The 70277-nt window shown below is 43.6% G+C and overlaps 7 protein-coding genes, 1 long non-coding RNA gene and 1 pseudogene across 11 annotated transcripts; 5 read left to right on the top strand and 4 right to left on the bottom strand.

Moving 5' to 3' along the window:
• Positions 1-4260: 4260 nt before the first annotated feature.
• Positions 4261-16402, bottom strand: LOC140592255 (draxin-A-like). Of its 2 annotated transcripts, none has more exons than XM_072715143.1 (7): positions 16243-16402; positions 7839-8238; positions 7530-7729; positions 5639-5759; positions 5001-5093; positions 4827-4916; positions 4261-4376 (listed from the first exon to the last, which is right to left on the bottom strand). In XM_072715143.1, the coding sequence occupies exons 2-7, from the start codon at positions 8218-8220 to the stop codon at positions 4264-4266; spliced, it is 999 nt and encodes a 332-aa protein (XP_072571244.1). In that variant the 5' UTR covers positions 8221-8238; positions 16243-16402; the 3' UTR covers positions 4261-4263. The 2 variants fall into 2 exon arrangements, with proteins under 2 accessions (XP_072571244.1, XP_072571243.1); XM_072715142.1 differs by having other exon boundaries at positions 7839-8241.
• Positions 16403-24336: 7934 nt separating this feature from the next.
• On the bottom strand, positions 24337-40109 carry pank4 (pantothenate kinase 4 (inactive)). 3 transcript variants are annotated; one of them, XM_023837436.2, is made up of 19 exons: positions 39920-40109; positions 38727-38809; positions 37458-37666; positions 36951-37134; positions 36765-36857; positions 35227-35380; positions 34422-34603; positions 33834-33915; positions 33292-33392; positions 31437-31592; positions 31072-31184; positions 30708-30795; positions 29575-29726; positions 29056-29111; positions 28386-28435; positions 27802-27906; positions 27493-27593; positions 27183-27251; positions 24337-26695 (listed from the first exon to the last, which is right to left on the bottom strand). In XM_023837436.2, the coding sequence occupies exons 1-19, from the start codon at positions 40035-40037 to the stop codon at positions 26464-26466; spliced, it is 2328 nt and encodes a 775-aa protein (XP_023693204.1). In that variant the 5' UTR covers positions 40038-40109; the 3' UTR covers positions 24337-26463. The 3 variants fall into 3 exon arrangements, with proteins under 3 accessions (XP_023693204.1, XP_023693201.1, XP_072571245.1); XM_023837433.2 differs by having other exon boundaries at positions 39937-40088; XM_072715144.1 differs by lacking the exons at positions 24337-26695; positions 27183-27251; positions 27493-27593 and having other exon boundaries at positions 27602-27906; positions 39937-40088.
• Positions 40110-41102: 993 nt separating this feature from the next.
• LOC111857019 (uncharacterized) lies at positions 41103-42212 on the top strand. The gene is made up of 3 exons (XR_002841278.2): positions 41103-41125; positions 41497-41589; positions 41693-42212. It is a non-coding gene; the product is annotated as an uncharacterized lncRNA (long non-coding RNA).
• Positions 42213-43554: 1342 nt separating this feature from the next.
• On the bottom strand, positions 43555-45569 carry LOC140592185 (transcription factor HES-5-like). The gene is made up of 3 exons (XM_072714900.1): positions 45460-45569; positions 44477-44842; positions 43555-44366 (listed from the first exon to the last, which is right to left on the bottom strand). The coding sequence occupies exons 2-3, from the start codon at positions 44537-44539 to the stop codon at positions 43935-43937; spliced, it is 495 nt and encodes a 164-aa protein (XP_072571001.1). The 5' UTR covers positions 44540-44842; positions 45460-45569; the 3' UTR covers positions 43555-43934.
• A 4931-nt stretch (positions 45570-50500) lies between these two features.
• Positions 50501-51472, bottom strand: LOC111857015 (transcription factor HES-5-like). Its single transcript, XM_023837438.2, has 2 exons — positions 51164-51472; positions 50501-51053 (listed from the first exon to the last, which is right to left on the bottom strand). Exons 1-2 carry the CDS (start codon positions 51224-51226, stop codon positions 50622-50624), a joined length of 495 nt encoding a protein of 164 aa, XP_023693206.2. The 5' UTR covers positions 51227-51472; the 3' UTR covers positions 50501-50621.
• A 3990-nt stretch (positions 51473-55462) lies between these two features.
• LOC140592205 (uncharacterized) lies at positions 55463-55875 on the top strand. Its single transcript, XM_072714922.1, has 2 exons — positions 55463-55527; positions 55635-55875. The coding sequence occupies exons 1-2, from the start codon at positions 55484-55486 to the stop codon at positions 55873-55875; spliced, it is 285 nt and encodes a 94-aa protein (XP_072571023.1). The 5' UTR covers positions 55463-55483.
• Positions 55876-59942: 4067 nt separating this feature from the next.
• On the top strand, positions 59943-61197 carry LOC140592186 (transcription factor HES-5-like). The gene is made up of 2 exons (XM_072714901.1): positions 59943-60251; positions 60362-61197. Exons 1-2 carry the CDS (start codon positions 60189-60191, stop codon positions 60791-60793), a joined length of 495 nt encoding a protein of 164 aa, XP_072571002.1. The 5' UTR covers positions 59943-60188; the 3' UTR covers positions 60794-61197.
• Positions 61198-65704: 4507 nt separating this feature from the next.
• Positions 65705-67069, top strand: LOC140592187 (transcription factor HES-5-like). Its single transcript, XM_072714902.1, has 2 exons — positions 65705-65803; positions 65914-67069. Exons 1-2 carry the CDS (start codon positions 65741-65743, stop codon positions 66343-66345), a joined length of 495 nt encoding a protein of 164 aa, XP_072571003.1. The 5' UTR covers positions 65705-65740; the 3' UTR covers positions 66346-67069.
• Positions 67070-70195: 3126 nt separating this feature from the next.
• Positions 70196-70277, top strand: part of LOC140592188 (transcription factor HES-5-like) — a 1510-nt pseudogene continuing 1428 nt past the window's right edge.

Raw genomic sequence — 70277 nt, forward strand, 5'->3', positions numbered from 1 at the left:
CCAGGTTGTTTAAATTATTTCCACAAGACCTAGAATACATGTTTTTTCCAAATATGTCTGCCTGTCAACTGAACTAGCACTCAAACAAATTTCTATTCAATTATGGTAGAAAATAAGAGCAAGGTATATTTGCAGTGCATTCTCAAAAAAAGGTAAAAATTTGTACCTTTGCTTGTCACTGGGGCTGTACCTTCAAGGATCTGCCAATTGTACCAATTAGCTGTAGGTACCTTTTAAGGTACATAAATGGACTATGAGAAACATTTCTGTACCACTGATGGTACATTAATGCTGTTTATAGTTTTGGAATGTTCCTCAGAGTCCATTTCTCTACCTCAAAAGTTATAATTACAAGGGTACAGCTCCAGTGACAAGCAAATGTACAAATTTTTGCCATTTTTTCTGAGTGTGGATGAAATGAGGCTTTGAAACACAAAGTGGGTGGGATTACTGTAACCTGTCAATCATTATCTGGTTTGCAGTGAAGCACGACTTGTGACGTGAAGCTGGACAGTGAAGCAAGCTGAATCAGTTTCTGACTGACAGAAGCATGCCTTACTCTTCCCATGACCAGGATTTGTGGAATTGTTTATGGTAAATACAACATACATCAGACAAATATGGTGGCAAAACTGATGGTCATCAGGAACAATTTCTCCCATTCCCTCTAGAAGGTGCTCTCTAAGAGCACATTCAGCCACCAGCTCTGTCCACCACAGCGTATAATGAAGCGCTATTGGGTATCGTTTCGAGCACTACAATGCCCCCTTTCAGTGTGCCCGCCCTCACCCCTCCCTCAATACATGCCAGGATTGCATTTTAAAGCAGATAAACTTTTATATGTCTATTTGCCACATTTACAGCCCTATTTATGTTTTATTATCTATTTTTCTGCTCTATCTATATTGTATTAGCGCTTTGTCTTGAACTTTCACTACTGGTGTAGAGAGGTTTCCATCTGTAGACCATGGACACAGCATCTGGAAGCCTCTTAGCAGACCTGCACCCCACCTTACTCTCAGCTGATAACAAATCCCTTTGTCAGGAGACAGGAACCACAGCAGATGGTTGGCTGACTTAGAACCCTGGTCCCCTGTGGCCCGTCTGCTCCCTCCATCACCAAGCTTAGATCTCCGTGACCCAGGCGACCTCTTCCAACTGGTTGACAACAGGAGAGTGTATCTTCTTTTAAATTATAACTTTAACTAGCAAAAATTCATCAACCGCTTAATATCATACGTGGATAGTTCAGGTCTAGAGAGTAAAAACCTAGATCAGTTGAGTTAGTCACAGTCACAGAGTACTCAACTGGTTGGTTGAAACAAAATCTTGGTCTAGACCTTTTCTCTCAGGACCTGAACTACCCACCTCTGCTTAATATTGTTTGCTGCATATTTATATAAAAGATGGAAAAACCTTCACGTCTTGAACCAGCTGTGTATTGCTGCTCTGGGATTTGTGTTTTTGTGTCAGGATGAGGCCAGCAGATTCTATGAGGTAGAGATGGATTAACATGCTTTTTTGACTCGTCCTGCACAGTCTTCGTGATTTCTCTTTTATTTCTGTCCAAACTTTGCTCTTCTCCCATGAGCAGTGAGCACTATATACTACCAGTCACACCACAGCTTTTATCATCTCCATTTATTTCATAAACATCAGAAAGCACCCGAAAGTTAAGTATAAATGAAACTATTAATCAAATAAAATGAGTTTCCTTTATAACATGGAAATCGTATGCAACATTGCATGTCCGACATCCTATTAACTGGTTGTGTGAAGATGTCATAGTCAAATTCTAGGCTGTCCTTTAACTTTCAATGCACTGGTTAACTGTTTCATCCCATGAAACGGACCCGTATTTAATGTGCCTTGTAGAAAAAATACCTCGAATTTTCCTCGCTATTATAAATGGGATACTTTGATAAATCAAAGCCATGACATTTTCTTGCTAATGAAGGTACTCAGATGGTGAACATACTGTATATTTATTTGCTAGAATAATGTCATATTCTTGCAAAGAATATTGAGTGTATTTTTAGTGAATGTTAAGTAAGCAACATACAAATGTAGAAAATCTCAGTGTGCGTGGTAGAGTGTAAATGGCTGAAAAATATGAGAAAGGCTGACGTGCACAACCCATTGATTGGCATGCTTCCAGGTCGATCACGATTGGAAAAATGTTTTGAGGGGGATCCCCTTCCCTGATCTGCAAAACATACCCCTCCCCCATTCCAGGGAGTATAATGTACCATTACAATTCAATAGCTTGCCAGAGTATTTTCAGAGTATAGCTCTCAATATACAAAAGACTGGGCACCCCTGGAAAAGGAGTAACTTCTGCCAGTAAGACCATGTGGGCTCTTACAGGAGCTAACACTGAGCGATGTTTGCATAATGTTTTGGACGTACGTCTCCTCCTTGAGGGGAGTATGGGTTGCACAGGCAGGAGCACAGTCACTGATTTGCTTGCCCCCCCCCCCCCTCCCTTTTCTCTCTCTGTCACATGTGAAGGGGTTGGGTGTCGTTTATCTACAGCCTCCCGCTGTGTCTTTGCTGATGGAGGGGCGATCCAGACGGGCGCAGTGGGCTTGTAGGGGCAGCTTGAGCTTTCGGATGAGCTTCCATTGTGGTTGAGAAAAACCACCAGAAAAAAAAAAAATTTGCTTTGGAGGAAAATTAGCTTGAGGCAGAAGAAAATCAAGAACATTAAACGCCGAACAAAACTGAGAAGGACGCCATCTTCTGCACCCTCACAGGCACTGAACAGCAACAGAAAACTTATTTACGAGTATTAATACAAAATACTAAAATGCTAGATGGTATTACTGCTTAATGTGTTTTTCACACAAATAAGGTGTTTTTTGTTCTTTCTGACCTGTGCAGCCTGCTCAGACACCGTTACTGTCATTTTTGTCAATAAAGTTTTTGGCTGGAACGAGCTGGACAGGTGGACTGTTAACGTGTCTTAAACCGTGCAGTTAGTTAAACATTTGAGTGTATCTGCGGACTCCACGGCCCTGTTTTGGCTGCGTTTCCCGCAGGCTCTGGCTGCCAGCGACGGACTCGGAGTTTAAGTGTCTGGTGGGGGTAGCGATGACTGTCGGGCCCTGATTGCAGTCTGGGCAGCCGTCGGCGAGCGCTACGCACTGGGTAAGGCTTCCCCTGCCCTCTTTGGGCCGCGAGACGCGGACCAGCGCCAGGAGAGCAGACGACAGCACGGGTGGTACTGAGGTCCAGTGCGGACGGCTGCGACAGATTCGAGCCCCCCCCTCCCAGCTCTTATTTCAAATGCTAATCCACGCACTCTAACAGCACCTAAGGGGGCCGGTTCAGCTGCCCAGATTGGTAAGAGGCTCTTGGTGGTTTGCTGCCACCCACTTCACGGACAGACCAATGGCGCGGAGGCTAGACATGCTCAGAGGCGGGTCTCTCCTCCCCCATCGCACACAGAAACACACTATGGGCCACTGCAGCGCCTAAGACCACCATCCGCCTCCCACACCATTAACAGATCGATGCGGGGCACGCACAAACCATGCACGCTACAGACCCATTTTCTAAACTATGGTCTGGGGACTAGTCATTGTCCACTTGACACTAAGACTTGTTCCCTTATTCCATACGGGTCACTGTGCAGGGCCAGTTCACCGGGTGGATGGGGATGACAGGTGTGAGAGGAACCAGAAATTACAGGCTGGGAAACTATGTGACGGTCGGAATGTGTTTAATCATGAAGGGAGATCAGGATAGAACAATGTTTTCTTGCACAGAGCATCATGGGAAGGGAAGGGAGGGGAGGAATTACTATCAAGTACAAAGCATGGGCATAGTGGGACTGAGGAATACCCAGTGCTGGCATCCCAGTGGGCACTGGTGCTGTATTGCCAAAGCTTCATGGTTCAGTGGGAGGCTTTAAAAAGAATACAGAGATTCAGATTTAATTTCTGGGGGCGGGTGAGGAGACTCATGTAACAAGAATGAACTCTACACAGCCAATCAACATTGTAGTCTGGTATCATTAATAAGAAAGACCAAGAACTGTACAAGGGGGCGGGGGGGCACTGTCACTGTATTTACTGCAGCCATGAGGTACAGTTGAGATATTTTCACACCGGCACGGGTTATCAACAGGGAAACCAACAGACAAAAAAACATAAATATGTCACATTACCATGCGACGGGCAAAGAGGGACCCCGCCCCTAATGAAAACATTTATGCCCAGACCCCTCCCCCACTCCCCCCCCCCCCCCCCCCGCTGTGTCCTAGACTGTGATGAAAGCCCCCTGATCGCTGTTAGCCGACTCGGGCTCCACGCAACGCCCCCTCCTCCGCGTCACCCGCCTCTTCCGGTGGAACTTGGCGTAGCAGCGGAGGCCTGGAACAGAGAATGGGTGCTTGTCAGAACGCCTACTTCACCATACTTGTGTTCTCACGTACCCGTCTTACGTCATCTTCCATTGCCGAGGACCCGTTCCAATACCGAGAACAGAAGTAGAGAGAATCCCCAGATGTCATTCTTTCTCCGTCTCAAATATCAGGCATTTGTTGGATCCTCATCAAATGAGGCCAATCCCATGATTCATTGCGCCCCGTAATCGTTCTTAGTAGGCAAGTTAGCAAGACCAGTCTTGCCAAGACCACGAGTATAATCTTTGCGTTCTTGGTATTGAGAAACACCCAAAACTTCTGTTTTTGTCACACAATGCTGCGGACACTAAAGAGAAAGTGGTGTGTGACTCACAGCTCTGGATGATGAGCTGTTGAAACCTTTAGCCATAGCTCTATAGAGGGGGTCCCTGCCCCCCCCCCCAGGCGACTCACTCACCGTCCTCGCACATGCAGTCATCATAGCACTTGTTGTTCAGTCCACGGTTGTGAGGCTTGCATTCGTGCTGCCTCAAGTCGCAGCAGGAGCCTGCAGGGGGAGACAGGAAAAGAACTGGTCAAAAGTGATGAACAACGTGGGACTCGCGAGGCAGAGGGTCAGGAGGCGGCTGACCAGGAAGGCAGTCTAAGTGGTGGTCACAGGGCTCGATAGCATCGGGGTCCGCTGTCACATTGCCGCTGCTCAGATTCTTACTGCGCTGCTTATCTGGACCAAGAAGAGAGAGAGGGAGAGAGGGGGAGACAGGAGAAAGTGGAAAAGAAGGGAAAAAAAGAAAGAAGAAAAAAAAAGCCAGGGTAAGACAGGAAGAAGAGAAGGAGACAAGAGAGACGGGGAAGAGAGAGAAAAAGAGCAAGAGAAGAAGAGAAAAACAAAATGAAGGAAAGAAAGAAAGATGGAAAATAAAGGTGAGAGGTAAAGAGAGATGGAGAAAAGGAAGATGGAAGAAAGAAAAAGAATGACAGGGAGAGAAAAGGAGTAAGAATGAATAGACGAGGGAGAGAAAGAACAGAGGGAGGAAGAAGGAAGAGCGAAAAAAGGAAGAGAGAGAGATAAAGAGCAGGATGGGGAAAGTGGAATAAGTGTAAGAAAGACACCCAACAATATGTCTAAATTTAAGAGTGATGTACACAAAATATTGATCAAAAATCAGGACCAGCTGTTTTACATGTACATTGGTGTGGATTTTACTCAGTGGGAGAACCTCAAGTCACTATCCTAAAGCTTCACTTATCCATTAAAAAAGGAGTCACCTTTCTTCTTAGATGATGGCCATGTATCTGCCGGCTTCATGTACTCGTAGTCAGTCCAGTCAAAGAGGGTCATGTCCAGTGTGGGCAGGACCTCCCCCTGGGTCTTTCCCCTGCCCGACTTCTGCAAGGCAAGACAGAGCATCTGATGAGTCACAGCTGACCTCTGACCTCCACATTCAGGAAACGGCATCGCCACGAGTCCGCTTAACAGCGACAAACTCGACATCTGCTCCATGTAAAGAACGTCTCATAGAAAGGTAAGGGTTACCAGGGTGACAGATTCTCCCATAATTCTCAGGGAGGTGATACCTCCTGAACCTGAACGAGGCCCTGTGGGATTCACATCAAAGACAGGGGAAACCCCCCATCCCCCAAGGGAAGGTGTTTATGGACCACAGGAGACAGACTTATTCAAATGAGGGTCAGGCGGGGTGACCCCGTGACCTTTGCACATCAGTCTATCTATACACCCACTGAGACCTGGTGAGGCAGAACTTACAAACGCACGCCTGTTCAAGATGGTCGCCCAACCATGACCTCAATTGGACACAGACCTCCCATACGAGGACAGTAACCCGTGCTGCCCATGTGCCTAAACCACAGGTCACTAAAACCAATGCATAAGGAATAATAGTTTCTCAAATCAGGGTCACTATCACCCAGAACTTAACCCTAGGAAGCGCCATGTAGAGATTTTTGGACTGTGCGAGGATACCAGTGAATGAAGAGATATGAACACACATAGAGAGAGAATATAAAAACTGCAAACTCCCGCAGACGGGGCTGGTTTGGACACACAACCCCAAAGCTGGGTATGGTGGTGCCCTTGAACGTCACTGAGTGCAGATTATCAAAACATCATTACAATTTTATGCAACATTTACCCATTGTTCGACTCATCTTACTGATTTTGTAACACTATACTAAATAACATGAAAGATCGACACTTCGATAAAAACATATGTTCCCCTTGGATGGATTGTGTAGATAGTTTTTTTTTTGGGCTTTAGCATTGATTTACAAAGACATCTGCAGATGTGTGACATAAAACCGTTTCTGGAGTCATGGTATGCACTAAAAAAATCACTATATCACTAAAAAATCGTCCTTCATCACGTAAAATGACACCCTCAGGACCGCCTGTCACAATTAAAAATCAGGTCGGACAGCAAAGCAAAGGCATTTTAGGGGTCAGCATCAACACAGAGAGTCATTCCCGATGCTTAACAAACTTCATTACTCTCCCGAGATTCTGAATACGTCAAGGCGGCATGTAATGCATACGATCTTCTCAATTAGAAGCCGCAGCTAATTCCGAAACCTGTCACACGGCCCATTCTGGAGCCTAATGAGGTCCAGTTGTTACTCTGCAGATGCTGCGGGGTGTCAGGATGGGGGCTGGGGTAGAGAACAGGCCCGTCCTCCCTGCCACTCAAATCCAATGTCGAGGAACAGCCTTGGTGCGAGAGTCTTTCAGCTTCAGTCAGATTCGCATTTGCACCAGCTGTCCAGGGGCATTTGAAACCTGGCAGCCAGATAAATAACCGCGCTTCTTCCATAGTAGCCCCAGAGCCATACATGTGACATATTCTAACTGCTTTATTACATGAAAAAGCTGCGGGGGGGTAGGTCAAGGAATCATTAGGGAGGGGGCAAAGGAAGAGGACTGAGACTCTGGGTTCTATAGGACAGTGACCCCCATATATTATCACAAACGCATCACACATACGAAGACTAAGGGATCCAGGAGAGTGTGTAGGTTCACGTTTAAGAAAAAAAAAGATACAAATAACTATAAAAATGGTGCGTATTTTGGGGTTAGGGACCAGGCTGTGGAGACTGTGCCACTCCTACAAGACTGGGTGACACGTACGTCGACCCCCGGAGGTACCTGCGGCTTGGTGGAGGCCGGTTGCAGGGCCGGGGTCTGTTCGCTAGTCGCCGTGGTTACTGCGGAAGAGTCGGAGCGGATGGGGGCAGTGGTGGGAGGGGCCGTGGTGATGGGCAGAGCAGGAAACGGGCTCTGGGAGTGGTCTTCAAAAACCTCTATGTTCTTAACCACGGTGCCCCCCTCGAGGTAAGGCACCCGGCCTGGGAAGCGAGGGGAGAGAGGAGACAGAAATGGAGAGACAGAGAAAGAATGGAAAGAAGAGAAGGGGGAGGGGCCAACGCTCTGGTGACCTTTAACCCACTGTCTCACCTTTGGCCTGCCGGACCTTGTCCTTGCGGTTGCCGTGCTTCTTGTGTATTGCCTGTTGTCCATGGCGACGACCCTTCCGTGCACTGTCGCCTCCTGGTGGCTGGTTGCCCAGCTCCCGCTGTGGCACGCCGAAGCCCAGGAGGCCGGTCTCTCGCTTGCCCACGGGCCCTCGCCTCTCCCGCGGCCCCCCCTCCTTGCCCAGCCTCCGGTGAGTGGCATCGCGCTGTGGCCACGCCTCCGGGAGCAGCGGGGCTTCACCGCTTTCTAGTGAGGCCAGAACTGCCCCCCGCCTGCTGCCTCGTGGCCCCGGGTCAGCACCATGCACCGTGGCCAATGAGGTGAGGAGGATAGCCCGGTATAAGCACCAGAGCAGAGCTGCCATCTTTAACCGCAGTGCCACCTGCTGGCCAGAGGGGCACATGATTAATTGGGTGACAAATAATAGGCCAGAAGAAGTAACCTTAAAATGAAAGTGTGTCCACTCTGGGCTTTTAAACACAGTCAACTGAGAAGCAAGCAGTGACAGTACTACAGATGATATTTAAAGATTTACGGCTTTACCATTTAGTCCATCAGTAGCAGGTGATTAATACACTGGGTGCACACTTATTAAGCAAGTGTCTATTTTATTTATCTTCTCAAGGCTAATATCTTCAGGCCAGAGGGATCTCCAGGTAAGAATGGAGTGTTTAAAAGCAGAGCATGCTCACTGATTAATCTGAGCACTTTCGGTATGGAGTAAAACAGGAAACCATGCATACACCCTTGTGTAAAATGATTAGGCAAATTGTTATTACAATTAAAATAACCCAAAAAAGAACTCAGACAGCGAAATTTAAGGAAACAATGTAGTCCCTGGCAGAGGCATGAAAAAGAATCAAAACTGCCAAACATGATCACCGTATTGTCCAGTGTTTTGTGGCCAACAGCCAAAGAGGATGGCTGTAGCATGTACGGTGAAGATGTAAAAATAACGGTCTAAGATTAAACGGTCAAATTAAAAGAGAGTCTTCCAGAAACCCTTTAGCATGAAGTTCCGCCATTTTTCAAAACTGTAATCTGAATGTAACCTCCAGAATTACTAGGTGCAGAGTGTTGCTGGGTCACAGAGGCTCAAACGCGACCTCGACTCAAAGAGGCACACAAGCCCGAACGTCAGGAATGGGCACAGGCACATCTAAAACTGATTTTACAGAGATTTTGTCCACAGATGAGTGACTCTTGATGGACTCGACGCAAGGGGAGGAGCGACAGTGTGGGCTGCAGTTACCAGTCATTCACTTGCAGTACTTTTCCAACTTGCAGATGGTGAAAAAATTAACTCCGAGATATATTGCAATTTCTAGAAGACATTCTTTAACACTGGCACAAAAAGAAGTCACCAGGTTTCAAAAAGTGACAGGGGCCATCAAAACACAGGCTGGCCAAGAACAGCTGCAAAGGTGATCTGTAGATGATCCAGCCTCCTTCATTGCCCAAATTTACCCCCGTTAAGAACTACTGGGCCTTATAAAAGTGTGAGATTTACCAAGAAGGCAAGCAGTGCACTTCTCAGAGCAGCGTCTGGGAGGCGGTCCCAGCTGCCTCAGCTAATACAGGACGGAATCACACCAAAAAGCTGACTGGTTCAATGGATAAGAGGCTCATGATGGTCATTGAGAAGACATACAGGACATTTAGCTTGATAAAGTGGGCTGTATAGAAAGGCTGGTATTTTCTTGTTCTTTATATAGATTAACTGTTTTAATTGAATAGCTAACTAAAACTAAAAACTGCGCTTTTATTGAATAACTAAAACTGCTTTTAAATTATTTCTGTTTAAATTAGGGAAATCCACTTACTTTCTGATTGCGGAATAATTCTGCACACTGATGATTGTTTTTCTTTTTTGTTTGTGACAGAGTGATGTAACATTTCTCTCTCAAAACAAATTTACTTTGATCAAAAAGATTAATAATTCTTTTATCAGTCTTGAAAATTATCATCAGGAATACACTTATTTATGTACCAGGTATATACGAAAAGCTCCACTAGCTAGCTAATAGTTCACCTAAATAATATTATTTTCCACAGGAGCCCAAAGATTCACAAATTATTGCTATAAGCATAAATATAGAGCTGGTGAAAATTCCAGACTAGCCAGTGTGGGAGGCAACTGCAGCCTACACTGGATCACACATACTAGAACTCTCCGATGTTCAACATTCTAAAAGTCCATTCTAAGAGTATTTCAGGAGTGTATACACAACTACTGACTCAAGAATGCTTTTTCATAAAGTAGTCAGACAAAATAAAAAGTATACATATACTACAAGCAGTATACTATACTATCACTGCAGTATACTCCAGTGTACTATATACAACACTAACAGTAAATAAATATCGATAAATGTATGTGAGGAGCAGTGACCACATGGGGTATTCAGTCACACCTCCTCCCTCCCTCTGTGGGCTCCGTACTCCTATTGGGGAGACCCACTCTCCTGAGTTCTGAGGCGTGCCCAGTGCAATGAGTCAGGCCAGACACAGGGCTGGCTTGTGGTCGCTGTTATCGACTCAGAAACCCCCGACTGCAAGAGCTGAAAGAAACCGTGTCTGAACTCCAGTCTGCTCAGCCCTCATGGAGAGGGGGGGACATTTACTGGGCTTTGATAGTCGTTCAGCTAAAGTGCACTTAGCACAGCTTCTATGCCATCACTCACACCCAGAAATCTGGCCTGGTACTGTCCCCTAACGGGGCATTTGCAGAAAGCGGGTGATGAAACATGCAACTCCATCACCACTGGGACCATCAGTGGCCATAAAAGCCCAGCTTGTATAAGTTTTAGGCACATGGGTAGGGTGCCCACCAGGGGATTGTGGGAGATGCAGTTTTTATTAGCGCTCCCCAGCTAATGTGCATACATTAATTCGGCAGTAGATCTCAGGCGAGCATTCGCTTGCTGTGATTGGCCAGTCACCCTGGTCTGTTCCTAGGCCCTGGGGGGGAGGCAGGAAATCGATAGAAAAATCACAGAGCGCTGAGGCGCCACAGCCCAGTGGCAGTCAGCTCAATGGACGGACCCGCCGCATGCGTGGGCACGCGTGCCGCAGCCGGCGTTCATTTCAGGATGCCTGCGGATGATGCCAGTTCGCCCTGGCTTTGTACAAATCACAGCAATCAACCCACGGCTCGGTGACATCATACACTCCGTGTCCTATGGATGTCCAAGGCCCACTCAAGATCACCTCACAGCTGATCACAGAAAAGATCAAAACAACTAGCTGTTAAGAAAGAAGTTATTTAAAAACACAATGGGACATGACAGACAGACAGACAGACAGACAGACAGACAGACAGACAGACAGACAGACAGACAGACAGACAGACAGACAGACAGACAGACAGACAGACAGACAGATAGATAGATAGATAGATAGATAGATAGATAGATAGATACTTTCATGTAATAGGTTGGTCAGCTGTTCAAGGGGGAATCAATCGATTTTACTAGGGTAGTAAGAATCACATAGCTGTAGATAACCACAATAACTGTGGATGGAACGTCAGGACTGGGACGATGGGACTGGGATGATTGCACTGGGACCATGGGAATATCCAAGTGCCACATAACCACCCATCGCCCCCCCCCCCCCCCCCCCCTCAACAGGTGGTAACCATAGGTGAGAAATGAGGGCAGATCCTGTGTCACAGAGTGAAACGGCCTGACACCCTGGATCACTCTCTAACATGACTGGGGGCAGACAAATGAGGTGATGACATAACCCCCCCCCCTCCCCCCCCCCAAAAAAAGCTGGGACCTCAGCCCAGATGAGAATGAGAGAAGGAAGGCACAGCGGGGGGCACCGGGAATGAGGCACGGCACCCGACAAGCCGCTTTTCTGGGTTAGATCCAGCAGAAATGGCAGCTCCATCAAAAAATGAGCAAAACAGGCGCTGAGCAATTCTGCGACAAAACATGTCACTCCGGGAAAGATGCAGAATGTAAGAATCTTCCATGAAAGAAAGGCTTGCTGAAGACTGGAAAAGGCGGTACTGTGCTTTCTGACGGAGAGGCCCTCAGGAGCCTTTGTAAAGACTGCAGGTGGATCTTCTGGGGGGGGGGCAGGATTTTAATGTCAGACAGATGACAGGGAGACAAAAAAATATGTGTTTTATCTTGTTTTTCGCTGCTCGGAGTTGATCTGGGCACACAGCATGTGGTTCCTCATGTCATCGGATTTGTGGCGTGGGAGTTGGGTGGGGGGGCTGTAGGAGATAATGGAATTTTTCACGTGAATGAGTGGGATGAGACGAGTTGAAGGTTTGGTGGTGGGTGGGGGGCATTCTGACAAGCAGCAGGAGACAGGGTCCATAGAGAGCTGCACTAGTAGGAACATGTTGGAGAAGTGAATAGCCAGCCGTCGCCGAGGGGACGGGGGGACGGGGGGGGGGATGGTTGGGAGGGGCAGCTGTGGTGGAGGAGGCGGGGCCTCACGGGAACTGGGCAGCAGAGAGGGCGTTAATGACTTTGCCACCCCACCCACTGAGCTAGGAGCTCCCAGGGACCATCTGGCCCCACGATTGCTAATAGCAACCGGCACGTTAGCTCCGGGTGTGATGTGTGGGTCATCCGCCAGTTTCCGAGGGACAGGGGGGACAGCGGAGAAATAGGAATACCCTTTGAAAACACAAATCAAAGCACCCCAGACTCCACGTCTTGTCGGCACAGAAAACCCAAATGGCAACGCAACTTGTCTGAAAACATCACTGATGGAGTGAGTAATTCCCCGCTTCCACCTAACGATCTGTCCAATTAGTGCTTCACAGACAGACTGGAGAATGCGTGTGTGTGTGCTCCCCCATGCCTGTGGGGCTGTAGCTCAGACCCATGAGGAACAAAAGGCCCAGCCGGCCACATTTCGACCGGCCCCGGGTCCCTCCGCCACCTCGAGCAGGCAGGAGCCGCCGCGGAGAGCAGCAGAGGGCGATTTCACACTCGACGGGCCAGGCGCTGGGGGGGCGGCCTGCACCACTAATCCGACAAACCCGGCTGTGCTATTCATCACGGACCGCGGCGAGTAGAGGGCAGAGCCTGAATGCGCCGCAGTGCCCCAACGCAGCCCCCTGCTCTTCTGGTGATGAAGCTCTCCAAGGTGCACAAAACGCAACTGCTGATGAATAGGAGAGAGGGCTGAGTCCTTAAACGACAGATTCATAAATGGGCTAATTTAAATATCGCAATAGCGCCCAAGAGTGACATTAATGTAAAAGTACCACTTATATATCATTTGTATTATCTAATATCTGTATTAATATCTTTATTATTTATATTCATTTTCCAGTTTCAGATTGTTATAGCCATTCACACTACAAAGGCTACACTTTTTACAGGAAATCCATCCATCTCGCATGGGAGGTCAGTCAGGCTGATTAATATTTTCCATTTCATCCCATCCAGGGTGTGTCCTGTATTTGTGGGGAAAGGCTGCATCCTAACCATGATCTGCCATAGGAAAAGTGACCACTGATGACGGATTGATGGATGTTCTCTGGCTGAAGGAATGACTCAGACCTGGGTATCTTTCACCCAGTTAATGTTCGATTACAAGCTGGAGTTTGACATAACAGACCCCCATTCTGACCAGCACTGCCAAAGCCCCCGTTTTGAGCCGCACTGCCAGGAAAGCGTACTGCCAAAACACACTGGTCAGCATCTTCCACGCTGTCGGCCCTCTGCTGGACACAAAGACGCTCAATTTAAACAGTCAGAGAGAGTTCTCTGAAGGATCCCTGGTCAGTAATAATCACTGCAGACCCCACAGAGCTCTGGCCAGATCTGCACAGATGTGTCTTGTTGCCCTTTTACTTTTTGACAGGTCTGGTCATAGTCTCTCTTTTACTGAGTACTAAGTGCCTGCAGTGAGATTAACAGCCCGGAGGGGACAATTAAATTTGCAGCACGGTGAGCAGAACAAATAGAAACGTAGCTTACATTACAGGGGAGATACAGATGCTTAATGTGACCGCAACGGAAATATAAATCTCACTGTACTAAGCATAAATCAAATTTATAGGTGTTAAATTGCAGGTGCACTTCTAAAACATATTCCATATAATCACACCCTTGATTATACGTCGTTCTTTGTACAAATTGCCGTAGTTGAAAAAACAGATGTGTGACTGAGCTGCTGTCTATAACGAAGTGTACCTGATCATCTTCGGCTCCGCCGATCAGAGGCGTGCATGTGTCAAAATATGGAAATGTCAGTCGGCTAGACACGTCGGCGGTCATGCGAAAATGTTTGAAAAACCATGGATCCTTCATAAAAGATCCTTGTCAAAGTAGTCATGGAGGATCAAGGAGTAGCTAGTGAAGTGCCGACTTAGGAGGGGGAAAAAAATCACCGTTTCGGAAAAGACGCGCTCGTCACTGGGAGTTTCACGTAAACTTGAAAGACACTCGATGTATTTTCTCGTTTGCTGCTTTACTTGCCGAAACCAGGCGTTTGTTACATCTTTGAAGGACCTGGCCGGACTCCACATGCAGTTATTAAGTGCTTTTAAAGAATGCGCAGACTTCAATACCCGCAACTCTTCCTACAGAAGACAAACGTCAAACGCAAAGCCAGATGCATGATATACCGACGCCCCCCTACCCCCCCCCCCCCACACACACACACACACACACACACACAGGGCAGTCCCACACGCCTGCTGCGATGCTGGAGCATCGATCAGGCCGATGGATCCACTGACGCGGCAGCATCCTCTCTGCAGCTGGGATCTGTCCACACAGGGCGTTCATTTCCTGCGCGACTCCCCATAATGCGATATTTCACCCGCAATTTCAATGCACCGATTTATGTATAATTAATTCATGGATGCGATATTTTTTATGTAAGACTTGTCCGCAACTACGGAATATTTATCAGAAAAAAAAATGTCTCTTAACTTCCGACGCGAATTAACTCTTGTTAGGAAACATACATCCTTCCTCAACATTTCCACATGCAGGGGGGGTCCTGTCAACTGCTGGCTGTGTGACGGCTTCTACTAATGTCGCTTCTCCTAATTGGTTTTACTTTCAATTAACACATCATTGGTAATCATGATGGCGCGATAGCTGTTACATGAAAGCGCTTAATTGCACGATCTTTAGATCCTCCTACGCGCGCGCACAGACAAGGCGAGCACGCACACGTAACCTGCACGAAAACCTTTTCAATATTCGTGAATTATTTCTTATGATGTGCGGATAAATTAAGTATATGCTAAGCATATAATCAGACGTGTATTTTACCATAAGGTATGCAATTATCCATTCAAATGCATAATTAAAAAAAAACGAATAGGCTAATTAATAAAATCACAAAAAGGAACAAAGATTGAAAATGGCATTACGGGTAAATGTAGGCTAATTGTTGCAATAAAAGTCTTTGCCTTAAGATTGTGTAACTAAACATTACATTACTAAGAAAGAAAATTGGAGTTTCTTAATATGCATTATAGCTTTTCAATAGTATGTGGTCTTTTAGACCGATTATGACTTGCATTTCACCAATAAAATAAGCTATTACAATATTGGCAGTTCTGCGGGTCTACATTGGTTAGCTGTCCTGGGAAGCGGTACGAAAGCCATAGTACTATCAAACTACAACTGGTTTTTAAAGCGTTATTTTTAGCGGCGTCTGAAGTATTCGTCTAGCATCCTTACCGTCACTGAACGAATTTTAATGTCGTATACCCCAGTAGCATCATTTGCATCTGTAATGACGGGTTAGTAAATTAATATTTCACTGGACAGACAAAAATAAAATTCTTACTATCATTCAGGTATAGCCTACATAATTTGCCATCTTACTAACCAGGTTGAATGATTAACAAATATTCGAAATCTGGGGCTTTAAGTCCAATAGTCTGTTTTTACAAATATATGTATGGTAGCGATATATTATTAAAAAAAAAAAAAGTATGGTATTACAGTTCGAAATATTTTATATCAAAATCATTTCTTCCACAAACAAAGTCATCAGCGAACGCCTTGCAGGCATAAGCTGCATCCAGCTGAACCACATTATTACAGAAATAAATTACTTTTTATTGAACTGTCACTTTCCATTCGCTCTAGAGGACAGTAGCTGGTCGTATTTTCGGAGTGTTACGTATTTTTAATGAGTAAAGTTCGTGATCGGAGGCAGCATGACTGCATGGTGATTACTTAGCAAACGGAGATAAACATTGTGTTCATATTAACTTTTACGAATAAATTAATTATCGTAACCCAAATGACCATAACGGCAGAATCGCTGCTGGTGACTGAACAGGAATCTTATCGACGCGACGACAGTGATCACGGCTATTGTAAAAACGGGACGGTCGGAGCACAATGATAGGTAGTAAAAAAAGACTAGTTATTCTTACCAGACGACTTCCACCCGCTGTGGCCGGCGTTAACAGTCAAACCGGACAGGTCCTGGTTGTTATTTCTCAGTAGCGGAGTTAGAGAAACCCAGTCGGGCGGTTGAGGGTTTTAGGTACGCTTGCTCTGAGCTGGACGAGAGACGTGTAGTTGCGCCGGCTGAGAGACGGTTTATTATAAGGAGTGGGCGCGCCTGGCGGTGGCGCGCCCTCGCAGGGGGACTGATGTCAGCGTGGATCCCCGCGGAGCTGGAGGAGGGGTGTAGGGGGGGATGGAGTACCTGAGGTAAGTGGGAAAGGATCGGCACGTTGAACAAAAGACCCCGGCTCAGCGCACGCTTTGACAGGGGTTTGGGGGGTGTTTAATGAGAACCGAATTCTGGGAGACCCGCCGGGTACAGGGACAGCGCCCAATGGACTGAGCTGTACGCACATATTTCAATACGCAGACCGGACGCTCGGTTGGCAATCATGGCCTTAGCACAAACACGAAATGTCTCCAAAAGTTAATTATGCCAAACACGTAATAAGTAGGCCTACACCAAAGCTTTTGAAGTGGAGGCGTTAATTACTGCTCACTTCAACAGCAATGATATTGCACACCTGATGCCGGCGCGTCTGTTTTGTGTGTGCAAATGACGCTTACAATTTTACATAATGATGATCGATGGTCCGACGGATATGAACTCTTCTGGTCAAATTATACTACACCAAAGTGCTGGTGATTAATGAACTACCACCATAACATTTTCACCTAACGAATAAGAAAAAAAGAAAAAGAAAAAAAAAACTGGATGACAGCGTAAGGAAAATAACTAATACTCCGTAAAGTGTAAGTGTCCAGTATGACTACCCCGGAACAATACGAGCAATTTTTCAGTTTTCTGTATATTGTGCACCACCCTGCGGGGTCAACCGCCGCCCCCGTCTCCATCCAGCACCATTCAGGCTAACCAGTTTATCACTAGACCTGCAGTTTGTCATGTGTGACGTTTCCTGTCAGCGCGATGCGCTTCAACAAATTAAAAGTTAAAATGGAGCCGCAGTCTTAAGGAACAATGTCGAGATTAAGTGATTTTGCCAATTGATGTAAAACGCAGATCTCTTTTGGATAAGCCGAAACAAACATCGATAGATATTTTTTTCTTTCTCTACCAGATCCTTTGACCTTAATTCTCTGAAAATAAATCATATGACGTAACATATAATTATTGTGGGCTATGAATATTTTTTATAGGCTACTCCGATACGGATACCCAGTTAGAAGTACTGCACCATAGATAAAACGTGCTCCTCATATAAGACACGTCATGTAAGATTTTCATTCCGAAAATCGTAAAAATTAGTGAAAACGATTTTAAAAATAATAGCAGGTCTAGGTCTATACTGATTAAAGGGTTCAGGGACATGGAGAAAATTAAAAGCGAATTAATCAGCAGTATAGGCCTATATCATAAATGTGTGGGCAATATCAGTCGTAGATACTTTTATCTGGGCTCCTAAGCTGTTAAATCGTGACCGACAGGGTGAGCCCCAAACTAGGATCTCGCAAGTCAGTAACCCGTCGTGTCAGAATAAGACGACTTCATGATTACCGGCCAGTGTTCATTACTCAGATCACGATGAACAGCCAACCAAACAAAATAACTGTGTTATGAATCAGAGAACCAGCAATTTTTAATTGTATTGCAATGAGTAATAAAAGCCAAAGTAAAAGTTTAAAAAGAGAATTTCCCCAAACCAGCTGTGAGTTTGATATAAGTGCTGCATTGTCTCGCTGCTCGTGTTATATGAGGCAAAAGACCTCAGAAACTTTGCAGTGATCTTCTCTCACTTCAGCCACTCTCTCAATGTGATACACTTGGCAGAGCCCATTATTTACTAACACCCACTTTCATCTAGGTACCCAAAGACCAGTGGATGGCGCTACAGAGCAAGCAGAGGGACTCCGAATTCCCAGCAACCTGACGGATGGTACCCTAACCCTCCTCACCACAGATGGCTAATGTGGCACAGCAGGGTTTGAACCCAGATCAGCACTGAGAAACACGTTGCCCATACAAGCCTGCCACCACAGATGTCCTGAAAACACAGGAGTTCATTCCCACAATGCATTTTCCATTAGCTAATTCCAAATGCGACACTGGTCACAGATATTCTAGGAGCTCTGTGGCTGCATCTCCAGTAAAACATACACCAGGAAAAAAAAAAAAAAGTGAAATGAGGCAAATCGGGGAAAATCACTCTATAAAATTATGACGCAGAAAGGCAAACAGCTGAACAGTGTGCGTTTACCTACGCAGTAGCGTCTGTTCCGCAGCACCCGACTCCCGCGCCTGGGATGTGCGGCAGAGATCCACCAGGATCCATATGATGGGAATTTATTATGCCGGACAGCATACAGCAAATGAGGATCAGGCCCCTTTAGGAAGCACAAGCGTAAAGCCATGCAAAATGGACTACAAAAAGCCTGAATTGAATAAAAAAACGTAGCTAAATAAATCTCTCTGCCAAAACCCCTGTGACTGCAACAGACCCTTCCAGGACCTGACCTTACACCCGGCAAGTTCCACCCAGCTGACCGTGTTTAAACCTGAGTGATGAGAGTATAATCAGCCTCCGTGGGGTTTTATCTTTGGCTGGAAGTCAGCAATCAATTGCCATGGAAATCCGCTTCCCGCTGCTCTACCCCTCGCAGGCTTACAGGTATCACGCGGCAGTGTTTCTCAAACCGATCCTCTGGGGCCCCTAGACAGTCCAGGTTTTTGCTTCCCCCAAGGTCCCGGGAGCAAAAATGTGGACTGTGTGGGCGTTCCCGCGAACCGGGTTGTGAAGCACTGTCATACAGGAGACACACTGGATCCAGCAGTCTAAAGGCTGATGGCTTGTTCCCAGAATGGACTGGTTCCACGTACCTCTGTACTTAGTTGGGTATACCTTTAACATCTTCCAACTCATTGGGTCAACATTTCTTTATTGTGTGTTACTAAAGTCCCTCTGTGAGGGCAGAGCTTGCTTGCCTTTTTGTCTCCAGCATCCACTCCTGCTATTTTGCCTGAGATTTGGCCCCTTTTTCCCACTCTGCCTTTGTGTCAGATGGTTCACAATAGTCAAAAATGCATATTTACAAAGCAGAGGCATAATTTTCACGAGTTGCTCCCTTCATGTTCACCCATTGGCTGAGAGACGCCGGAGGATGTGAAAGATGCAGGCAGACAGTCGTTCCTGGTTGTTAAATGTTGCAATTAGGCCATAAGTCGATGGTGCCGCAGAGGCAAGGAAACTACTGCCGGGAAACATTAAATTTCAGGTCACGAGTCACGGAGGTGTATTTAAATGCTTCAAGTCTCAGGAGGAGGAATCCAGCTGAGAGCTCCTTCAAGATACCGCCACGAATGTGACACGTTGAGCAACCGTCATCGACGAGGCTGCATGCGGGTCCCTGAAGAGGACCTGCTCTGGATGGAAGGATCTGGGTCCCGATCAAACTGCATGGATGGATCATGGATGATCCATTCCTCTTAAAAAGGGTTGTTCCTCAATCCTGAGACGGGGGGAGACTTGGTTGGGAATAGTATCGCTGAAATTTGACATTAATATATTTTTTGAAAAATAGTTCCCGTTAAACTTCACCGACAAGAGAAAGTAGTACAAATAATTCTTTAAAAAAATTTTTCAAGGTTTTCGTTTTAATTTGTGACAAGGGAAAGTGTTTCAGGCGGTAGAAACCATGTGAAGGGGATTGTGGGTAATGTACAGCAGTGCCTCCAGCTGTGGGTAATGGGGGGGGGGGGGGATAAAAAGCAGGAGCTCAGTGGGACCAGGGATGGCCCCCTGCCTGGCTCAACACGTAATCAGCCCGGCGGCTCCCCTGGCTCCTCCGCATGCCCTCCCCCGCTCCACGCTGCCCCCTGTCGAGCCGCTTTGATGCCGCAGTGGCGACCGGCAGGGGGGCAGAGCGTGGCATCCCGTCGGAGCACAGAGGATTCCGCCATGCCGTTGCCTGGGGAGTCCGGTTTTCCCGTCGATACTCAGCCCGCGGAGCTCTGCCTCCCTCCAAGCCGCTGCCACTCTCACAGCCCCTGTGCCAAGCTTCTGAAGAGCAGCCTACGCCTAGACCTCCCACTGTGCCCCGACCCAAAAACGCACAGCTACACCGAGGGGGGGGGGGGCAGCAGTGAAACGGAGAAAGCCGATCTGTGAGGGCTCATATTCCTGCTGAGACTGAGGACAGGGGAGCCCAATAGATTGACTTTATTGCTGAATTTTAATTGTCACTCCTTATAGTGTTGCCAGTTTACCGTTTAAAATCCACTCCTGTTAAATGGGTTTAAGTCTGTTTAGCTGTTTCACTCATTTAATCCATCTTCTTATCTGTTAGAAGGCAGGGTGAGATGCCTTTACTGTCAGTGTTTTTATCTCCAGCAGCAAAAAATCCACCCAGACAAGCCCATGCAGTTGGTCATGTGCTTGGTCCGTAAAATTGATTCTGATTTACCGCATAAGTGATTTAATCAAGGGGACGGCAGCAGATGTGACTTGGCAGCATTTTGGCTGCAGGTACATGTTCTGGTAACGAACGATTCAATATTGTTTATCTGTCTTGCAAAACTATGACAAAATATAAAGACAAAACCAAAGCACACAATAGTGTGATAAATGGCAGAAATTAGTTTGCTTAGTCATTCATACGAATGAATGAATGTTACATTTATTTAGCACTTTTCAAGGCATCCAAAGCGCTTCACAGAACCAATGGGGAGCCGCTTCAGCCGGCACCTCTGTGTAGCCCCCACCTGGATGACACCATTCTGCGCCAGTATGCCCCCCACACAGTAGCTATGGTGGTGAAGGGGCAGGAGAGAATTCACCAGTTAGATATAGGGGATGATTAGGAGGCCAGATTTGAAAAGGCCACAGCAGACAATTCAGCTGGGGAATCGGGGTACCACCCCTGCTCTTTCAAAAGATGCCCAGAGATCATTTATGACCTCAGAGAGTCAGGACCTGGGTTTTACGTCTCATACGAAGGATGGTGCCTTTTTTTAGAGCACGGTGTCACTGCACTGGGGCACTGGGATCCACACAGACCACAGGACAGGCTGACCTGTTGGCCACACCAACATCTCTTCCAGCATCAACCCAGCTTTCCTACCCAAGTACTGGTCAGGCCCAAACCTGCTCAGCTACAGATGAATTACCTAGTGTGACCTGCAGGTGATATTCCAAGCTATAGTTGACTCCTTCATACAACCAGGTGGTGTTTCGCAGATACTTCAGATCCAACTGGTGTGAGAGAGATGGAAGAAGAGGGGAGAAGATGGTGATCAGTACAAGAAAGTAGTGAAATGAATCTAAGGTGTAGCAGGAAGAGGGAGCAGAGATAATGTTTTCCAGCGGCTGATTCAGCTTATGTCACACAGCCACATGCATATGCTTACCTCCTTATGGATACCTCCTGTGGGACCTCCACAAACCCCCTGCGTCCATGTGAAGAGCTGTCTTCTGCCAGGACTACAAAATTTCATGAAACTCAAAATCTTGCAAGGGACAGACCTTAAACCAAGGGTGGGGAACCCATTCCATGGAGGGTCATCCCAGAAACCCGCACCCACACCGACCCTCCATAGAACGGGTCCCCCACCTCTGCCTTTAACAAACCTTCCAAACTCCAGTAGTTTAAGTTAACACAATTTCTGTTCCGCCCCCCCACCAGCACTAATTTGGAACTGTCTGACAGTAGGTCCAGACTCTCAAACGCCATGCCATCTGCTTCAGACCCATTCCCTGGAGGGGCTCCGCTTTGAAACCTTATGCTCCATCCCAGTTTCTGTTTCAGCTAATTCTCCTGGGGCTCCTTCTCCAATTAGCCGTTAATTGGCCACAAACAGCTATTTGTGATGTAAAAAAAAGAAATGAAATCAAGATAAATCATGTTACAGCTTTCCCCGTAGTTAACGTGAAATTGCAACCTATTCAAATACAGTGAAACCTTTTAGGGGAAAAATAAAGACTAATAACTTAGAATAATTTGGTTAGACTTTTCAATATCCGCTGTAAGTGCTTAGGGGGGGTCACTAGAGATTTTGGGGCTCATGATTAGGTCCCCAACGCAGATCAACCCAATTATGTTATTATGTTCCAAATATTTTAAGGCCCTTGTCACCCATGCCCCCGCCCCGCCCATGGTGACGTACTGATGAATAGATATTATTTATTCTCACTGACAATTTTATGTCAGTTTCTCTCACTACTTTTCTGGATCTCTAGCTCCTAACGAACCGAGCTCTACTGTAGGCCAGATGGGGGCACCGTTTACAACTTTGAGGTCAGCCCGGCAACCTGACAGCCCTGTTAGTTTGCGAAGTGAGGTGTCGGCCGCTCTTAGACGCAATGTCACAGACATGCTCACAGACAAGCTGTACTACATATACAGCATTTTCTACCTCAGGGTTATTCAACTCACGGTCCTCGAGGTCCGAGCACTGCTGGTTTTCCAGCCTTCCTTTACCTGTCAGTCAGGTGTGAAGCCTCTGACCAATCAGAATCAGTAATTATTAAACAAACTACCTGGGAGAACTGAAAACAAGTCCTAGATTTGGAATCGAGGTCCAGATTTGAAGAACCCTGTTCTACCTAATCACTGGACGGCGAGGCGCCAGAGACACACAGAGCCCGTAAATCACCACCATTCCAATGTCTGTTAGGGTGGTTTTTCTATGGAGCAGCAGAAGTGTGACAGGAGACTGTTTGCAAGCATCTGCTCTCTGCAGCCTCACACACCAAGGGCACAATCACGTTACCCACCCTAATGTGGGTACGAGATAACACGAGTCATTTCTGTAATTTTCAATGGTTATATAAAAAAAAACCTGAATATGAAAGTGTTTGGCCCATCTATCTGAGTCGGTAAGTCATTTAAAGCCAGGGGAGTCCAGGTATGGTCACACAGGTTGGCTGTTACAGGGGGTGGGGTGTCTGTCTTAATGCAGAGGCCATAATGCAAGCAGAGTTACTGTCAATGTCATTCGAGTGTCTCCTTAACAGGAAACTATTCAGCAATGAATAGTGTTGACATTTTAGTTCTAACAAAGGTTCTGATTTTGTCACATGAAACCAAGCTTGTACTTGGGAAACCCACGTTTGAAATATTAAAGTGATATTTTTCCAAGATTATGTGTGTGACTAATAGTAGTGTTTGTATTTACTTGCTACACCAGAGTAACACTTCTTGTAACAATTTATATCATCCCCCCACTCATCATGGCATTCATTTATCACAATATTAAGACAAATTTCATGTCTATAACTTGGAGGCGAAAAAAAGCATTTAAAAATGTATTGCTCAACCTAACAACGTTTATTATGTAATGAGGATCAGCTGGATGCAATTTTCTACCAATGACTTAAAGCTTTATATTTTGGGTAGAAAAGTATCACGTTAGTGAGAGCGCGCACACACACACACACACACACGCACACACACACACACACACACACACACACACACACACACACACACACACACACACACACTCAGGGGTGGGCAATCTTATCAATCTTATCCGCAAAGGGCCGGTGTGTATGCAGGTTTTTGGGGTAACCTTTAGGTCAGCTATTCAAACCCAGGTGTGAGGACTCTTCAGCCAATCAGTCCTCTAATTAGAAATCTAATTAGGGAGTTGCAGCAAAAACCCACATACACAGCGGCCCTTTTTTGGTAAGATTGCCCACCCATGCACTAGAAGGAAAAATTCGAGTGATGCTGCTAATTACACTGAAATTCCTCGGAAGACGTGACTGATGAACTCGGTGACTCACATCACATTTCAGTTATATTACATTTTTATATCGTCTCCCTGTGTCACACGGGTCCCCGCAGTCCAAAGACCTGAAGTCAGTCTAATCAGAGTCTTTAAATAGGCCACAGAATAACACTGTGAATGTCTGCTTGCATGCCACCTGCGATGGACTGGCAACCCATCAAGCCTACCCCCCCCCCCCCCAATGTCCCGTGCTGCCTGGTACAGGCTAAAGACCCTTTTACCAGCTGGGACATCATAAGCAGTTAGAAGATGAGATCACAAAATAAGCAACTTAACAGTATTTAAATTTTACTTTATTAAACAAAAATCATATACAAGTCATGTTCATGTTCTCATTCTGAACAATTCCTGCAAGGCAGTGGGAACATTGCATAACCTCAGCTACTGAGGAACAGGAACATGGATCCGCTGCGTTTATCCCTGTACACGTCACATAACGAGACCCAATCAATGCAAATGTTTGTTCAGACTTCAATGAAATATAGACAAACACGGTATTTATCGCCTGAATGCATTGCAAATTATGTCAGATTTCATCTCTCCGTAAGTCTCTCACGACAGACTAAATGGATCCTGTAATATACACACTATATACAAACACGCAATATAAAAGTTATAAAAGTCATCGGTAAAAGCAGGCAAAGCTCTGGACAAAAAAGGACAATAGCACCAACTTTGGTCAAGAGTAACGTTTTTTCCTTAACGCTTCCCATGGCACATCAAAAAACTTAGCCTTTTGCTTGTTGTGACGTACAAGCGTAAAACATGCTTACGCATCCGCATTTATAAGTGCCGTACTGATCCGATCAGGAAAAAATGCTAGTTATCCTCGTTGCTGCTTTTTTCAATGCAAATATATCAACAAAATCCACCCATCTCCTTGCTGTTGCTTGTAAATTAGCATGTGGACTTGAATTAACTATACTGTGTGACGATGTAGCACCGTGCCATTTAACTCTGCAACGGGCGTGCGCACAAGTGCACAGAGAAGCCCAAAGATGATACTCACCCGTACATGAGGACGCAAGCCTAACACTTTACTAGTGCTTTACACAGCACAGTTAAGGTGATGCTGTGCGGTACAGTCCCGTTCTCGCCCTCGCACCCAATAAAACACGCGCATATAACAAGAGACCGGCTGCGGGACCGAGGCAAAGATGTGCTGTACTGTGCTGCCCCCTAGCGGACACAAACGGAACAACGGAAAAGCCAGAAGCAGGAGAGACAAAAGAACCTAACGGTCTTGAAACAAATCACACAGGAAATCTTAAGTCTCTTAACTGTGGCATCTGTAAAACAATATACTAAATACAATCCAATTAAGTCGGGCTTGATTTAAAGCACTGACTTTATCCAAGCTGATTAAGAAAACACACAATTAGTCACATCAAAATAAAATACTCATACACGATGGACATTATTTGGGAGTACACTCCAAGAGGAAATACTTCTCGCTTTGGCTTCAAGTTCAAACCTTTTTTTAAGGGGGAAGGGGGTGTAACATTCCGTTAAACAATATTACATGTTACTGTTCATTTCAGGTCATTAAATATAAATACTGAGAAAACAGGCATGACATTTGAAATCAACTTTGCAAGAGTTTACCACTACAGTCTCAAGGCACATTAAATCGGTAAAAAAAAAAAAAAGATATTAATCATTTAAAGAACACTGGTGGCCTGTCTGTCAAGGAGCAATGAGATAACGCGACGAGAACACAATCAAGAAATATCCCATCGAGTGATCGCTACCAAAAAAAAAAAAAAAAAAGTTTCATTTAACACCATTAACATCAGATGATTTAGGGAAAAAAAACTATATTCAAAGCAAATGAACAGGCTGGTAGTTATCCTTGCTAATTAAAAAAATATATAGTTTCTATTGTTTTCATGTTGCCACCCACAGGTAGCAAACCTCTGGCAAACATCCAAAGTACAAGTCAAACATACGGATAAAGGCATTCAAGCAAAAAAACAAGAAAAATGTCATAAATTATCAAATCATTTAAACATCGCTCCATATCAATTAACAAAAAAGTAAAGCTTTCGGAATAATGACAACACTCCAGTTGCCGTGGCAGACGTCCCCCCAACCCCGCATTATGCTGAGACCCCAATGGCCACCCGGGACACCTGCGGCACGTTTACGTCACCTGCCCAATAGGGGGCGCCATCTCCCACAGCGACAGAGACAAGACACGGAAACTTGAAAATAAGGGGGTTATAATATTCCATCAAATACCTTTTCTGTAGCCCTACAAAATAAATCCAGAACTTAATCAGGAAAAATAATTATAAATCCATAAGAAAAGTTTCCTGGACATTTTCAACACAGCATTCATTCCCACAACAGACGCTGACTGCGTCCCCCCCCCGTCCCCCCCCAGCCCCCTACCACACTACCGTCTTAGCCCTGGGCTTTGGGGTGGGACCTCATACTTGAAGACCACACTGAAGATCTTGCCACCAAGCCTCTCAGCCAGCCAGGAGTTCTTGATGACGGCCAGCTTGAGGCTCTCGCAGCTCAGTGCAGCGTAATAGTTGGTGTGGATGGCTCGGCCCATACCCTCAATCACCACCAGGTCCGTGTGTCGCTCTCGCACCACCACTGCCAGAGCCTTGTCCAGACGGCTGCCGTGACGAGGAAGGAGGATTATACGGCTGTCAGCATTCGGGCGCTACCAACAGCAATTCCAGCTTTAAGTCTGCCCTCCCCAGCAGAACTTTGACCACCAGTATCATCCGGACACATATCAGGCACTGGGCCAGAGGACCAGCGTTACAGAATGTGTACTTCAAAGCCACTCATGATCCATCGATCTACTACTACAACTGCAATTAAGAGAGAACTCGTAAGAACAGTACTGAATGAGTCAGTCAAAAAAAAATAATAATTATAACAGTTAAAAGAAAATCTATGCGGAACATATGTGCAGAAATGTTAAATATTTCTTATCAAAGGACTTGTTATGAAAACAGTCAATTTGCATTTTTATAGAATAAAACAAGACCTTCAATGAGCACTGAATGTAATATCGAATAAGTGAGTTCTGGATAAGTTCTGGATATACTTCATTTAGACACTATCAATCCAGCATTATTCCTTGGAAGCACTTACCTCAGATCTAAACACGGTGAGCTAGAACCACTCTGAACGAGCGTCAATCTGTCTTCCTTGATCGCAGCCCTAAGGAAAAGACGGCTGATTCAATATAAATGAAGCAGAACACTTTCACAGAATGAAGCATGTGATTACAGCCGATCGCCAGAACCTAGATAAATTCTGGTAGGCAGAGGTGTGCTAAAATTATACACTATTAAGAGAGCCCCCCCTTGTGGCCAACAGAGAGAACTCAGACATGCCAGTGATGATTTACCATACACAGCAGTATTTAAATGATGTGCATTAACAGAGGCTGAATACCCACTGAATGACTGAATCCATTGCAGCAATCCTCTCTGTCAAGATCTGCAATTCACTGTTGGTCACATCATTCAATGCCGGCCCTGAGTTACTAGCCAGCACAACCTGGGGGGGGGGGGGGGGTGGTGGGGGGCGGAGTAGACAAAGAGGCTGAGAAAATCTGAGGCAAAAGCAGAAGGTAGCTCACAGGAGATGTGCTCACAGCAGACGTCACGGGCGAGGAGACGGTTCAGCACGTGACTGCAGGGCTCCCAGTGACCGGCGGCGCTGGGCCAGATTTACGGCGTGAGGACCGGAAAGGCAGCACCCTTACCTCCGTGCCGCGGCAGAGGAGCTCTCTAACAAATGGGAACACTCCCAGAATGATGTCTATTCCACTATTATCTACGAAAAACAAGGCACATTTGTGAGGGGGACCCTGCAAGAGAAAGCCAGTATACACAGTATTCAATCACTGATCGAGGACAGTCCCATGTACACAGAGAACAACATACACTGCAGAGGCAAGAGCAACTATTTCATTAAACAGGAACATCTACAAGAGGCAATTACAATTACAATTATCAATTACAGCCCATAATGCTAAACATTCCACAATTACAAAAAACACCAACAAATTATAAGACTATATTCTAATTTTCGTAAGACCAGAGGTGGAGAGTTCACATCCAGAAAGAAAAAATCCAGGTCAAGATTTTATTTCAACCAACCAGCTGACTACTCTGACTGTGGCTCTTTCTCCTCTTGAGTATAAAGAAAGAATAAAGAGCCACAGTCAAAGTAGTCAGCTGGTTCGTTGAAATAAAATCTTGGCCTGGATTTTTGCTTTCTGGACGTGAACTCTCCACCTCTGCATAAGACTATTTTTGAATTTTTGAAGAGCGCCCACAACCTCACCTTTAATCTCTCAACCCACTGGTCGTAGCAATCGATGAGCCAAGGGCGATCTGTGGAGAGAGGAAGAGCAGATCAGCACATTAGAAGCAGGTGAGCTAAGTAGGGTCAGTGGGTATTAAGGATATTTATTTTTATTTTCAGTCTATTGCCTATTTAACACCCCAATCGTATATGTATGCAAAAATCACAATAAGCTGTTCCCTTACATCCGGGACACCTCCTTTCTGTCCTAGAAGGCCAAACCATCAAGTTCTTACTGCTACAGTACAGGCTCTGAGAGGTACTTCAATTGATTCACTGCGGACTATCATGAACTAGGTGGTTCTGGCAATACTTGGCCCCAGTGGATGATAATCAAATACCCACCCCTGCAGAATGCGGTGATACGATATATTTACGCTCACATCAGTTTACACACACTGCCACTGCCGTTCAGCATCACTCGTGGGAGTGTCTTACCTCCTCTACAGTCTGATTGGCTCTCTCTCTCAACCAATCATTTTCCCTTTCTGCCCTCAGAACATTTTTGTATAACAAGCTCCCATGAGATTTGGCATCAAGGTGCAATGATCAGCTGAGTGTTTGGACCTCATCATGCACTAACTTCAACAATAAAGACGACAAATATCAGTGATTCTACGGATAAAGGTCTAATGTGTCTTTTCATTACCTTGCAACTGATGTTTAGCCTCTTCGAATCCAAATTCAGGATTAGATTCAAGGACACTACAAGACAAGAATATATATTTTAAATGGAACTTCAATTTGCATTCAACAGTGTTTTAGCATGTAAGGGAGCTAGAACTGATGGGCCAATGGGAATGCAGCAACTCACAGGCCAACTTAGCTAGGACCTACTGGCCAATAGCAAAGCAGCAACTCACTGGCCATCTTAGCTAGGACCTACTGGCCAATAGCAAAGCAGCAACTCACTGGCCATCTTAGCTAGGACCTACTGGCCAATAGCAAAGCAGCAACTCACTGGCCATCTTAGCTAGGACCTACTGGCCAATAGCAAAGCAGCAACTCACTGGCCATCTTAGCTAGGACCTACTGGCCAATAGCAAAGCAGCAACTCACTGGCCATCTTAGCTAGGACCTACTGGCCAATAGCAAAGCAGCAACTCACTGACCACACCAGCATACCCCATACTCTTTCCTGTCAAACTGGCAGACCTCGACTACTTACTCGGAAACGGCCTTGGCACCCCAATCAAAAACATTCCCTGCCAGAAGACCCTTGACCAGAGCAAACTGCCGCTGTTCCCAGGGCAGCTTTTCCAGAGACCTCACCACCTTCTGGAAGTACCTTAAGGCCACATCATTCTCCTTCTGTTTGATCTGGAAAGAGCGAGAGATATGAACCTTGATGGAACAAGAGTTTCCAGGTGGAAAATAGACCAATCAAAGAATAGCACCTAAGCTGAGGTGCTACACAGGTCAAGTGGTAAAAGGGGTTGATCACAGCACTCAAAATGTGCCTTAAGTGCAGTGTCTTACAGTAGGACACTTAAGGGGGCCGTATACTTCAAATGAAATTGACGGAATCAACGTCATTTTGGCAATATGTTGTGGCATGACGCGTAATCACCGCGGTGATGACCACTTCGGCACACCAACTGTGCAGGGTCCCAGAGGCAAACGTTTTCGTTTGTTCTGATCCCACCCACTCTCCACAATTGGCTGACATAAATGCGATACCACGGGATTGGTCAGCAGGACTAATTATGCAGATACCAGCATGCACTGCACCACACCGTACACACAAACACAAACACACACACACACACACACACATATATATATATATATATATATATATATATAGTATAAATATGCCTATGTGCGTATTTATGTAGCAAGTAGTAAATGTCGTAACTGTGTAATGATTGCTGTGAAATGCATGTGTTTCGTTAATGTGTAACCGTGAATGTCATGTAAACTGTTAGCTTCCCCCTCTCTGTGCCACTGCTCCCCTTCATCAAAATGACTCACACATTCGCCACAAAGACCATTTGCACTCTGTATGTGGGGTCTGCTGTATCGAAAACATTCTGTGCCCTCTAGGGTTTGTGGTGTGACAAGGCGAACAAGGAGACAACGTTGTTTAAATATACGACAGATTGTTCTCCCTGGCGTGTTCGATATGTTTTTGTCTGGACATCGTGTGACGAATGCGGCCACCTTTAAGGGCGGCTGAATTGACCTGAAACCACAAGCTTCCCAGAAAGTCTAGGAAAAGCGAAGTCTCACGAGGTGACCAAGGACATGGAGAACAAAACAGAAAGCAAAGAATCAGGGAGAGACAGACTTGTTTCCAACCTTAGAGTACGGATCAGGGAAGTTGAACTCGTTGAGACAGTGTTCTCGCGTGTCTAAGAGACTTCTGACAGTGAGGGAGCCGTAAGCACTAGCAGGGGAGGGAAGAGAAGGAGCGCTACGTTAGCAGAGAGGAAAGAAAAAACACACACTAACATATCAGAAAACTATCACGGGAACCTTGCCTGGATGTGAACTGCAGTGAAAATGCAAGATAGTTTCAGTGGAAGGAAAAGAAGGGTTAAAAACAAGAGCTAAAAACAAGGTGATCGATAGCTAAGTATCCAGAGGCACCAAGGAAAGACCGATCTGGGGGAGGATCAGTGAAAGGACTGAGCTTAAGAGACAGGAAGTACGGAGTACCTACAACGGCTGGTGCCGAAGGGTCTGAAGCTTATGGAGATACTTCTGGCGGAATTTCTCCGCCCGCTCCACAGCCTGGGGCAGGTCGGGCTGGCTAGCCACCGCCCGATTCACCACCTAAGGGGGGCGTGCCAAAGAGTCAGAGCTTCAAGTATCAAAATCAAGTATCAAAATCAAGTATCATTTCAGTTTGTCAACAGCACTGAAATGGCGGCACTATTGTTGCCACAGCTAGGTCTATAAAACACATTTCATTCCTCGATTCCAGCATTAGAAGCCTAAATAAACAGCCTCCCATAGGAATGACTGATAGTCTACAAGAATCGGAAGCTTCGCATTAAACCAGTTGAAAGCAGCAGTTCCAGTTACCCCATCCAGTGCCTCCTCAAAGCAGTAGAGCCAATACTGGCGGGCAAGTGCATCCTCTGTCAGGTCCACTGTGTCGGGGATGTAAGAGGAGGGGTCTTGCAGTAAGGGGAGGTTCACCAGCTGTCTCTCCAACCTGTCCATCTCCAGCATATCAAACTGGGAGGGGAGCGAGTAGAGAGCACTGGTCACAGCACTGCAGAGAGAGCACATGACCTAGCCACTGCAGTCATGCCAGTGTGGAGGACTAAGTGCAACCAACATAACCTCTAGCTCACAAAGCCAACAACCACTCATACCAACACGGCAGCCAATTCCAACACCCCGAAAACACTGAGATACGTTAGGAAAGTACCTCCCTGGCTAGTCAGTCAGTGACCTGGACCAAGACAGCGGCCAAACCCCCCCCCCAGGCAGGGAGCTCATGCAACTGCGCGAGGTGATTCTACACTCAAAGACTCTCCACCATGACTCACATTGAGGTTCTTTTTTTTTAGCAAGAACTGAGACTCACAACACACAATTTCTACTTAATCTGTAGAACATCAAGCAGAAAAACTTTCTCAAAAGGTCTAAGGGCATACCCTTCCATAGAGGCCTAGAGTGGACAGACCATTCCTTACCAAACCTCACAGCTGAATTCTCACCCTGCCAACACACTTTCCAGAACTCTTTCTCAAGATCTGCGAGCCACAAGGTCAGCATGAGTCTGAGTACCGGCAGCAGCGTAAGACGCCCAGCCGGCCATGGCCAGCGAACGAACCCGGCTCCCATATCACCTTTGCTGTTCAGATTGGGGGGCGACAGAGCACAGGAAACACGAAGAGGTAGCAGAGCGCTGCAGTACGATGGGCGGTTAGAAGCAGAGAATCGATAAGCACTGGGGCAAGCGCTGCAATGGCCGCCCCCCCTCAGATATTCAGCTAGCTACTAACAAACGATGGAGCAGACGAGCGGCGCACAGGTATGCCCACTTCGGTCCACCTGGCCCTCCGGAGTCTTGTTTTCTTTCTCATCAAAAGAGCTACATTTACCCCCCCCCCGCTTTGACCACAAGTATTTTGTAAAAACTAAAGGGGCGGCCCATCTCCAATAAACATCTTATTCTGAGCCTCAAACCCAATGTCTCAGGGTCAGAGTTGAACATTCCAGGTCCAGAAAGTAAAAATCCAGACCAAGATTTTGTTTCAACCAACCAGTTGAGTACTCTGTATCTTCATCTTACTCTGACTCTATATCCTCAACTGGTTGGTTGAAACAAAGTCTTGGTGCGGATTTTATTTTTCTGGATCTGAAATATCCACCTCTGCTCATGGTCCTGTTCATATGATGAATCAGACGTGGCGCCATCTGTCGCGACAGACGTTAAAGGACACATGCGTTAAATGCTTTAAGTGATGATGCATAAATGACAGAAGTAACTTTACTAAAGTAACACCGAGGTTTTCAGTTGTTTGCCAGTAGGGAGCTGAGTATCTGCAGACGTGTATCTACAGGAAGGGTGCTAGACACAGATGCTGTTTTTCAGGCTCCTGAAGCGTGAGGAGATGCATTTTCTCAAGCGTCAAACATGGCAAACACGGTAGTGGGAGTGGGGGGGGGGGGTACTTACGGAGAACTGAAGGGGAAGGTTAAAGAAACAGAGGAAGAACATGGAAGATATGGAAAAGAAGCAAAAAGAATAGACATATTATGGACAGGTACCTGCACCATTTAGTTCCGTTTTAAAAGATAATTGTGAATTCTACATCAATGCTGTCAAATGTAATTTAAGCAAATAATAATAAATAAAAATATATTGCTGGTGTGCCATGAAGTGGAGAGATCCCCCTGCTGGTGACAACGAGGAAGGACTCACCGTTCCGCTGCGCACCCGCTGCATGGGGTTCAAGTCGGGGGAGACACTCATCAGGCCGGAGCTCCCTGCATAGTTCTCCCCCCAGCTGTACTGGTTGGGGTCTGCAGGGGGCCATGGCACAGGGCCGTCACACACACAGACCCACATGTGAACATCCCCCATTCCACACGGAAGAGACAGTGTGGAACCCAGGTAAAAAAGGAACAAAGATTTCATAAAAAGCTGTGGTCCACTTAAAATAAGCTGAATTTAATTATAGTGAAAACCTTTCTGGCTGAACTGACCAGTTATTAACTAGCAAGTGTAATATATTAAATCACTCAAAGCATTCTAGTAAAGGAATAACTTTAAATATCAAAAATTCCTGTAAAAGTCTTAATCTGCCAGCACATTTCCTGGAAGTTCTACATATTCATTCAAGCCGATCAGAATTTAATTGGATTGTTGGAAAAGGCTATATTTTCACATTTCGCTAACTATCTCCATGGAGATGAAGAAGCTGTCGAGAAAGGGGGGTGGAATAAAAAGACACTGATCCTTACTGTCTTCCTCTGCGCCTTTGAGGAAGGCCCCGATGGCTCCGAGGTAGCCCTCGTGCCTCAGAAAGAGAGCCTGCACCTCCCCCTGCAAAGCGACACAATCACCCGTGAGGGACATCATACGTAACAATGCTGTCCGACATACATGAAATAATGAATAATGAAGCTAGAAGAGCTACGATAATGCTATAGTTTGAGGAGGGAGATCTGGTAACACAAACACAGACATCCCCCATCTGCGCCAGCAGGTGAACAGCCTACAGCCAGACCAAACCAAGCACACGCTGCCGAATTTAACATCAATCCGACGAGGTTCTGCAAATAAAATCTGACAGCCGAGCCTCCGCACAGCGGCTGGACTGGCATGCAGAACCGGTGCACGGTGCTTAGACCTCGGTATTTCATTTCCGTGTCTAACAATAAAACAAACCTTCCTGATGGTGCCTAATTCAAACAGTTAAACTAGATATTGATTAGCTGGAGAAAACTGCAGTCCATCAGGCTCAAATACATAATACGTCGGGTTTAAAGCTGAAAATCAATGTCACGGAAGGTTCAGAGGTGGCATGCAGGGACTGGAGGGCACGTCACCTTCGTGAAGAAGTTGATGCTGTAGGTGATGGTGTGCATGGTGACGGGGTGGCCGCGGATGAAAAAACCACCAAAGTACACCCGGGTCAGGTTGTGCAGCCGCGCGTATAGGCAAGCCAGCTGCCCGATGTCGTTGCTGATCATGTGCAGAAGACTCTTCGCCATGTCCTCCTTGGAAAACTCTGGAACGAGAGGCGACCATAGTCTGCAGAGTTCTTTTCCACACAGCTATCTCGTAATCCAGAAGCCCCTGTACTTAAGCTGGTGCCCCGGCACCCGAATGCTTCTTACACAACATCCGCCTCGATCAGATGATGCGCTGAAAAGCATCTGCCAAACGCAAGACGCGGACGTGAGGCCTTGTGGACTCGGGCCGGGTGACGGTTCTAGGGCCACGATCAGAACCAGCTCTCAAGGCAGGCGACGCGAAAGGGGCACGTGGAGAGCGATGGATCTTGGCTGATGAAGACAGACAGCCATCTGGAGGAGCAATTAGCGCTTCGAGCTCCTGCCACATCGGGGCTGGCAGTTGAACCCAGAGTACTATGGCCTAAATCTCTCTGATAACTTTGAAACACTGCATGGGTCAACAACACATGCAGCTAAATCCAGAGTGTCGCTGGGACACTGATGGCAGAGAGCCAACGTTACGGTTTTTCCAAAAATAACACCATGGAGTAGACAATGCCTCTCATGGCAGGTAAAAGGTGCTTCTCTGCCTGTTGTAACAAAACTGGCTGCACAGTTAGGAACAAAAAACAACTGCACTGAAATTAAGGACATTTGCCATGAATGTGCTTCTTACCTTTGTCAGTTGTAGCAGATTTACCAAAACTGCTAGCGATGAGGTCCCCCGTCAAGCCCAGGGAACCGTAAGCCCCCCCGTATATGTCCTTCACAAGCATGTCAACACTTGTGTGCTGCCCCCTGGAGGCCAGCTGAAGAAGTTCATCAAACCTCTGAAAGTAGGACAAAGAGGAAAGATAACTTGCTCGGATATGACGACACCTGCACGGCAAGGCAATGTGATCAGGACACGTACTGACACAGTCAAGCTCCCTATATTTAAAGGAGTTACTTTGGGGACTACATAACTTGTCAATTCCCAACAGGTTTTGAGTTTACGTTTCATGTATGTGGGATAAAAATGGCACCCAGATAAAAATAAGATGTTTACTCGTGTGTGTCACATACGTGAATACACTAAAACAATTTAAATATACAGTGTTACCTCAGTTCTTGAACTCATTAGAACTCGAATTTCTTAAAAGTCAAACCAACCAGTTCGAAAAATAATTACCTAGAACTCGATCTGAATCTCAGAAGTCAAACCGTGAACGCCGACCTAAGATAAATTGTACGCATGCGGCACGTCTCTCAGCGGAAACAAAGGGTACCGCTTCAGTCTCAGCCTCACATTCGCTGTGATTGCATCGTGCATGTTTACACTAACTGAATACATATATATATATATATAGACAGTAAAAATACATTTAGACAATGATAGACATTAACAGTAATTATATTATTATATAATAAAACACATTTTTAAAAAAAGATTTCTTTATTTAAATATTAATAATAAACCATTAATACATTTATTAATAATAATAATAATAATATTGTTGTGCCGAGCGGGGAAGGAACAGAAACTAAGGTGCAGATGTCAGGGTATCGGGGAATACGGGGTTTAATTACAGGTAAGGCAGGCAAAACGCAGATGGACAATACAATGACCGGACTGGGGAAACAAACTGAAACGCGGACGAAATACAGAGGACTAATGACAACAACCAGAAGCAGCTGATCACACAGGGATCCCACACGAGGTTAACGAGGGGACGTGGCACACGGAAGGAGCGGACGATCAGGGCAAGACACATTGTTTTTTTTTTTTTTTACTTTACACATTGTTTGGATACAGTTATTTTCTTACTTTACAAATTACTGTTTTGATAAATGTGCTTAGATGTGTTTAGTACAGTATATGCTCTTGTTTTATCCTGTTAATTTTGTGTTTAAATGGTAAAAAAAAAACATTTAGGTGTAATTTTTTGGGGCCGGAAACCAATTAATTGGCTTTCCATTATTTCTTATGGGGAAAATTCGATCAGAACTCGAATTTTTTAGGATGCGATCTGGAGTTCTGAACGGATTAAGTTCGAGTTCTGAGGTACCACTGTAAATGCAATTGACAGTGGGTATTGATATGAAAATTCATAAGGCCTAGCACACGACAGCAAAATGCCCGCATAGAGAAGGAGTAAAGACTTGCATGAAATCAGTTGACTAATACAGAGTCACATAAAATACAGCAATCATTGTGGGCCCACAAATACACACCTTTGTCTTGGTGAGCAGAGCACCCAGACCCCAGAAAGTACCACCTCCAATTGAACTTCCACCAATCCGTTCAAACTTGTCCTCAGACTCAACCTTGGTCGGAAAAACATTTTTTTTTTGTTTTTACAGAGCAACTGGGGAAGAACGCAAAGAGGTGAGCAAAGTCATGTGGCTCTCAAACATTACCTTGACTATGGATACGCCAGATCCAATGTTGATAAGCAAATAGGGGAAGATATCCGGGTGCGTGTTCTGGAAGCGGAACTCGGAATCCGCATGCTTGGCATACACAAAGGCCTCATGGGGGATGTTCTTCAAAACAAAGTTACAGCCCTTGATAAGACAGGACATCTCATCTTCCTTGTCCACCCTGGGTCAGGGACAGACATATAGAGGGGGTAAGTTGTGGTGCAGTTTGTTCTGGGGTTGGGTGACATTCTTCAAGGGAATTTTCTGCTAGTTCAACTTTTCTCCAACCACAGGACTATACAAACATTAAATAAAATCAAAAACACACCAACTACTGTCAATTTAAGGTTTATGGTTCAGAATAAAATCTCTACTGAGAATGTGACTTGCAGAATTAAATGCGTTGCATATGGGATTAGAATAATAAGACACTGAATCCTGGAAAAGCACTTTTTCCGTCACACAGAGTCACCCCCACCCCCCATACAGCTCTAGGATGCTCACTTGAGCTTCAGCTTCTTCTCGATGAGCTCCTTAAACTTGTAAGCACCCCCGCCTGTGGCCTTGATGACCTTGGTCTCAGTGTTGACCAGATGGTCTTTGATGAAGTCCAGGCAGGTCTCGATGTAAGCATTCTCAAACTTGATGAAGTGAAGGCGGGCAGTGATTTCCTCCTGCACGGAGATCTCATATAGGGGGTCCCCGTCCACCTCCTGTAGGGGAAGCAGGAGCTGGTGTCAGAGCATCTGCATGCAGGAGATCCATATTCCATCGGTGGTGTCAAAGGATCTACATGCAGGAGATCCATATTCCATCGGTGGTGTCAAAGGATCTGCATGCAGGAGATCCATATTCCATATTCCATTGGTGGCTTTTTGTTTTCGGTCTTATTATCTGGTAAGGAGTCAAGTTTAAGGTGGACTGTGTGTGGCTGGGTCGGTAGGGAGGGAGGGGGGAAGATCATCCCAAAAACAAACCTCAACCCAGAACTGCAATAACCACAGAAGGCCGAGAACTGAAGAGAAAACAGGTCAGAGAACGAGCCGTGCTGCAAAATCCCTAATTTTCAAAGTGACCATCTCAGTCTGGATGGGAGGCAGTCACAGGAACAGCATGGATTAGTGACTTTCCATCAAGAGTAAAACTATGTAAATTATTTGTTTACCAGATGCTTTTATCTAAAGCGAAATATAATGGAGAAAGTGGAATCAGTCAGTCAGTCCCTGGAGCGACTGGGAATGAAGGGCCTAGCTCAGGGGTGGCCAATCTTATCCGCAAAGGGTCGGTGTGTGTGCAGGTTTTTGGGATAACCTGTATGTCAGCTGTTCAAACCCAGGTGTGAGGACTCTTCAGCCAATCAGTCCTCTAATTAGTAATCTAATTAGGGAGTTGCAGCGAAAACCCGCACACACACTGGCCCTTTGCGGATAAGATTGGGCACCCCTGCCCTAGCTCATTGGCCCAACGGCTAAACCACTCTACCAACCACAGGATTTGAACCAACAACATTCTGATAACAGGTACAGTCCTAACCTACTGCACTACAAATAGCCCATGTAAAGCAGATATCAAAAGATGTTGGTTTTTCTGATACCATTAATGCCGGTTAATAAACATTTCTGGATGGAAACAAAACCCTACAGCAAATCTGTACTGTTGCTTGCCATTGAATGACTAACATTTGACAGTTAAATCTCTTGGTGTAAGAGGAAAAAAATTACAGTAAACACTGAAAACTCAACAGAACAAAATAAATCACGACAGGTAACTTACTTTTGCAGTATGATCGAAGGATCGCACTTTGGCCACTTTGTGCTGGACTGTGGAGTAATAGGCAAGTTTTGTCAAAGACCCACCTGTTGAGACAGCAATCTTTATTGGCATCGCGACACCAACGTAATTACGGTTAAAAATTAGATTCTAAAGAGGACAGAGTGGAAACCATAGACAATTCATGCCACAACCATTTTAACACTTTTATTCTTACTAACACTAAGTTTAGTTCATAGTGTGTCGAAAAACTTACTGCATGTAAGATATTTCGACCCATATCACCCACACCAGGCCACGGTCTGTAGATAGGATAAGCTGCCACCTTCTAGTGTTAAGTTTAATGGGAGACAGACTACAGGCTTCGCAAAGTGCGTGGAGCAGAACTAAATTTCAAAGGCGACCCGACTCTTGCTGGGCTACACGTCCTTGTGTAAAACTTAAATATATAACGCGGTACGTAATTAGAGTAGTCGAATAACGTACTATACAACGTATATAACGTCTACAACGTAATCTTTACGTTAACTTTTCTTACATGATTCCTAGTCTGCCCTTCGACTTAAATTTGTTAAAAGGGAAAGGCAATATTGCATTTAGATTTTATTAATTGTATTTTGATCTTGCATTATATTCAGGATGGTCAGCAACACGAGTTAACATGTAACTTTTTTGGACACGACTTTCGAAAGCAAACAAAAACCGATTAATCAAAATACAGGCCTAACCGTAATGCTTCGTACAATAAAACACCTAAAACGCCACCCGATGGCATAACAATTATGTCGGTAATGAAAGCACTAAATTATATAAAATGTATACAGCACAGTATTAGAAAGGCTTATGATGTACAGTATGGCAAAGCATGATACTGCGCAGTGCAAAGTAAAAACAAACCGGACGCCAAATAAATAGGTATGACATCGGCTCCGCGCGTACCGCTCGTGCCGCTTTCGCTTCAATGCCGGAAACATTCCTGCAGATTTCTGAAGGGACACATTTGAAGCTGACAGCAGAGCCATTTTTAAACAAATCATATAAAAAACGATGTGATTGCCTCTTTGGGGCATGTCATCGAGTCCTTGCTTCGACCGAACACCTCCCCTTCTCTGCACAGTACAAACAACAGCTACAAGTGGGTAAAATCACAACACGCAGAAGGAAGAGGAGCGCAAGTCCCCCCCGCAGGCTGGTACCTATATCTATTGCGAACCTCTTGGCATTCTCCAGGTTGCGAAAGATCTCGTCGGGTGGGAGGGTAATGCTTTTGTCCATGCTGTGGCGGCCGCTCCCAGCCTGGCTGCAATCCGCCATGTTGAGCGACTCGGAAAGCGAGGGGGGAGACCGATTTCGCGGAGTGACGTCCGGGAAACGAAGTTCCTGCGCAGTGAGACCCGCGCGGACGGCGCGGCGCGTGCACCTGTTTGTCCCCTACCTGAGGAGTAATCAGTAAAGCGATTGCAAAGGGCTGCACTTTTCAAACGGATATGAAAAGTCGAGTTAAAATTGAAAGGGCCATAAAGCATCATTATAAGAATATAAAACAAAAACGCTATATTTTGTTCTTATTTTCGCGCTGTTAGAAAATGTGTGCGCGTGTGTGTGGGCGCCGGTGTTCTGTCGATTTATGCTGCCTTGTCGAAAAATGCTACCGTAGTGCTAATCGATAGCTCTAACCCCTAACTCTTACCCTAACCCTAACCCCTAAAACCTCATCCCAAAACGGTGGAACTGCACATACGCAGAGAGGCTCGATAGCACGTCTCGATAGGTAGGATTTTATGACAGAACACCCGACCGTGCGTCCATAGCTTGCAGGATATGATCTGCACCCCAACGACCTTGCATAAGACACGCATTATGCATGTATAGAAGATGGACGGGTGGATGGATGGATGGATGGACGAAGTGCTAGGGCTTACTGATTAGCTGCCTGCGGGCAACTTATACAGCTTGCGGTGGCTGTCTGTTGTTTTTATTACTGTCATCAAATTGTTCCGCTTTCCCGTTCCTGTCTATGCAATACGGAACAGAATTCCTGCGTGAACACCCTAAAATCAGTTTAATGTTGGTTTAACTAATGTCAAAGTCACTTCTTTGTATTTTTTTTATCAATGTTTACTACTATATTTTACTACTGTAAAATATCCACAGTTTACCTCTAAACAATGTTTATACGTTTCGTATCATATCTCAAGGATTACCGGATTAAACGGCTTGGGAAAAGGTCCGGTATCTCAGCTCCCTGCAGGGTGATCAGTCCTTCTAGTAGACATTATCAAAACGACGGGCAGCTAAATTGAATGGGAGTATTAGGCCGAAGACTGACAGAGGAGGAGAGGGAGCGTGTCTGCAGAAACATCCCGTCAGTAAAATCCCCAGCTGCTTTCCGCAGTGCTGCGGTATCCAAAAAGCTTTTACAGTTTCCGATTTCCACACGTGTGACGATTTTCCCAGGTAAAAGGGGTGCTGGTGTCTCTTTACCACCCGGCGTGTCACACGTGCAGCGGGTCACACTTCTGATGTTATTAAAGCCCCCCCCCCCACACACACACACACACACACGTACACACGTTTAGCATAAAATATTAGTTTTATGAGAGTGTCCCCCCCCCCACACACACACACATTCAAAATGCTTCTGACGCCCCTGTACCTGACAGCTCACTTATTGGCGTAAATTCTGTCGGAGTTTTACCCCCATATGCTAAAACCGCTCATAAATACAGCAACCCATACAGTCTCCTCACTTATCGGACTTTGACGTCGTAAGACTCTCAGACAATGCAGCGCCTGCAAAATGCCTCCGACAGCTTTTTAGGGACACAGTACAGCATTGGATTTCTGTACACGAGAAAGGAGAAGAGTAAGAAAATATCTTTCAATATCAAATTTATCTATTGTACGGCTGTGTTTCATTTCTAATCCTAATCTGTGCATAGGCTAATAATTCTCGTCTTTTTTTCTAGCAGCTCAAGCCAATTGAAGAGAAAATTCGCCGAGATCGTATCAATGCCAGCATCGACAAACTGAAAACATCATTATGCCAACAAATGAAAGAAATGAAGCCCAGCTTGAAGCTGGAAAAGGCTGACATCTTGGAGGTGACCGTTCAGCCCAAGCGGCAAGAAGGGCTTCAGCAATTGTCTACAGGAGACCTTCAGCTACCTGTCTCTACACATCCCTCAGCAACCATCTGAGCAAGTAGCCATTAGGAGTTTCTCTACAGACCAAGGGATGACCTTACAGAAAACTGCAGCAACCAAGATCATATCAAATTCTGCTGCAGGTTCATCACAGTCACACCAGCAGTGTCAGGGAACTCTGTGGAGGCCGTGGCAGATGAATGGACAGTCTGCCATGGAAGACCTTCTCCAATCAGGGAGCTTCCTGGTTCTATAAGGACATTCTCAGTGAACTCAGGTTTGATTTTACTTCTGTTCACAGTACTTCAGGTATTTCACTCTGCACCTCTGTAACTTATGCTCTTACCAGACTTAGTGTCCTTTTATTTTGTATAATATTGATATCTTAACTATACATTTTGCACTAATTGCCTTTTGAAAAGGTTTTTATTTTTTACCTATATATATATATATATATATATATATATATATTATTTGCATGGTATATCATTTATGAAACATTTTACCGTTCCCTTTTTTGACTGCTGCAGATATCACTGACATGCTGTAAATCGGCCGAACGTGCCACGTAAAGCCGTTAAACATTCACTACATGAGGAACGGGTGTTTGTCCGAGGGTGAAACGACAACTCAAACACAAGAAATGGTGAAATTGGCATTGACGCTGACATTGATTAGACCAATTGTTTATACAGTGAAGATCACATTTTCTGTTGTGCACACAGACATCTTCTCTTCCCTGTGTAGTTGGGTGTCCCTTAGTCCAATCCAGACTCCTTGGTGTTGGCTGGGATAAAACCGACCTTAGGGAGGGTGAGACTTGTTAACACAGCTCTGTGTGAAACTGAGGAGGTGCCTGAGATCATGTTTATAACCACACATGAGCTTCTCAAAGTACTTAAAATCGGTGTCACAAATAGGATCTTCATATGTTAAATCAGGTGTGTCAGATCTCATCAGAGACATTAAGGATGTATGGAATTCTTTTTAATAATAACAAATTGTTTTTTATTCAGGAAGTAATAGTCATTAGTTTATTTTTACCTTTAATTTGTTGTGTGTATCTAACTTGTGTGAGAGTCACATAACCAAATGAATGAGAAGATCTGAGGTTCTCTAAGTATTATGAGAAATGAAGATCATGAACAAGATATCCATGCACAATGGCAGCTGCTCTAAAATACATCAGAGAACTGTGGGCGACACCAAATTATCCTACGGTGAAAGATTTTTTAACAGGGTGTAATTATCATTAGTTATTTTGTCAGTTTCAGTAACTCTTGTGTATCTGTCTTCAGTGATTTTATAAATGAGACAAAGAAGCAAATGAATAACACAAACTTTTTATATATATATATATATAAAATCATCTTCAACAAATGTCATTCACACGTTAACATCTCCTTCACTGAAGGGAACTGAAATCACTTCTCATACATTGAGATACGTAAGAACAGGGATAGTTTGAAAATATTCCAAAGACATTCTTATGACTCTGCTAATCAAGTAAATAATTTTATCTTTATAAAAGACATTTTATCACATGTGGTTTACACACTATGATTTCAGTAGATACTGAGACCGTGCAAACTCCAGTGAAATATACACATCACTCTGACTGGTCAGTATAAAACAAACTATTATACAATAATAATTTTTAAATAGCCACACTAAGAATGGTGGATATGGTCTTACTTATTAACATTTTACATTACATCGCCTTACAATATGGAATGTATAAAAACAAGACAAGGACAGGATATGGCATTAAGAAAACTGAACAAAATTCCATTACACTGAATCGTCAGTGTTAACATGTTTCTTTTCATTCATGTTCTAAACATTTACCATAAGTGGGATACCAGGAATGTTAAAATATTTTAACCTGCTTCATTCGCGATAGTACTAAAAATTCAAGGCTTAATATTTCATTAAAATGAGGCAGTACCAAAAATCTCCTGCATATGCAGAAGGGGAAGAAACAACTTCCTACACTTTTAGAACAACTGTTCATCATAGATCAACATGTTCAGTTGGGTTTGTCTGAGCTCCTGTGTGTTTGAGTTCACCATGGTCTCCAGAGGGCGCTGTTGACTGGCGTCTTCTCTTTAATAGCTGTATGACGAGCTGGTGAACTTTGGCAAGACAAGACACTGTCACCCCTGCTTTTACCAGAGGAAGGCTGCATGGTTTGAAAGTGCCTCAGGAGTTTCGTCTGGGACTGTGTCTTCACATCTTCCCTTGACAGGAAACACACAATCTCTTGGACACACCTGAAGAAGCCCTCATTTTCATCTGCTGAACAGGACGAGGTGATCACCGGCTGGGGATGGCGTTGCTGTCTCAGGAAACTAACTGTCATTTCCAGGATGTCGGCTTTCTCCAGCTTGGAGTCGGGATGCTGGCTGAGAAACTCTTGGCTCAGGAGAGACTTGAGCTGCTCGATGCTGCTGTTGATGCGATCTCTGCGCATCTTCTCCACCATCGGCTTCCTCAGCTATAAAGACATAACAGGAAAGATATTAATGATCCAGGTCTGAAATGTCACATCAATGACGTTAAATAAGTATGCAGGGTATCTACAACAGAACTGGAATGTGAGTTTACCTTGTTGTCCAGAGTGAGATGCTCCTGAGAATAGATCACAGCTGCTGTGACTGTCGGTGCCATGGCTGTATCTCTGAGATGGGCAGCTCTCTGTGTAGCGTGAGTGTGATCAGTGCTGCTTCATGCCTCCTATTTATAGGCCCTGATCTACATATGAATGTGTGAGTCCTGGGCTTGTTGGAGTTTCTCACAGTCAGCAGCCAATGGATGAGCTGCAGGGGACAATGAGGAACGTGGAGCTGCCACATGCTCATTGAGGATCTTATTGCTGGAGGACAATGGTCACGTCTCAGGGGAACAGGTGGAGGGTGGAAGACTGAGGAGGGAGATGCACAGGCTGCTGTGTGAACCTGGGAAAGTGTTGACCTGTAATAAGAGTATGCTTCCTTTCATATATGGTTCAGCAGTGATAAGGAACATGAGAAACCATTTCTGTCAATTTCATTATACTTAAAATTATTGCTGTGTATGGATACATAATGTAAACTATTTCATAATGACCAACAGAAAGATCAACATTATCTGCACTAGATATATTATTTTATTTATGTACATAATTTTGTTACATTGATTGCCTAAATTGACCCTGATTGTTTTGCACGGCACCCAAAAGTAAATTCCTTGTATATAAAAGTGCTTGGCTGTAAATGAACAATTCTGATTGTGAAGAACAGAGCAGATCTCAGTGCACCATTAATTTGACATTATTAGCATTTTATACCTATATAAAGAAATAACATCTCTGTGTAACTCAGCAGTTACATGTTGCACTATTCAGGGCTACATGAAGTTTAAAGTGATTTCGGTGCCGGCTGTAAAACATTGGTTAGAAAATGTTTCCGCAATATAATGTCCAAGGCGATATTTTAAAATGCCGTTTACATTATTTCTATTGAAAAAATAAATACAAAACACCTGACTTGTGTTTGATCCATCTACCCTCAATGTTCTTGCTGTAAGTGTCTCTATAAACCTTATTAGACCTTATTACTCATCTGTCAAGCTGATTCTGTGGTCACTGTCCAAGTGACTCTCTGTGTGACTGAGTTTCCCCCTGTTTCCCACACTCTGTCCATTCACTGCTTTCTGTGGAGGAACAAAAGAAGTGTGTCTTATCACACATAACATTAGCTATGGTGTTTGATCTCCCATGGCTGGGGAACAAGACCTTACTGCCCGAAGGACCATCTGGACTGGGTTTGCCGAGGCGGGAAAAGGGAGGTCTTCACCTTCTCAGCGTTTATCTCCGGTCACTTTATTACAAAATATTTCATATTTCACAATGTATTATGCAGGTCCCCAGTAAGTCAGGTTAAATAAATTGAGAAACTTTTTCAGTGATTATAATATTCACAGGTCATGGTAACAAATTTTTTAAATGTATTATCCGTGACTGACATGTTTAAAAGTCGGCTTTGAAGGGACGGCATGTAAAAGCCTATTCATGACTGCATCTACATTTATTGCACAGAACATACAGTAAAATCAGAAGTTGGGACCCTGTCACTGCATGGTGAACACGCACCTGTTGAACGACACACTTTGCCGTCTCCTGTCATCAGCTATTCTGAGCAGAGTGGTTGTGTCACGCAGAGAAACGCACACAGATGTTCTTACTGAGAATGTCAATTAAACACTATTATCCGGCCCATTCATTGAGGGCACACTTCCATTGTCCCTCCCCATGAGAATACGGAGCCATGAATGGGTGACTAGTGTGGGAAAGCCCGGCAGGATCCTACTCACGCGTCCCCCGGTTCATACAGCTGAATCTCCCCCCGGACCGTTTAGAAAGAAACATCAGACACCCACTGGTTCCTTTATCGTTTTGGAATGAGTCTCTACAGCCTTTCCGAAACATGTTTACAGAAGCCGAAGACATGGACGTACTTTTCAAGGTTACGCGTACGTTGCTATATAGAAATGGTCGAATCCCCCTTTAAATGCGGTTTTATATATAGTTACGAGTTAGATTAGCAATATATTCTTATGGCGAAATACAGGCTGAATGATTTAGACGCAGGTGCAGTTAAGGTTCCCCAAATTCACGTGTGTGATCTTTCCATACGAATTCAAGATTCAAGTATTTTTATTTGCCACAAACGATGTATACAGTCGGATTTTAACCTGCAGAGAAATGACAGGTGCTGAAGTATGTCGTAATAAACATAGTTATATTGACAGGAGAATAAAACGGAATTTATATACGTGTCTGTGTGTAAGACACATAAAGTTATACTGATAAACAAAGAAAAAGAAAACAGAAAATCACTCCTACCAAATGTTCCGCTTTCCCTTCAAAGGTGTACAATGCAGAGCAGCTAGTACTCTTACAGCACTCTAAACATCAGATTATTGCTGGTTTAACTGGAATTCACTATATCGCCTTGATTGTAATTCAGGATTGATGTCGGTCTTACTGATAGTAATTATGTGAAATACTAACGTTTTATATTTTGTCTCAAGCAATACTGGTTTAAATGGGCTGGGACGGGTACGTACTGGTCTCTCAGCTGCCAGTGCGATACAGTTTCAGTCTTTCAGACAGACATTAACAAAGTGACCGACAGCTGATTGAAATGGGAATATTAATGCCGAAGAGCCATGGAGGGAGAGAAGGAGCGTGTCTGCAATAAACGTCCCGTCCATAAAACCCGACCGGCTGCGATCCATCGGAGGGCAAAAAGCTTTTACAGTTTCCGATTTTCACAGGTCTGCGACACGAGCAGCGGCGCCTTTCCAAGGCTTCCCAGGAAAATGCGGTGCCGGTTTCCTTTACCACCCGCCGCGTCACACGTGCATCAGCTCACACTTCTGCTGTCATTAAAGAAGCTTTTTCTGTTGTTTATTATGCCGACCAGCTCACTTATTGGTTCTTGGGAGTGTAAATTTTCTCGAACTTTTTCCACCAGATCTTGAAACCGCTTATAAACAGCACCAGCATTAAACCCTCTTTACACATCGGACTTTGACGTCGTAAGACTGACAATCAGCGCATGCAAAATGCCTCCGACAGCTCTTCAGAGACACAGTACAGCCTTGGATTTCTGCACACGAGAAAAGAGAAGAGTAAGGAAATATCTTCCAATATCAAATTTATCAATTGTACAGCTGTGTTTCATTTCTAATCCTAATCTGTGCATAGGCTAATAATTCTCGTCTTTTTTTCTAGCAGCGCAAGCCAATTGTAGAGAAAATTCGCCGAGATCGTATCAATGCCAGCATCGACAAACTGAAAACATTATTATGCCAACAAATGAAAGAAAGGCAGCCCAGTTTGAAGCTGGAAAAGGCTGACATCTTGGAGGTGACCGTTCATTTCCTGAAAGAGAAAGCCAAGTGTAGCTCCAGCCCAAGATGCAAGAAGGGCTTCAGCAATTGTCTACAGGAGACCTTCAGCTACCTGTCTCTACACGTCCCTCAGCAACCATCTGAGCAAGTGGCCATTAGGAGTTTCTCTACAGACCAAGGGACTACCTTCCAGAAAACTGCAGCAACCAAGATCATATCAAATTCTGCTGCAGGTTCATCACAGTCACACCAGCAGTGTCAGGGAACTCTGTGGAGGCCGTGGCAGATGAATGGACAGTCTGCCATGGAAGACCTTCTCTAATCAGGGAGCTTCCTGGTTCTATATGGACCTTTATGGTATCTTCACAAGTGAACCCAGGTTTGATTTTGACCATGTTCACCGTGCTTCAGGTCTGTAGCCTACATAACACTGCAGAGGGAAGTGTGATGTAATGTAAATGTCCTGTGTAACTGAAGCACTTACTGATCCTACAGTGGCATAGATTTTGTACAATATTTATATTTTAACTAGATACTTTGTGCAAACGTCTGTTATTTTATATCACCTATTGCAGAGGTTTTTATTTTACTTACAGTATATATATTTTATTTGCATGATATATCATTTATTAAACGTTTTTAACTGTTTCTGTCATTTCCCTTTTGCCTGCTGTAGATATCACTGACATGCAGTAAAACACTTGAACATCCCACGTAAAGCCAGTTGGTACCTAAACATTCACAGCAGTAGGAATGGCTGTTTGTCTCGGGGTGAAACGACAACTCAAACACAGTAATCCTGATGTTTCAGGCTGACCTCCAGGTAAAAGACCAAATGATTAGGTGGTGAATGCACACACAGATATGGTCAGGTCACAGTTTAGCTGGTCATCCTGTCTGGTCCCTTTAGTGTTGCCTGGGATAGAGATATCACCTTGGGGGGGTGAGAATGGTTTAAAATGAAACAAGGAACCAAATGAATAACAAGACCCATTTCGTTTAATAAAATCAGCTTTAATCAAATGTCATTCAAACAGTAACGACTGTCAGATTTATAATAGTCTGGGCTAAATGCAAGTGAACAAAGCTAAAGGCCGTTTAAACTAGGGTACCTTAAATCTAGCAAGTTGTCTGGCTAAGCAAGAAGTTTTGCTTTTTGAAAAAGGTCCCTGGTTTCATGAAATGGCTTTTAACGTCTTGTACTGGACCATGCTTAACTCAGCGGTGGCATTATTCCCAGCACTGTCTTCTGAGGTAGATGGAATGCAGCATAGTGTCTATGCATACTCAACTTGCAAAGTCTGTATTTACTAAACAGTTTCATTTTACGTCACAGTGCAGGCTCAGCTAGCATGCAGTGCCTCTAGAACTGGGAATTAACGGCGTTGCTCCGGGACCTAAAAACATGCGACTATTTTGCTGAGGTTCAAACCAGCAACCTTTTGCTTACAGGCACAGAGGGTTATTCTGCTGAGCCATACATCCCTACAGTTTGTTGCACACTGAACATCATGTTTTCTGTTGCACACAAAGACATCATGTGTTCCCTGTCTAGTTGGGTGTCCCTTTAGTCCAGTCCAGACTCCTTGGTGTTGGATAGAAATCACCTTAGAGAAAGTGACACATCTTCACACAGCTGGGTGTGAAACTAACAAGGTGGGAAAAAAAAATATTTATAACCACACATGAGGTTCTTAAAGTACTCAGAAATGAATGCCATGGGCAGGTTCTCCATACATTAGATCAGGCCTGTCAAATCTCATCAGAGTATTCAAGGCCACGTGGAAATAATTCATACTGAAACCTACTGGCTTTTGATTGGGATGTAACTTTCAGTGGATTATTTTTTAGTTTGAATATGCTGTGTGTGTGATGTGCAACCCATGATTTAGAGTGTGCTGTGTGTGTGATGTGCAACCCATGATTTAGAGTGTGCTGTGTGTGTGATGTGCAACCCATGATTTAGAGTGTGCTGTGTGTGTGATGTGTAACCCATGATTTAGAGTGTGCTGTGTGTGTGATGTGTAACCCATGATTTAGAGATGAGCCAAAGAACCAAGTGAATAACATGGACTATTTCTTTTAATAAAATCATCTTCTGAGAAATGAAAAATAAACATTAACATCTCATTCACTGAAGGGAACTGAAATCACTTCTCACACAGTGAGATACATATGAACAGTGATAGTTTGAAAATATTCCAAAGACAGTCATACTACTCTGTTGATCGAGTAAATGTCTTTATAAAAGACATTTTAACACATGTGGTTTACACACTATGATTTCAGTAGATACTGAGACCATGCAAACTCCAGTGTAATATACACATCACCCGGACTGATCACAATAACAGTAACTATTATATAATAATAGTTTTTAAATAGCCACACTAAGAATGGTGGATACGGTCTTACTCATAAACATTTTCATGTGACATCACCTTACACTATGTAAGAAGTCAACTTAAAACCAAATGAGGCATTAACAATGCACATTTGCCATAATTTCTTCATTGAAGTTATTTTTCATGAAATGAGAAGCAACATTAATTTGCCAATAGCAGGAATGAACTGCATTCAAATGAAAACTATTCAATCCCAAAATATTTTCCTTCATTCATCTATGCCCCAAAAGTTTGCCATGAGCAGAGTCAGAGGGAAATTAAAATATTTAACCCCTCTTTGGCAATAGTACTAAAAAGCAACATCTTAATATCTGATTCAAATAAAATAGTACCAGAAATTTCCTGCATACAGAGAAGAGGAAGAAACAACTTCCTACACTTTTAGAACAACTGTTCATCATAGATCAACATGTTCAGTTCTGTTTGTCTGAGCTCCTGTGTGTTGGAGTTCACCATGGTCTCCAGAGGGCGCTGTTGACTGGGGTCTTCTCTTTAATAGCTGTATGACGAGCTGGTGAACTTTGGCAAGACAAGACACTGTCACCCCTGCTTTTACCAGAGGAAGGCTGCATGGTTTGGAAGTGCCTCAGGAGTCTCATCTGGGACTGTGTCTTCACATCTTCCCTTGACAGGAAACACACAATTTCTTGGACACACCTGAAGAAGCCCTCATTTTCATCTGCTGAACAGGATGAGGTGATCTCTGGCTGGTGATGGCGTTGCTGTCTCAGGAAACTAACTGTCATTTCCAGGATGTCGGCTTTCTCCAGCTTGGAGTCGGGATGCTGGCTGAGAAACTCTTGGCTCAGGAGAGACTTGAGCTGCTCGATGCTGCTGTTGATGCGATCTCTGCGCATCTTCTCCACCATCGGCTTCCTCAGCTATAAAGACATAAAAGGAAAGATATTAATGATCCAGGTCTGAAATGTCACATCAATGACATTAAATAAGTATGCAGGGTATCTACAACAGAACTGGAATGTGAGTTTACCTTGTTGTCCAGAGTGAGATGCTCCTGAGAATAGATCACAGCTGCTGTGACTGTCGGTGCCATGGCTGTATCTCTGAGATGGGCAGCTCTCTGTGTAGCGTGAGTGTGATCAGTGCTGCTTCATGCCTCCTATTTATAGGCCCTGATCTACATATGAATGTGTGAGTCCTGGGCTTGTTGGAGTTTCTCACAGTCAGCAGCCAATGGATGAGCTGCAGGGGACAATGAGGAACGTGGAGCTGCCACATGCTCATTGAGGATCTTATTGCTGGAGGACAATGGTCACGTCTCAGGGGAACAGGTGGAGGGTGGAAGACTGAGGAGGGAGATGCACAGGCTGCCGTGTGAACCTGGGAAAGTGTTGAATACATAACAGCAGGTCTCCTGTACAAATCTGTGACTAAAGATACTGAGAAACACAGCATCATTAGAAGAATGGACATGTGTGTGACACAATTATTTTTTGGAATTTGGAATTGGAATATTTTGATATTGATACTGAAAGTTTAATGTTGATATTGAAAGCACTTATGACTTCTTGGACTGAGACGGTTGATGAAATCACAACTGAGCCAATTTACTGTAGGTCAGAGTTCACTAACAGGCGGACCGCAGTCCGGGTCCAGACCCAGAAGTTGTCCTATACGGACCCGGACCAATAGCCAAAACATTATTATTTAAAACCTGACGCTTCTATTTTAACTGCCGCAGCTTTTGTGGTCTTTTCGGTAGTGGTTTAGCAGTAGAACCGCCGTTTCCCACGCCAATGAACGTCAAACACCTCTAACCGCCAAGATAGACGTAGTTCGTCTCATGCAGCCCTTTGTCTAATGTGCCATTAGTGTTAATAGCAGCAGCGAAGCTAAAACCCGCAACCAAAAAGCCATAATATTCCTAACAGAGTGACTGGTCTGTCCTGAAATCATACAGCTGAAAAGTTTTTAAATACAGTATGTATTATATAACATGTTGGATAAATAGACATAGTTTATTGTTGATTTCATGTTCGTTGAAGTTTCTGCTTTCAGACTCACGCTGGAAATCTTACGGCAAATCTATATTATTCCATTATAACACCTAAAATTAGCTGTGTCAAAGGTGTATTTACACGGTTAAATACAAAAGCAGACTATTTACAAGGTAAGAATTGTTACATATGTGTGCAGACATCTCGAACTGACCATCTCACTCCAGCCAGCTGGCCGAAGTTCTATGTCACGTGACAATAAATATTGTCAAAACGTTTTTGAATTGTACTGAATTAATTTGATTTGTCAGTCAGGTACTGATTAAATGCAATGTTGATGCAACTAATAGGCTACTTAAATATATATCACACTAAATAGTTAGACATTATGATATTCCGGAGCTTTGCTTCAAGAAATTTTCTCTAACTGGACCTCATTAAATTTTAGTTGAATACCCCTGCTGTAGGTATTTACCACACTCTGGGAGACAGAATACACTTTTGCAATGTACCTGGCATGGAATGTTACCTCTGTGGTGGGGAAGAAAATTCATCAGGCACAAGAGTACAGCATCATTTTGATATAGGCAGTCTGGGCTTTGGAATAAGAGCACTTGATTGGGGGTGAAGTCTTGTATTCTGCAGTTCTCCATGGTGAATGACTTCACAAGTCCCAGCCTGAGGGCTGTGCATTTGGAGATTTCCTTGATAGACAAGAGGGCTGCCTCTATGTGGCTTTGAATGCTGGAATGCAGGAAAATGCTGGCTTTCGTTTGTAAGTATGTACCAAACAGCAATATGGAGGATCCGAATCTCTTCGAGGTCGTGGTGGAGCTGCTTGAAAGGCTACCCCATACAAACTCTGTGGGCCAACTAGTAGACTTCAATAATGGAGATAACTGAAGATGTATAATTAGAAAGACTGGCCTCCTGGATTTTGTGAATTTGTTATTGGACTTCAATGACATTAGAGATGGATTGTAAGTAACAAAGGCCATGTTTGACCCCAAAGATATTCATTAGTGTACCTGTTACCATGGCACTCTAGGGCAAAAGACAACTATCCCATTTTTAGTGTCATCTGGCATGAGGTTTTGAGATTTCTTGGACACTCAATCACCATTGGGTCACCATTGGACACGCAAATCACTGTTTAATGGTGGAGGTAAGATGGACCATGCTGACCCAAATGAGCAGTGAGGGATTGTTGGAGACTTCTGGCTGAAGCTTCTGCATGAGATGCATGAGATGTCCAGAAAAACTTTTCTCATGTGAGACTGGGGACATTGCATTTGAATTGGCCATGTTGAAGGCCTCTGGATTTGCAGGTGAGGGAAAGAATGCAGTTGGTGCCTGTAATGGCAGTAGGCCCAGGACCCACTGGTGGATAGTTGTGGAGAGGAAAGCTGTCAAAGTGGAGGAAGAGGCCTTCAGGGAAAAGCTTGTATGGGTTCCACCAGCTCTGAGATATTGACAGGCCAGAAAGGCATCAACAAAGGTAATTGCAGAGGCAATACTTTGTGTATGGGAGGAGTGTAGAAAGACCATGAGATACTATCACACTGAAGTATCGAACCTGGTTCCTGGTCCTGAGCCATCTCACCTGGGGACTTTTGAAGCTCCTGACCACTTTTATGTGTCGTTTTCACACCGCAGAACAGAACTGGGACCATCATGCGAAATAATAATCGGACATAATGCATCGCCAGTGATATTAGACAAAGAAATATATTATTATCAATTGAATTTGAGGGTGGAGAACTAAGAAGGAATATTTACTCTCAGAATTTGCCCTTGCATGAGTATATGTGCATTTCTCTCTGTGTGTGTGTGTGTGTGTGTGTTTATGTATATCTGCTGTGTGAAGGACTGGCGTCCCACCCCAGTGCCGCCTGGGATCAGTCAAAGTCATAAAAGGGTGGCTTAATGGGATAATGCTGCAACCCAAACTCCACCTCCCTCTACTTCTACATGAGGATAGGCGGGGGGGGGGGGGGTGATTGGCTTTGTTCCAGCAACACATGTTCAGTGGCTCCCCTTTATCCCTGGGACGTGGGAACCGCTTACACAGATAACTTCCCACACTCCACAAATTCGTCCCCAGATAAGTGTGACTGGGGCCCCATCGGTTACTCAGGTGCCTGACTGTCTGCATTCAGACGCCTGAACCTCACCATGCTGCATGGGGGGGGGGGAGCTACATACACACATCTGCCCCAAACAACTGAAGCACTGTCCTTTCAATCATTTCTGATATATTAATTATTGCTTATACCCGTCTAGAGACAGTGATGGAGATCTTGTGATATACAGTACAGTCTTTAGATGAAATCAAAATAATGGCGCTTTTTGGAAGTTCAGGCAGAGGCTCATCCTTCATTCTTGTGTCTGCATCATATGGATTCAGATTGTTATAAATTTCATGTAAATGTAAATGTTTCATAGCACTTGAAAAAACTCTATTTAAATATATGTGTTTATAAAAATATAGGTAATATGATGTATAATTGCGTGCTTTTCTGAGCTGCCTCGTATTAGTAATAAAAACCCCTTTTACAAGAAAAGATAAAGTGCATCATACTAGCAACTGTCATTTGTAAAACTGACAACTGTAAAAATGTTTAGTAAATGACTGTTCCCCATAATTTGTTTCTGCAAGGTTACAGTTTTTTTTTTTTTTTTAAAGCAAGGGTTACATAAAAACTGTACTCTGAAATATTACACAGCAAACCTTGTTATATTCAAAAGTACCACTCTCTATTATACTGCTTGGATGTTAATATTGCAAAAAGTTTGGTTATAGTTTTCCACAAAGGTTTATAAATTTCATGTAATTAATATGCTAGTTTTAAAGCTGATTAAGACTAATCACACTGAAGCTGTGTTCATTATAGTGTTCATTGGCAATAGCATCCCTGGAACAGAGGCTCTCGATGGGTCTGAATTTGGCCAAATGCATGGCTAAATATTACTTTTTGATGAGCTTTTGTCATCGTCTATATATTCCACACACTGGTGGAATCCTGTGTGTGGTTTGTCTGATTATCTGAGAGTGCGTGGTTTGTCTGATACTTTCTCAGGCACTTCCACAGACCAGCTGATTGGCAGCAGGGTCTAGGGTAACACCCCCTTTCACCCGTCCACTGGAGCTTTCGTTTATTGTTCCTTTCTCTACATGGGCAAGCTTTGTCTGGCCTATTGTCCTGTGCTAAATTATATGTGATTGGTCCGTAAGCTGTATCAAAGAAATTGTTCCGGAAGGCTGTATAAATAGCAAAACGAAAGGATTCAGAGGAAACTCAGTGCCCTTGCTCACTGGAGACACTGCACTTGCTTCCAAACTGGCAGCTTACATGTGTATCAGTCTTCAGGAGACTATGAAGGAACAGAGCACAAGGTAAGGCCAGAACTAAAACACTTCAAGAAACGTTATGCAACATATATGAAGTTACCAACTCCAAGTGCTTTTGTGCATGAGCTACAGTCTTAATATTTGCCCTGCAGGTACAAAATCCGGAGCTTACAGAGAAGGTGCAGTGTTGGTGTTGGAAGGCTGAAGGATGTAATTGAGGAGCACCTTCATCATGGGGTCTCCAGCCTGGACATTCGGGAGAAGACCTTGGCTTTTTTCACGTTGAGAAGGGCCTTGCTGCTTCACAACGGATATTCCAGGTGTTCCCGGGATGTTCTGCGTCTCTCTCCTAACCCTGCCGAGGATGTAACTCCACTGTTCTACCAGCAGTAACCAATAAGTTCATGGAAAGCAAGTCAAAGGTCCAAAGGACCAAAAGACCAGAAGAGACTGCGGTCTGTACTGTATTCCCAGGACCCTCAACATAGAAGAAGCATCGTGTATGCAATTGATATCAGAACTTCAAGTGCACTTAGCAAACTGACTATAGAGCAAGACTGAAATATTAGCGTGTATGTGTGTGTGTGCTGTACAAAGCACACTGCACTGCAACAGTATGCCCCACTGTCCGTTCCTTTGAGAAGAGGAATGATGCTACGCTGTATATGCCATTGCATATGTAATTGATAACCTTAAAGGCTTGTGCTCGTTCATCACAGCAGTTCAAGTGTGCATTGTTTAAGAGTGCAAAAATGTCACTAATGCAGCTTAAATATTAATCTGGTTGGATTTCAGTTTATTTTATTGTTTACTGTAGCTGGCGTAGTTAATCAAAAAAATATTTGTTTATGTGGTTACTAATGAAACAATAACTCAGAATGTCCTGCTGAAATCCAGAACTTAAGATCCACATGCTTACAGTGCACTTTGCCATATGGGGACACAAATACTTAGAAGTAGCTCAGTTGCTACTGAAGTACAAATTATGAACAAATATGGTCTCTACTTGAGATAAAAGATGCGTCACGATTCATTAATGATGAATTAACACGAGATCAGTATTTCACATGTTATTCATTGCTTGTTCCTTGAGTAGTTCCTTGAGTAATTCCTTCAATTCACAAAGGTTTGCAGAATTAGATTTAGTAACAAATATAGTAACTGCTTGACATAAAATATGTGATATGATTAATTAATGATCAGAATGTAACTAAGACTTAGTTTGTGGTTAATTAATACATAAGTAAGAGTATAAAACTATATTATTTGTGCTCCCTCACATAAAGTGTTACATGTGATGTTACCAGCTGTTAAAAAAAATCTGTTTTATTATTAATATCATTTTTACAATAAAAGTTTTGTTCTACTGACATATATTTTAACATATAAATGATACATAACATTTACATGTAAAAAAAAATTGCAATTAAATATTTTCATTGTCTCCTATCATGGAAGAAAATATTTGTGTGAAAGGTTTTTTTGAATCAGCTGCAGAAAACTAAAATGGGTACATACATTACAAAATATGGAAATCAGAAAGAATCATCCATTTGAAATTTATGATTTTCCAGGATATAAGTTAATTCCTGACCATAATTACTTATTGTGAATTTTATCTTTATTTCTCTCAGATCTTCTGTGTCTGTTTTTCATCTTATGGACAGTTAGTATTTAATTACAGCCCTGTTGTTGATCGTGAATTCTGTCAATTGGCAGAGTGCAGGAAAGTTTTACATCACAGTGTCATCATCCTACTGTCCATAACCTTCATTTTCACCTTGGATGCACGAGGCAATATTCCTGGGATTTCTGCAGCACTGAAACATTCTGAAAACAGGACTTTGTCATAATAAGGATTTGTTCAGTTTAATGACTTGCTATTAAAAAAATATACAGTTATTACAAAAAAATTATTATTGTACATCATGTGGAAGCAATTTGATCAGTACAAATAAAGAACTTAATCAGTATACTCTTGATAAGTAAGAACTGAATCAATATTATTAATGAATAATCAGTTTTACTTATAACATAAGCATAGCCTATAATCAGGGTGTTTTTTTGTATTCAAATGGTACAATTATTTGAGTAAGCAGGATATTGTAATTAGCCATTATAATTTTGTGTGTATGTGAACCTGCCCGTAAACAATAACCCAGGTAGAAGAAAAGATGGGGTGACATAGGAAAGTGAGGTTAGATAAGATATGAGCGAGAATCTGAAGACCCTAGAATCAGGTCACCTCTCAAGCAGGCTGAAACAGACCATCTGGTAAGGTTATGCCCCCCCCCCCCCCCCCCCCCGATCATCCTCTGGCAGACTGAATCATTTCAGATAAATTGCCAAGTGAGGAGCCTCTGTCAGCCACTGTCTACAAGACAAATGGACAATATAAGCGGGCTGAGAAAAGAGTGGGAGATCTGGAAAGGAGAGTTCTTAGTTAGCTGGTGAGCTTTCCTTACATTGACCTAATATCAAAGAATTGTTTGGAAATCTCCTGCATCCGTGTTCAAATTTTTTTGGATCTACATTGGAAACTGTAATCTGTATATAGCCAATCACATAATATATAGTCTGTCACATCTTCAAAGGTAAATCACATCTGTCTGAGCGAAAACATGAGGTCACGGATACAAGTGGCTGAAACGAGTTTCCTCCACAGGGTGGCTGGGCTCAGCCTTAGAGATAGGGTGAGGAGCTCGGAGATTCGGGAGGGACTCAGAGTAGAGCCGCTGCTCCTCTGCTTTGAGAGGAACCAGCTGAGATGGCTCAGGCACCTGACTGGGATGATTCCTGAACACCTTCCTGGGGAGTTACTTTGGGCATGTCCAAAGCTGGAGGAGACCACGGGGCAGACCCAGGACACGAAGAAGACATTATATCTCTCAGCTGACCAGGGAATGCTTTGGTATTCCTCTGGAGGAGTTGGAGAAGGTGGCCATAGGCATGGAGGTCCGGGCATGGAACATGCTGGGCGCTGCTGCCCTCTTCACCTCGAACTGGATGAGCGGCGAATAATCGATAGATAAATAGACATTGAAGTTGGAAAAAATAAGCTTTGTGTCAACAGTTTCCACAGATAACTTTAATGTCATTCACCAGAATTGATATATCTTGTGAGTTTCAGACAGGAATAGAAGCGTTCCTTGATTACTGATCCATAACTTGCACTTTATGTCATTCTGAGTAACTCTGTACTCCTCAATTGTTTTATGTAGCATCATGGTCCTAAAGAAATGTTTCATTTCACTGTGTACTATTCCAACTGCATATGATTGAAATGATAATAAAAAGCCACTTGACTTGATTAAGCAGAGTAAGCACGTATATGTTATGCTCATGTCTTTGTGCTTCTCACTGTCATTTGTGACAACATCACACAGCAGATAAGCTCTTTATACACAATCAACACTGTCCTAGCTTCACACAGGAGCCTGTGCATCTACCTTCATAATTTTCCACCTAACGAGACTTTGAAACACTCTCTGCACAAATAGTCCAGATGGTCCGTCGGGCAGTAAGGTCTTGTTCCCCAGCCATGAGAGATCAAACACCATAGCTAATGTTATGTGTGATAAGACACACTTCTTTTGTTCCTCCACAGAAAGCAGTGAATGGACAGAGTGTGGGAAACAGGGGGAAACTCAGTCACACAGAGAGTCACTATGACAGTGACCACAGACTCAGCTTGACAGATGAGTAACAAGGTCTAAGTCCGAGGGTTTATAGAGACACTTACAGCAAGAACATTGAGGGTAAATGGATCAAACACAAGTCAGGTGTTTTGTATTTATTTTTTCAATAGAAAAAAATTATACACCATTCAAAGATATAGCCTTAGTAATTATGCTAGGGAAACTATTAATGTGCTTGGCCATGATGAAATTAACATATTTATTTTTCTACCCAGCACTGAAATCACAGTGAAGTTGACATAGCACTGAATGAGGCCCAAGGGATTCTGGGTACTTTAACAATTCATTGTCAGCAGTGTATGATTGCTGACTTATACAAGGATGTTGTTTCTTTACTAATAATGCCAAATTAATGGTGCTATTTGTTCTTCAGAATCAAAACCAAAAATGAATTTATAGCAAAGCAATTTTACATAAAAGGAATTCATTTTGGGGTGCCATACAAAACAATCAAGGACAATCAAGACAAGCAATGTAACAAAATTATGTATGTAAATAAAATTATGTGTCCAGTGTAGATAATATTATTTTTAATATGATATTAATAAAATATAATATTTTTGTCCATTGGTCATTATGAGATAGTTTACATTATATATCAATACACAGCAATAATTTTAAGTATAAGTAAATTGACAGAAATGGTTTCTCATGTTCCTTATCACTGCTGAACCATATATGAAAGGAAGCATACTCTTATTACAGGTCAACACTTTCCCAGGTTCACACAGCAGCCTGTGCATCTCCCTCCTCAGTCTTCCACCCTCCACCTGTTCCCCTGAGACGTGACCATTGTCCTCCAGCAATAAGATCCTCAATGAGCATGTGGCAGCTCCACGTTCCTCATTGTCCCCTGCAGCTCATCCATTGGCTGCTGACTGTGAGAAACTCCAACAAGCCCAGGACTCACACATTCATATGTAGATCAGGGCCTATAAATAGGAGGCATGAAGCAGCACTGATCACACTCACGCTACACAGAGAGCTGCCCATCTCAGAGATACAGCCATGGCACCGACAGTCACAGCAGCTGTGATCTATTCTCAGGAGCATCTCACTCTGGACAACAAGGTAAACTCACATTCCAGTTCTGTTGTAGATACCCTGCATACTTATTTAACGTCATTGATGTGACATTTCAGACCTGGATCATTAATATCTTTCCTGTTATGTCTTTATAGCTGAGGAAGCCGATGGTGGAGAAGATGCGCAGAGATCGCATCAACAGCAGCATCGAGCAGCTCAAGACTCTCCTGAGCCAAGAGTTTCTCAGCCAGCATCCCGACTCCAAGCTGGAGAAAGCCGACATCCTGGAAATGACAGTTAGTTTCCTGAGACGACAAAGCCATCAGCAGCCAGTGATCACCTCGTCCTGTTCAGCAGATGAAAATGAGGGCTTCTTCGGGTGTGTCCAAGAGATTGTGTGTTTCCTGTCAAGGGAAGATGTGAAGACACAGTCCCAGATGAAACTCCTGAGGCACTTCCAAACCATGCAGCCTTCCTCTGGTAAAAGCAGGGGTGACAGTGTCTTGTCTTGCCAAAGTTCACCAGCTCGTCATACAGCTATTAAAGAGAAGACGCCAGTCAACAGCGCCCTCTGGAGACCATGGTGAACTCAAACACACAGGAGCTCAGACAAACAGAACTGAACATGTTGATCTATGATGAACAGTTGTTCTAAAAGTGTAGGAAGTTGTTTCTTCCTCTTCTGCAAATGCAGGGGATTTCTGGAATTACTTTTATTTGAATCAAATATTAAGATGAAATATTTTGAGATTGAAGAGTTTTCATTTGAATGGAGTTCATTCCTGCTATTGGCAAATTAATGTTGCTTCTAATTTCATGAAAAAATCAGAGCAAATGTGCATTGTTAATACCTCATCTTGTTTTGAGTCTACTTCTTACATATTGTAAGGCGATATCATATAAAATGTTTATTAGTAAGACTGTATCCACCATTCTTAGTGTGGCTATTTAAAAACTATTATTATATAGTAGTTACTGTTATTGTGATCAGTCAGAGTGATGTGTATATTACACTGGAGTTTGCATGGTCTCAGTATCTACTAAAATCATAGTGTGTAAACCACATGTGTTAAAATGTCTTTTATAAAGACATTTACTCGATCAACAGAGTAGTAAGACTGTCTTTGGAATATTTTCAAACTATCACTGTTCATATGTATCTCACTGTGTGAGAAGTGATTTCAGTTCCCTTCAGTGAAGGAGATGTTAATGTTTCAATAACATTTCATTGAAGTTTATTTTATTAAAAGAAAAAGTTCTTGTTATTCATTTGGTTCCTTGTTTCATTTTAAACCATTCTCACCCCCCCAAGGTGATATCTCTATCCCAGGCAACACTAAAGGGACCAGACAGGATGACCAGCTAAACTGTGACCTGACCATATCTGTGTGTGCATTCACCACCTAATCATTTGGTCTTTTACCTGGAGGTCAGCCTGAAACATCAGGATTGCTGTGTTTGAGTTGTCGTTTCACCCCGAGACAAACAGCCATTCCTACTGCTGTGAATGTTTAGGTACCAACTGGCTTTACATGGAATGTTCAAGTGTTTTACTGCATGTCAGTGATATCTACAGCAGGCAAAAGGGAAATGACAGAAACAGTTAAAAACGTTTAATAAATGATATATCATGCAAATAAAATATATATACTGTAAGTAAAATAAAAACCTCTGCAATATGTGATATAAAATAACAGACATTTGCACAAAGTATCTAGTTAAAATATAAATATTGTACAAAAACTATGCCACTGTAGGATCAGTAAGTGCTTCAGTTACACAGGACATTTACATTACATCACACTTCCCTCTGCAGTGTTATGTAGGCTACAGACCTGAAGCACGGTGAACATGGTCAAAATCAAACCTGGGTTCACTTGTGAAGATACCATAAAGGTCCATATAGAACCAGGAAGCTCCCTGATTAGAGAAGGTCTTCCATGGCAGACTGTCCATTCATCTGCCACGGCCTCCACAGAGTTCCCTGACACTGCTGGTGTGACTGTGATGAACCTGCAGCAGAATTTGATATGATCTTGGTTGCTGCAGTTTTCTGGAAGGTAGTCCCTTGGTCTGTAGAGAAACTCCTAATGGCCACTTGCTCAGATGGTTGCTGAGGGACGTGTAGAGACAGGTAGCTGAAGGTCTCCTGTAGACAATTGCTGAAGCCCTTCCTGCAGCTTGGGCTGGAGCTACACTTGGCTTTCTCTTTCAGGAAATGAACGGTCACCTCCAAGATGTCAGCCTTTTCCAGCTTCAAACTGGGCTGCCTTTCTTTCATTTGTTGGCATAATAATGTTTTCAGTTTGTCGATGCTGGCATTGATACGATCTCGGCGAATTTTCTCTACAATTGGCTTGCGCTGCTAGAAAAAAAAGACGAGAATTATTAGCCTATGCACAGATTAGGATTAGAAATGAAACACAGCTGTACAATTGATAAATTTGATATTGGAAGATATTTCCTTACTCTTCTCTTTTCTCGTGTGCAGAAATCCAAGGCTGTACTGTGTCTCTGAAGAGCTGTCGGAGGCATTTTGCATGCGCTGATTGTCAGTCTTACGACGTCAAAGTCCGATGTGTAAAGAGGGTTTAATGCTGGTGCTGTTTATAAGCGGTTTCAAGATCTGGTGGAAAAAGTTCGAGAAAATTTACACTCCCAAGAACCAATAAGTGAGCTGGTCGGTATAATAAACAAAAGAAAAAGCTTCTTTAATGACAGCAGAAGTGTGAACTGATGCACGTGTGACGCGGCGGGTGGTAAAGGAAACCAGCACCGCATTTTCCTGGGAAGCCTTGGGAAGGCGCCGCTGCTCGTATCGCAGACCTGCGAAAATCGGAAACTGTAAAAGCTTTTTGCCCTCTGATGGATCGCAGCCGGTCGGGTTTTATGGACGGGACGTTTATTGCAGACACGCTCCTTCTCTCCCTCCATGGCTCTTCGGCATTAATATTCCCATTTCAATCACCTGTCGGTCACTTTGTTAATGTCTGTCTGAAAGACTGAAACTGTATCGCACTGGCAGCTGAGAGACCAGTACCCGTCCCCGCCGATTTAAACCAGTATCGCTTGAGACAAAATATAAAATGTTAGTATTTCACATAATTACTATCAGAAAGACCGACATCACTCCTGAATCACAATCAAGGCGATATAGTGAATTCCAGTTAAACCAGCAATAAACTGATGTTTAGAGTGCTGTAAGAGTACTACTCTGTATTGCTCACCTTTGAAGGGAAAGCGGAACATTTGGTAGGAGTGATTTTCTGTTTTCTTTTTCTTTGTTTATCAGTATAACTTTATGTGTCTTACACACAGACACGTATATAAATTCCTTTTTATTCTCCTGTCAATATAACTATGTTTATTACGACATACTTCAGCACCTTTCATTTCTCTGCAGGTTATAATCCGACTGTATACATCGTTTGTGGCAAATAAAAATTCGAATGGAAAGATCACACACGTGAATTTGGGGAACCTTAACTGCGCCTGCGTCTAAATCATTCTGCCTGTATTTCACCAGGGAGAATATATTGCTAATCTAACTCGTAACTGTATACAAAACTCCGTCATCACCGCGTTTAAAGGGGAATTCGACCATTTCTATATAGTAACGTACGCGTGACCTTGAAAAGTACATCCATGTCTTCTGATGTAGATTATAATCATACAATGTCTCTTAATGCGAACAATTTCCAGACCATTATTATAGAGGTTCTGCTTCTGTAAACAAGTTTCGGAAAGGCTGTAGAGACTCAGTCCAAAACAATAAAGGAACCAGTGGGTGTCTGATGTTTCTTTCTAAACGGTCCGGGGGGAGATTCAGCTGTATGAACCGGGGGACGCGTGAGTAGGATCCTGCCCGGCTTTCCCACACTAGTCACCCATTCATGGCTCCGTATTCTCATGGGGAGGGACAATGGAAGTGTGCCCTCAATGAAGGGGCCGGATAATAGTGTTTAATTGACATTCTCAGTAAGAACATCTGTGTGCGTTTCTCTGCGTGACACAACCACTCTGCTCAGAATAGCTGATGACAGGAGACGGCAAAGTGTGTCGTTCAACAGGTGCGTGTTCACCATGCAGTGACAGGGTCCCAACTTCTGATTTTACTGTATGTTCTGTGCAATAAATGTAGATGCAGTCATGAATAGGCTTTTACATGCCGTCCCTTCAAAGCGGACATTTAAACATGTCAGTCACGGATAATACATTTGAAAAAATTTGTTACCATGGCCTGTCTGAATATTATAATCACTGAAAATTTTCTCAATTTATTCAACCTGACTTGCTGGGGACCTGCATAATACATTGTGAAATATGAAATATTTTGTAATAAAGTGACCGGAGATAAACGCCGAGAAGGTGAAGACCTCCCTTTTCCCGCCTCGGCAAACCCAGTCCAGATGGTCCTTCGGGCAGTAAGGTCTTGTTCCCCAGCCATGGGAGATCAAACACCATAGCTAATGTTATGTGTGATAAGACACACTTCTTTTGTTCCTCCACAGAAAGCAGTGAATGGACAGAGTGTGGGAAACAGGGGGAAACTCAGTCACACAGAGAGTCACTTGGACAGTGACCACAGACTCAGCTTGACAGATGAGTAACAAGGTCTAATAAGGTTTATAGAGACACTTACAGCAAGAACATTGAGGGTAGATGGATCAAACACAAGTCAGGTGTTTTGTATTTATTTTTTCAATAGAAATAATGTAAACGCCATTTTAAAATATTGCCTTGGACATTATATTGCGGAAACATTTTCTAACCAATGTTTTACAGCCGGCACCGAAATCACTTTAAACTTCATGTAGCCCTGAATAGTGCAACATGTAACTGCTGAGTTACACAGAGATGTTATTTCTTTATATAGGTATAAAATGCTAATAATGTCAAATTAATGGTGCACTGAGATCTGCTCTGTTCTTCACAATCAGAATTGTTCATTTACAGCCAAGCACTTTTATATACAAGGAATTTACTTTTGGGTGCCGTGCAAAACAATCAGGGTCAATTTAGGCAATCAATGTAACAAAATTATGTACATAAATAAAATAATATATCTAGTGCAGATAATGTTGATCTTTCTGTTGGTCATTATGAAATAGTTTACATTATGTATCCATACACAGCAATAATTTTAAGTATAATGAAATTGACAGAAATGGTTTCTCATGTTCCTTATCACTGCTGAACCATATATGAAAGGAAGCATACTCTTATTACAGGTCAACACTTTCCCAGGTTCACACAGCAGCCTGTGCATCTCCCTCCTCAGTCTTCCACCCTCCACCTGTTCCCCTGAGACGTGACCATTGTCCTCCAGCAATAAGATCCTCAATGAGCATGTGGCAGCTCCACGATCCTCATTGTCCCCTGCAGCTCATCCATTGGCTGCTGACTGTGAGAAACTCCAACAAGCCCAGGACTCACACATTCATATGTAGATCAGGGCCTATAAATAGGAGGCATGAAGCAGCACTGATCACACTCACGCTACACAGAGAGCTGCCCATCTCAGAGATACAGCCATGGCACCGACAGTCACAGCAGCTGTGATCTATTCTCAGGAGCATCTCACTCTGGACAACAAGGTAAACTCACATTCCAGTTCTGTTGTAGATACCCTGCATACTTATTTAACGTCATTGATGTGACATTTCAGACCTGGATCATTAATATCTTTCCTGTTATGTCTTTATAGCTGAGGAAGCCGATGGTGGAGAAAATGCGCAGAGATCGCATCAACAGCAGCATCGAGCAGCTCAAGTCTCTCCTGAGCCAAGAGTTTCTCAGCCAGCATCCCGACTCCAAGCTGGAGAAAGCCGACATCCTGGAAATGACAGTTAGTTTCCTGAGACGACAACGCCATCACCAGCCAGTGATCACCTCGTCCTGTTCAGCAGATGAAAATGAGGGCTTCTTCGGGTGTGTCCAAGAGATTGTGTGTTTCCTGTCAAGGGAAGATGTGAAGACACAGTCCCAGACGAAACTCCTGAGGCACTTTCAAACCATGCAGCCTTCCTCTGGTAAAAGCAGGGGTGACAGTGTCTTGTCTTGCCAAAGTTCACCAGCTCGTCATACAGCTATTAAAGAGAAGACGCCAGTCAACAGCGCCCTCTGGAGACCATGGTGAACTCCAACACACAGGAGCTCAGACAAACACAACTGAACATGTTGATCTATGATGAACAGTTGTTCTAAAAGTGTAGGAAGTTGTTTCTTCCTCTTCTCTGTATGCAGGAGATTTCTGCTATTATTTTATTTGAATCAGATATTAAGATGTTTAATTTTAGTACTATTGCCAAAGAGGGGTTAAATATTTTAATTTCCCTCTGACTCTGCTCATGGCAAACTTTTGGGGCATAGATGAATGAAGGGAAATATTTTGGGATTGAATAGTTTTCATTTGAATGCAGTCCATTCCTGCTATTGGCAAATTAATGTTGCTTCTCATTTCATGAAAAAAAAACTTCAATGAAGAAATTATGGCAAATGTGCATTGTTAATGCCTCATTTGGTTTTAAGTTGACTTCTTACATAGTGTAAGGTGATGTCACATGAAAATGTTTATGAGTAAGACTGTATCCACCATTCTTAGTGTGGCTATTTAAAAACTATTATTATATAATAGTTACTGTTATTGTGATCAGTCAGAGTGATGTGTATATTACACTGGAGTTTGCACGGTCTCAGTATCTACTGAAATCATAGTGTGTAAACCACATGTGTTAAAATGTCTTTTATAAAGACATTTACTCGATCAGCAGAGTAGTAAGACTGTCTTTGGAATATTTTCAAACTATCACTGTTCATATGTATCTCACTGTGTGAGAAGTGATTTCAGTTCCCTTCAGTGAATGAGATGTTAATGTTTATTTTTCATTTCTCAGAAGATGATTTTATTAAAAAAAATAGTCCATGTTATTCACTTGGTTCTTTGGCTCATCTCTAAATCATGGGTTACACATCACACACAGCACACTCTAAATCATGGGTTACACATCACACACACAGCATATTCAAACTAAAAAATAATCCACTGAAAGTTACATCCCAATCAAAAGCCAGTAGGTTTCAGTTTGAATTATTTCCATGTGGCCTTGACTTCTCTGATGAGATCTGATCAGGGGCGTCAGAAGTATTTTGAATGTGGGGGGGACACACTGGCGGGGGGTCTGGGGACCTTCCCCCAGAAATTTTTTAATGAATTAGATGCCATTTCCTGCATTCTGGTGTATTTTTAACAGGTTGTTAAACACCTAATTTTACCTACAAAAGTCACTTAATTCAATGACTATTTTAGAGACTCAATAATAAATCCTCATTCAACTAGTCCATATTCATCAGCCTTGGTCTTTCAGTGGTATGTGTATTCTCATATCGATCAAGTGGAATGGATTCTTTTGCAAAGCAATAGAAACAGTGCTGGGTGAACTAATATTTTATGTTAAATGTGGGGGGGGGGGATCCAAACGTAATTATGAAATGTGAGGGGGACGCGTCCCCCTCAGATTTAATGGCGCCCATGGATCTGACAGGCCTGATCTAACGTATGGAGAACCTGCCCATGGCATTCATTTCTGAGTACTTTTAGAACCTCATGTGTGGTTATAAATAATTTCTTTCCCACCTTGTTAGTTTCACACCCAGCTGTGTGAAGATGTGTCACTTTCTCTAAGGTGATTTCTATCCAACACCAAGGAGTCTGGACTGGACTAAAGGGACACCCAACTAGACAGGGAACACATGATGTCTTTGTGTGCAACAGAAAACGTGATGTTCAGTGCGTAACAAACTGTAGGGATGTGTGGCTCAGCAGAATAACCCTCTGTGCCTGTAATCAGAAGGTTGCTGGATTGAGCCCCAACCTCAGCAAAATAGTCACATGTCTTTGGGTCCCGGAGCATGGCCACTAACTCCTTAGCTGAGCCTGCACTGTGATGTAAAATGACACTGTTTAGTAAATGTAGATTTTTCAAGTTGAGTAAGTACAGAAACTATGCTGCATTCCATCTACCTCAGAAGTCAGTGCAGGGAATGATGTCACCATTGAGTTAACCATGGTCCAGTACAAGAAGTTAAAAGCCATTTAGTGAAACCAGGGACCTATTTCAAAACAAGTTATCCAACAAGTTATCTGGCTAAGCAAGAAATCCTGCTTTCTGAATCTGGCCCCAGTTCTAGACAGGTGCATTGTTAGCCAGTGTTAGCAATACCAGTTGATAATAATGCATTATATAGTTTTTTTGTGAATACAAACAAAGTGTCAACATGCCCACAGATAGCGGATGAACAGTACTGTTTGTATGACCAATTTATTGAAACACAAATAAATATAAGTACTAATAAACAGATCTTAACTACAGCTTTCACGTCCAGCTATGGTGAGCATGAAACTTAGCCTGGGATATGTTGCCGAAAATCATAGTTGCTAACAAAGCATGGTGCACACATCAGCTGTTGGGAAACGTACTGCTGCTACGGAGCGATGCTTGCGCTGTAGCATGATTTTCATTGTGATATTTTCCACTAAGAAGACAATGTGCATCGTTACATTGAAAAACCCAAGTTACCCCTATTTATCCTCAAAGTTATCTAGCTAAGCCAGACATCTGGCTTTGGAATACAGGGCCCAGAAATGTGACCTAATGTGACACAGCAGATGGTAAAGACACACATGAAAACCAAAATGATTTGGGAAGTTAACAAATATATGACGTCTCTTTCTGTGAACAATTTCCAAAACATTATTATAGATGATACTCTAAACATGTTTCTGAAAGCCACCTGATACTTAGCAAGAAACAATGAAAGTACCAGTGGGTGTCTGATGATTCTTTCTAAACGGTCCGGGGGGAGATTCAGCTGTATGAACCGGGGGACGCGTGAGTAGGATCCTGCCCGGCTTTCCCACACTAGTCACCCATTCATGGCTCCGTATTCTCATGGGGAGGGACAATGGAAGTGTGCCCTCAATGAATGGGCCGGATAATAGTGTTTAATTGACATTCTCAGTAAGAACATCTGTGTGCGTTTCTCTGCGTGACACAACCACTCTGCTCAGAATAGCTGATGACAGGAGACGGCAAAGTGTGTCGTTCAACAGGTGCGTGTTCACCATGCAGTGACAGGGTCCCAACTTCTGATTTAACTGTATGTTCTGTGCAATAAATGTAGATGCAGTCATGAATAGGCTTTTACATGCCGTCCCTTCAAAGCGGACTTTTAAACATGTCAGTCACGGATAATACATTTAAAAAATTTGTTACCATGACCTGTCTGAATATTATAATCACTGAAAATTTTTCTCAATTTATTCAGCCTGACTTGCTGGGGACCTGCATAATACATTGTGAAATATGAAATATTTTGTAATAAAGTGACCGGAGATATACGCCGAGAAGGTGAAGACCTCCCTTTTCCCGCCTCGGCAAACCCAGTCCAGATGGTCCTTCGGGCAGTAAGGTCTTGTTCTCCAGCCATGGGAGATCAAACACCATAGCTAATGTTATGTGTGATAAGACACACTTCTTTTGTTCCTCCACAGAAAGCAGTGAATGGACAGAGTGTGGGAAACAGGGGGAAACTCAGTCACACAGAGAGTCACTTGGACAGTGACCACAGACTCAGCTTGACAGATGAGTAACAAGGTCTAAGTCAGAGGGTTTATAGAGACACTTACAGCAAGAACATTGAAGGCAGATGATTTAAAAATTATTTAGGCATTTTATACTAATTATTTTTCAATAGAAAAAGTTAAAAAATATAAAAACAAATAATCAAACAAACAAAGAAATTGAAAAAGTTTCTCATGTTCCTTATCACTGCTGAACCATATATGAAAGGAAGCATACTCTTATTACAGGTCAACACTTTCCCAGGTTCACACAGCAGCCTGTGCATCTCCCTCCTCAGTCTTCCACCCTCCACCTGTTCCCCTGAGACGTGACCATTGTCCTCCAGCAATAAGATCCTCAATGAGCATGTGGCAGCTCCACGTTCCTCATTGTCCCCTGCAGCTCATCCATTGGCTGCTGACTGTGAGAAACTCCAACAAGCCCAGGA

This window comes from Paramormyrops kingsleyae, chromosome 8 (genome assembly GCF_048594095.1).
Source record: "Paramormyrops kingsleyae isolate MSU_618 chromosome 8, PKINGS_0.4, whole genome shotgun sequence".
NCBI classification, from domain to species: domain Eukaryota; kingdom Metazoa; phylum Chordata; class Actinopteri; order Osteoglossiformes; family Mormyridae; genus Paramormyrops; species Paramormyrops kingsleyae.

Coding starts and splice junctions, on each gene's coding strand:
- LOC111857015 (XM_023837438.2), bottom strand. CDS start 51,226: ATGGCACCGACAGTCACAGCAGCTGTGATCTATTCTCAGGAGCATCTC. Junction 51,054..51,163: donor ATCTCACTCTGGACAACAAG/GTAAACTCACAT, acceptor ATGTCTTTATAG/CTGAGGAAGCCGATGGTGGA.
- LOC140592187 (XM_072714902.1), top strand. CDS start 65,741: ATGGCACCGACAGTCACAGCAGCTGTGATCTATTCTCAGGAGCATCTC. Junction 65,804..65,913: donor ATCTCACTCTGGACAACAAG/GTAAACTCACAT, acceptor ATGTCTTTATAG/CTGAGGAAGCCGATGGTGGA.
- LOC140592205 (XM_072714922.1), top strand. CDS start 55,484: ATGTGTATCAGTCTTCAGGAGACTATGAAGGAACAGAGCACAAG. Junction 55,528..55,634: donor ATGAAGGAACAGAGCACAAG/GTAAGGCCAGAA, acceptor TTTGCCCTGCAG/GTACAAAATCCGGAGCTTAC.
- LOC140592255 (XM_072715143.1), bottom strand. CDS start 8,220: ATGGCAGCTCTGCTCTGGTGCTTATACCGGGCTATCCTCCTCACCTCA. Junction 5,094..5,638: donor GCCATCATCTAAGAAGAAAG/GTGACTCCTTTT, acceptor TTCTTGGTCCAG/ATAAGCAGCGCAGTAAGAAT. Junction 4,377..4,826: donor TGACTGCATGTGCGAGGACG/GTGAGTGAGTCG, acceptor TCTCTGTTCCAG/GCCTCCGCTGCTACGCCAAG.
- pank4 (XM_023837436.2), bottom strand. CDS start 40,037: ATGGCGGATTGCAGCCAGGCTGGGAGCGGCCGCCACAGCATGGACAAA. Junction 35,381..36,764: donor CTCTGCTCACCAAGACAAAG/GTGTGTATTTGT, acceptor TCCTACTTTCAG/AGGTTTGATGAACTTCTTCA. Junction 29,727..30,707: donor TCCCTGATCCGTACTCTAAG/GTTGGAAACAAG, acceptor CGCTCTTTCCAG/ATCAAACAGAAGGAGAATGA.
- LOC140592185 (XM_072714900.1), bottom strand. CDS start 44,539: ATGGCACCGACAGTCACAGCAGCTGTGATCTATTCTCAGGAGCATCTC. Junction 44,367..44,476: donor ATCTCACTCTGGACAACAAG/GTAAACTCACAT, acceptor ATGTCTTTATAG/CTGAGGAAGCCGATGGTGGA.
- LOC140592186 (XM_072714901.1), top strand. CDS start 60,189: ATGGCACCGACAGTCACAGCAGCTGTGATCTATTCTCAGGAGCATCTC. Junction 60,252..60,361: donor ATCTCACTCTGGACAACAAG/GTAAACTCACAT, acceptor ATGTCTTTATAG/CTGAGGAAGCCGATGGTGGA.